At 41.4% G+C, this 60948-nt stretch overlaps 1 protein-coding gene across 1 annotated transcript; it reads left to right on the top strand.

Moving 5' to 3' along the window:
• The first annotated feature begins 1357 nt into the window (after positions 1 to 1357).
• LOC127018134 (tyrosine 3-monooxygenase-like) lies at positions 1358 to 33164 on the top strand. Its single transcript, XM_050899560.1, has 12 exons — positions 1358 to 1555; positions 2478 to 2652; positions 6112 to 6200; positions 9475 to 9542; positions 10727 to 10777; positions 14541 to 14686; positions 20488 to 20623; positions 21275 to 21344; positions 23044 to 23100; positions 26209 to 26304; positions 31280 to 31413; positions 33005 to 33164. The coding sequence occupies exons 1-12, from the start codon at positions 1358 to 1360 to the stop codon at positions 33162 to 33164; spliced, it is 1380 nt and encodes a 459-aa protein (XP_050755517.1).
• Positions 33165 to 60948: the final 27784 nt, after the last annotated feature.

Here is a 60948-nt window from a genome sequence, read left to right as displayed (position 1 = left end):
GGCCCCACGGTGCCCGGGCCCGAGCCTGGGCTGGGCATGGCCGGGGGGACACCTCTTCCTGGGCTGGCACTCACCTTGCCCTGTAAAGCCCGCAGGGCCCGAGGTCTGGACGGGCCGATGTTCCTCAGGACGCCGAGACCTGCCTCCTGGGCATGGTGCTCCAAAATTCACCTTGGGTTTGTCTGTCTCAGCCAGGCAATAGGTGGGGAAATCAAGACTTTCCCAGTGCTCTGTCTCGGGCCAAGGGGAAACACGGTGCTGTCATGGTCTCTGGAGAACAAAATTTGGTTGCACTGTCTTTATCTTCCCTGGCCAGGGAGGAGGCAAGAGCAATATAGCACTAGGGTGTGTGACCCAGCCAGGATCAGCTAAGGGACACATCAGAAATGGCTCCGTCTGCAAAGGGAGGACAGAGAAATGGTCTTCTCTGTTGGCCTGCAAGGATGACTTTCATAGGGGTTCCAGCACACTGTAATTTGGGGTATGAAGATACGGGTGCTCATACCCAGAAACATGTTTGTGGATGTCAAGGCATGCCATGCCCTGGCAGGAGCAGAGCTGAATCCCCCCTGAACTTGTCCTGCCAGCTGTGAGAAAGATGTGACCCTGGGCTTTTTGAGAGTCTACTTCACTGGACATAAAACTGTGACAGAAACAAGTTCCAACAGAGGAACTTAGCCTGGAGGCAGCACTCAGCTCTTGTAGGGCTAGGGTAGAACAGGTCAGATCCTGTGGGCAGGAAAAGCTCAGAAGTGGGCAATGAACTTTGACTCTGGCTCAGGTCTCTCTGGCACTACCACAATTGTGTCTGTGCAGAGGGGACACCACTTGGATTGGGCTAGGCTTTGGGGCAAGAGCCCCTTTGGTTCCCTGGGGGCATGGTCAATGCAGAGAGGGCCCCAGTGAGGTAAGAGAAGGTGGGGAGGAAGGGCAATCTCAGACAGTGTGCAGGGCAGTCCAGACTGGGAGATGTAAATGGGGCTCAGGCTAATTGCCTCTCCACAAAGGAGCCCATCTCCAGGGTTGAACGGCTTGCAGCCACCTTCAAACAGAGCAGGAGGGCCGCGCTTTGAAGTTACCTGGAGGAGGAGGGTTATCTTGGGCTCTTGCGCATATCCTACGCACGCGGCTTCCCTTGATGTGTCTGGCATGGCCAACATAAATGTCCCTACACTTAACACAGTAGCAACCAGGTTGCTTCGCTGCTGTCTGGCAGCTCTGATCTCATCACCCACATAGACGCACTGCATCTCCAGTCCCACCACATCTCCTGGCCATTGCTCTGGCAGAAACACTCACATCCTCAGGCAGTTTCCACTCAATAGCTGGCAATTGCAATCCACTCCCCTGTCTCCCAATGAAGACTGACTTGGTGGGGATCTCAGGCCAAAAGGAAGAGGCCAGCAAGGAGAAGGAGATGAGTGGCATAGAGTCATTGAACACGCGAGGCAGCCTGGACCGCAACAGGGATGATGGCAGAGCCACTCTCATTCTGACCCTCACCCTCTGCAACGTGAGGAAGACTGAGCTCTCTAAGGCAGCCAAAGTCTTTGAGGTACAGACCTCACCATTCCCTTCCTCCACTGAGCCCTCTCTTCTGTCCCTATTGCCTTCACTTCTCCCACTCTGCATCTCCCCCTCTCTCACCCTTCTTCTGCTCCCTGCCTGACTTATGCCTCCACCTGCCTTCCCCCTTCTCATTGTCCCTGTTTTGCTACAGCTGCTCAAAGAGGTTGGCTGGCCTCTCCAGGTGAAGGAGGAGAGTGCTCTGGAGGGAGGGAGCAGCTGGACACAGTCATTTAGAGGAATCATCATTTTATGTAAGGGCTATTTAGAGCTAGATACCAATCTATTATTTCTTTCTAGCAGTTGTGGTGGCCAGCCACGACTAAACAACAGGCCAGCCTTTCAAGCACTCAGACTGTGGGGATGTTAGAAGCCAATGAATTTTCTCTGCATATTTGGCAGGCGATACAGAGAATATAAGAGCTGTAAACCGTACAGGCATTATATATTCTGGGCACTTGAAGTATCCCTACCAGGTGCTCACTCTCATCTGTGAAAATGAATAACTCAAAAGAAAAGTATTATATTTGTTACTTATTTTTAATTGTTTGCAATTATTTAATGATTATGGTGCTATTATACATCAATAGATCTGCTTTCATTCTGCCAGGATCTTAAGAGTTACCCAGCCACTCATTTGTTACTTCTGCATAGATGAAATGCTACAGTCAACAGTATCTCATCTTTCATCGTCATCTATCTCTACCTAATTCTACAGTGTTTAATCTTTAGCTCTGCCTGTATTTTGGCTCCTTCTAAACTGGGCATTATTAGTCTTCATTGCTTAACATGCACTTCTTGTTAAGACCTCTTTTAGTCACCTTTTAAAGACATTGTGGAAGTGTATCTAGACTTACCTGGATTTTCAGTCTTTGGAGAAGCTTCATCATATGAACATCTGGCTCTTGCAGATGTTTGAAACTCAGATCCATCACTTTGAAACCAGACGAGCCAAAAAGCCCAAGAACTCTGTTGATGATCTTGACATTTTTGTTGAATGTGAAGTTCACAGCGCTGATGTTGGTACCCTTATCACCTCCTTAAAGAGAGTAGCAGAGGATGTGAAAACTAGCAGAGAGGACAAAGGTAAGAAATGTATGCATCTGTTAGTGCTGTTTTCTTTCTTTTGGAGTAACTTTTTTAGCATTAGCTTCATAACAGTAATTTAATTAGTATAGTAAGCAGATAAGCATGCATTCATTTTTCTTCACTGCATGACTGTTTTCCCTGAAGTGGGACCATTCCCATTGGTGTGGAATGGGAGGTACTTCATCATAGCGAGTGGAACTGAGGTGAGAAAAGCATTCCAGCAAAAAGGGAGATGAGAAGGATAGAGCCACAAAACAAGAAGCTGAGGAGAAACTGGAAACTCCTCAATGACAGGAAGATTGTGGGCTGAGAGCTGTGCAGAGAACTGACCGCTCTGAGGTGAACACAGACACTTGAAGGGAACACAATGATACGGCAGAGGGTCTGAATGTTTCATTAGCTTGTAGCGTATTGTGTCGGTTTTGTTAAAAGAAGCAGTAGCCATCTGTTTATGGTGTCCGCTGCTGTCTGGTCCAGTAGTATTGTCTGTAGGCAGATTGCTCCTTCACTGAAAAGAGCTAAATGCAACCAGCTCAAAGAAGCTTCCAGAGTGCAAGAGGGAGAGAGGATCCACAGAAAGTCTGCAGGGCAGGCTGCGAGAACCAGGGGATGAGCTTTTTGTAGAGAACAGACCCACTGCCAGATCTGGAGTAACAGAGCATCAGGCATTTTCCCAGGCACCTGAAAAGCTTGTTTGGAGGTTGTGCAGCTTCAAAGATTGCACTTTAGGAACGGCATTTCACCTGACAAAGTGCTGCCTGTGCTGTATTTGGGTCACCATCCCTACCAGTCATCAGGATGGAAAGTGAGTTTGCCAGAGGTAGACTGTATTTTTCCTGTTTACAGGCAGGTAGGGGATCGGTGAGTACAACAAGCTGTTAGAGACCTTTAATACAATCCTGAGGATGTGAGAGGTGCCCCTGATAGACAAGAAGGCTGAGGGTCCAGCTCATAGGTTGAATTCTCTGAATACAGAATTGCCACAAGGTTTCCCACCCTTGACAAGGCCAGGCAGAAATCCCCAGGGCCCTTTTAGTTAATACAGTCCTATTTGGACACCTTTGGGTGTTGCTTGAAATTCACCTTCAGGCTAGTGATGAGAGGCAGTCCATGCCAAGCTGTTCTCGGGGACTGTGGGGGTATCAAAAGGGTATCACTGTCATCAGAGAAACTGGAGAGCCAAAGAGGGTTTTGGAACTGAAGAAGCATTTCTTTAGGATTTCCTTGGGAGCTGAGAGGTTTGTGCTCAGAAATAGCAGTTAGTTTCGGGTGTGCTGGGACTGGGATCTACAATAATAACAAGGGACTGTTAAAAGAGGGTGTGTTTATGGTTAAAGCAGAGGAATATTAGGGACATAATTTTCTTCACATTTTCCTTTTTCTTATGGCTTTGAGCAGCAGTCATAAAAGTAATCAGGCTTATTTTGGATGTAATGATGCTAGAATTAATATACTTGGCATACAAATGGCCAGAGTCTTTCTAAGTTAGCTCAGACTTACACACAGCACTCCCTAGTTTGTAAAGGGGCTTTTCTGGGTGTTTCAGACACCAGAATTCAGTAGTGCGCTAAGCAGTTAATTTGATTTCAAGATGAAAGGGTCAGAGAGTTGGTATTTGTGGCCCACAGAGACACCTTAGGTGTGGGCACCAGCAAGAACTGGGGACTTGGAGGTTTTGGCCTTAAAGATCTTCGTGTTTTTGGTCCTATTGAGGTGAATTCGGGGGTGCTAAAGTGTCAGAGGACTTTCAGCTCAGCTAGCCCCTAGGTCTAAGATTGGCTAGTGGCCCATTTTACTGGTATATCTTATTGAAAGTGGCGGTGCATCTTATCGGAAGAGGCTAGCTGCAGCTTCACTTTCTAGTGGGGTTTGCAGATGCCTGTGAGAGCATATTGGTAACTAGGAGATATTTAAGTTGTATAAACATGCTTACTGGTCAGCAATTATTTTACTGGGAAGATGCAAATATGCGTGTTCTGGCTACCCCCATCACCTGAGGCTCCAGCTCCTGGATTAACCTATTTTTTTCCCACATGGACTTTTTATTCTTTTCTTTGGAGTTTTTTGGTGAGCCAGACAGGCCTTCCCAGGCAGTTTGCTGAAGGACAGTGATGAGACAATGTCCTGCCCTTAGTGGCTTTAACCCAAATTAATTTGGTACTCAGTTGAGAAAAGCAGTGGTTATCTCTGCTTCCATGAAGCAGAGAGAGATGCAGCCAAACTGGCATTTGTCAGCACTATCTCTGTTTTATTGGCTGCATTCATTTCTGTGACCCAGGCCAAGGGTTCTGCCATGGTCCTTCCTCCCCTCTCCTTTAGCCTGTCTGCCCTCTCCTAGGACTCAGTAAGGGATAGGCAAGATGTGTATGGGGGCATACAATGGAGGACTTACGATCAGGTACAGGTTTTGAGGAGATACGGCCATAGATGGCAGGACAGGCATCTTGCATGCAGAACCAGTGGTACAGCCAAAGACAAAGGCTCAGCAAAAAAATTCTAGAGTGATGTAAGACATCTGTCAGACTAGTATTTCTTCCTTCTTATCGCAGAATTGGCCATAACTTCATGAAAGAACTGGAATTTCCCAACATCGGTGTGTATTTGTAGCCTTGTACCTTTGTGAACTGGCTGTGCCTGGATACAATATAGTAGTGCTAAAGCTAAATTTGCCATTCAGTACAGAGATGCCTGGTCTCTTGTCAAGTAAGAGATTAAGATGACCCCAAAAGAACCTTTTCTCAGCTGTAACACACTAAGTCTGATCACAGCATCAGTTTGACCTCAGAAAGCAGTATCAACTTTGTCTTTTTTCAGTATTTTTTTAATTAATTGGTTATAAATGCTGGCATTTAAATTAAAATGAGCACGGTTTATTTTTATTTTAGTCACCAGAAAAGATTCCCACTTCAGGGGAAGCAAACTGTTTGGAAATTCAGCTAATGCTACAATAATTTTGCTGAAAAAGAAAATAAAAATGAGCCAAAAGGAAAAAACTTGAAGTCCAGATACTTCTTGGCCTGTTTTGTTTCTAGAAATTTCATGTTTTCCTTTTAAAATATTATTTTCCCTTTTAAAAGTATGAAAATTAAAGACTATTTTTTAGACATGATCAAAATATTTTCTTAAATCCAAAATGTAGAAGTAAATTTGTTGTGCTGTGTCAAACAGAACATCTGATTTTGGCCTAAAAGGAAATGATTTTGCCTTTAAAAATTGTTTCTACTAATTAAAACTGAGAGATTATCATTGCAGGTTAGTTTCAGATCATTTTTCATCCAGTCTGCCAGTTTGATTGGCAAACGAATTCAACTACTGACATGTGGTGATACATAGATATGAATATTCTTAGATATTGATGAAAAGAAAGCTTGTAATCTTCAGCACAACTTCTATTTTCTGTGTCTTTTAAAAATTATTTGATCCTATTTCATTTAACTCTTGCTGCTTTCTCTCCAGTGCCCTGGTTCCCCAGAAAAATCCAAGATCTGGATAAGTGTCACCATGTGATCGCTAAGTATGATCCCAGTTTGGACAATGGTCACCCTGTAAGTTTGATGTCACTGTTATTTCATTTTTAAAAAAGAAACTCTCTGTAGGGAAATTTTGTAAGGAAAATTTCAGGAGTAAAGAAATACTCATGAAAGGACAGAAAAGATGAAGGATCAGATAAAGACTGATCTTCAGTGGAATTAGGGAGTATAGAATGAATAACTTAGTAATAAGAAAAGCTTATGGGTCCTGATTCATCAAGGTACATATGATTAACATCAGACATATGCTGAAGTAATTTCTATTCAACATATTCTTTAACACGAGTTTACATTTCATTGTTTAGTTTAAAAAAACCTCTTGTTTATTATTTCATCCCTAATATATTTGAAGTATGTCCACTTTGTACTAGCTGGTCCACATAACAGTCAAGTTCCCCAGCCTTCTGTTTTTTGTGTTTTCTATGTTTTGACCTTTCAGATATTCCGTATCTGCATTCTTAATTTTGCATATGCCAGAAATCTCATTCAAGTGCAGATGTACAGAGGACGGTAATGAGGACAAGCGGCAAAGAGCTAGTCACTAATAAATACTAGATCCTCAGATCCCACAGAGGGGAGTATTATGCTTAAACTTGCAAAAATCGTCTAGACAGAAAATAAGATAAATACATGGCAGCACTCATTAATGGATACAATACCTGAACTGAGATTTAAATGTGACTGAAGACGTTCAAAAGGTCTAGTGATTTCAGTTGAGGTAAGCATCTGAAGTTTAAATAGGAAGCAAATGGGAACGATTATAATCCTAATTTACATCTGATTTTTCACAAGGTCTTTGGACCCAGGATTTATTGATACTACTCTGCAAAATATTGATAGAATGTTTGTGATGGGCTTTCCCTTGGATTCAGGCAGTAGGTCTTGGTTACGAGTGCGCCGCAAAGAGGGCTTTACTCATAGCAGTTTTGTGTGTGTACTCTTAGCCTTGCCATAAGCAGAAAGTCTAAGAGAAGGAAGAGGAAAAATGCACTGTAGAGTCCTGCTCTAGTGATGATAATAGTAAGGCAAAGTACTGGGAACAAACAAACAAACACTCATTTCTCATCAAAGTTTTCCAACTTTAGTACAGATGAGATATGAGTTAGGTACAGACAAATAAGGGACTCCAAAGGGCCATTTGCTGATTGACAAGGTAGGTCACAGAATTGTTGTGAAGTGTTCTGCCAAACATGACATAGAAGTGATGCATGAAAAGGGAAAAAAGCATAGACTTTGCACTGAAAAATGGAAGGAAGATTTAGATGGATGTCAACAGAATCTACAAGATTTTGTCATTCCCTTTTCTAAATGTCTGAATTCTATTTAGACCCTTTTATTAACCTACACAATGTTAATGTTGTTAGCTATGTAAAGTTCTGTGTGGTATAAAAAAACTTTCCAAGTCTATCTTCTATTTTTGAGAATCGCTTATTAAACTATAAAGCTCTAGGAGAGCTTCATATCCTCCTTAACCAGGACATCTTTCATTCTTCCTCACATCTTTCTGACAGAAACAATTCAAGTATTTGTCATTTTCCTGAGCTAGCTCTGAGGCTGTTTCTCCTCAGATAAATGAATGCACATTGGGAATTCTTTGAATTAGACTAAGTTCCCCTCCTATTTTGCCAAATAGGAGGTATGAGCACTGAAGAGGATGAGAGAAAGCATCAATGGTGCAGAGTTACCGAAGTATTGAGTGGGGATAAATCTACACTGCAGAATGCAGTGCAATGTAGAAATACCTAAACTAGCTTGAAACAAGTTAGCTTAGGCACTGAAAAACATTTGTCTGTGGCAGGAGGGAGCACAACGTGGGCTCGTTTACTGTGCTGCTAAGCATGGCTCAAAAATGGACAAGTTGGAGGAAAGTACCAAATACACTGATGTACAGGTGGCTCAGCAGAGATTTTGCGTATACATTTACTACCAAATAGGCAATTTAGGCTGTCCATCTCAATAGCTTCACTTTGCTCTTTACTGTATCTTTAATGGCCAGAAAAGCAAACCGATGACACTGTGACACCAGTCCCTGAGGCACCCTGACACTGGCTGTTGCGGTCCCCCGGGGAGGCTCCTGCTGCTCAGAGAGTGGGTACAGAGCCCTGGGAACAGAAGGGACAAAGCTGAGAGGTCACAGCATCAACGCTACTCTGGCCCAATGGCTTTTCCATGTGTTTTGCATGGACTTGTTACAGCTACTGACAAGCAAGGGTGGCATCTGAATGAACATATTATCCATAACACATGACAAAAATAAACATGCTCTCGGAATCCAGTTCTTTCCTCAGATTCGCGCACACAATATTCATTAACTGCAGTATTACTGGTATTATTGCTACAATGAAATTTATGTGAATAAACCTAAGGGAGAAATTTGGCTTGTAGTACGCAAAGTGGTTCCAATAAATCCTGAATATTTTAGAATAATAAATATTTGTACAGTGATGCTGATCAACGCTGCTTTATGAGTTATATTAATAACAGTGCCAGACTTCAGATTTTATTCCTATTATGAATGATGTAAAATTCAAAGGAATTTGATTCCACATCTCTATTCGTATTTAATAGCTGGAGAAGCCTGCTTGAAGCTCAACTTCTAGTAAACACTGAGGGGGCAAAAAGAAAACTCCGGTATTTAATAAGTAAATTGCCCCTTTAAACAGCTACCACTGAATCTGTCTTTATCATAACATGGTAATAAATGGGCAAGGGGGGACTGACCTGAAAGCCGGTACTTTCTACAGATGCAGTGGCAGCTCTAATGATTTCTAGCCAGTGAGGACCCCTTCTGCACGCAAAGTGCAGGGTACTGTGCAGGTGCAGTGTACTTTCTCTGGCAAGGTGGTACTAGGCTTGGTACCATCATGTCCATCACAGCCCTATATTGCAACCTTCATGCTTAGCACAGGAAAGAAATGATTCAGACATTCAGGTCTTCCCCAGCAGAAGTGACATCCCTATTTCAATTCCATTTTTAATGTGATTTGCATTTAAATTTGACTGTAAGTGTACTGGTCTGTGATGTAGTGTTTATGAACAACTCCAAAACCTTCCCACCAAGCCATGTTACTTTCCTTTCCCATCACAGGCCCCAAATTTTAATCAAAATGTCACGGATGTAACTGACTGCAGACTTCGGCTTACCCTGTTCATAAGGTCAAGATTAATTGCCTCAGAGAAAACAACATATTTGAGGCCTAGGTTTTCTGAATGCTTCTGTTAGCAAATTTATTTATGCTCACAAATCTCTCTTAATGTAAAACTTTTTTCGAATTATTTTCTAACTCAGGGATACGCCGACCTGGAGTATAAGAAAAGGAGGGCATTCTTTGCTGACGTTGCCTTTAATTACAGAGCGTAAGTACAAGGCTGCTGAAGAGAGACTTCAGCGGTCCACATGCGCTTTCAGACATCTTCATGTGCAAGAAATACCAGAGACTTAATCTTTCATCAATGAATCAATGGGGCTGTCTTTTAGAAAACAGAATTCAGCCACAGAAGCTTTCACTCCATATGAAATAGAGTTTTCCCACAATGCAGCAAATATACCTTAAGATAAAAATCTTAGGATTGCATTCACTTCTCCTTCAGTGCAGTATTTTGTCTTAGCAGAGGTGATTTCTCAATATGACTCTTTCATTTCAATTTTGCAGTTCCTTTTAGGACTAGCTCCTAAAGGCTAATCTTTTTCAAGGAATTATAAGGAACTCTGTTTAGGAACATATTTTTGACAAAGAAAAGCAATTTGCTATTTTTGTTATTTTTTTGACAAAATGTCTCTAGCCATGGACATTAGCTACCTAAAAACCTCTCAGATCTTGTGTGGGTGATGGAAAATGTTTCTGCTTCTATGTGTAAAACTTCACCAGAATCACACTGCTGTCTGACAGAATCAATCAGATGTATCGGTACAACTGTTCGTGGATTATCAGCCTCATGGTGTCCAAGAACTGGTGAAACGTCCCAAATCTTGACAGACTTCTATTTGAGTACAGTTTTCTCACTGCCACCATATATCACAGCTAGTGCAGCACAAAAGCTCACACTGAACTGACTCAGAGCTACTGAAGAAGCAACAGTGAGGAAGGGGAGAGAAGACCACCCATCAGAAAAGTTAGTGATAACCACGCAGTGTATGCCTGGGCAGCTCTCTACTGATGAGTTTATGAATGCTTCTCTGCGATGATACTGTGCTGATCACATCCTGCAGGGATGGACCCTCCAGGCACACATTGTGTTTTGGTTGCTAGATTGCCTTCAGCAGAGGTAAGCGTAAGCCTGAAAGCCTCTTTTTTCTTCTGTAAAGCAGAACATGGCTCCCTTTCATACCATATCCCTCTGTTTCCTCCCCACACTGGAACAGAGGAGAAAATGCACACATTAGAGCCTACCAAGACAAATAAGTTGTTAAATATGTAGTATTTCACTGTTTCTATCTTCGTTACAGCAAATATTCATGGTGCAGGCAAAGAAAATAATACTCGGAAACTGAACTTGAAATCTGCTTCAGACACATGCATTATTTCCTCTCTTCATTACAGAGGAGACCCTTTGCCTTGCATCGAGTACACAGCGCAGGAGACTGCAACTTGGTGAGTTTATTACTTATACTCCGACCCCTGGGCCATTCCACTGCAGTCGCAGGGAAGTCTGGCAATATGTGAGACAGTTACAACATTTTAAAACCATATTTATCCATCTCAAACTTTACTCATTGGTTAAGTGTCACCTTTTGGTCATTTGTTTTGCAGAAAGCCATTCTCAGGGCTGGTCTTAACTATTCACTTTCTAGAACAAAATGCATTTTCCCGACCATCTCCCTGCCTGCCAATCCCATCAAGATATCAGAAGCCAGAAAACATCTGGAGCCTATAGTATAACTTCTTCTAACTGACCTCTAGTTAACCATAGCTATGGTGGTGACAGAAATATCACTTTTCCAAACCTGTTACCAGGAGAAAATGCCCATTCACAGGATGGAAGTTCACTCATAGGATGTGGCTAATCCAATGTTCTTAGGACAGACCAGCCTTGCTAGTTCTCCTGCAAGTATTCATTGCTGTTAACATGAATAGGTATCATTCTCTCAAACTGAAGGTAAAGGAAATGTTCGAGTGCCCTTCCAGGATACATCATTTACACTGTAAAAAGGCCTTTGATGTCATAAGAAATGATGCCAAGTTACTTTTATGTGGGTGCAGCATTTCTTCACTGGGGCTTTGTTTCTCCTAAAGATTTGCCACTCAAAAAAAAAAAAACAAACCCAAAACAAAAGCAATCCAAACAAACAAATAAACAAAATTAATTCAATTTGAAGTATGTTTGCAGACTTTACGTGAAGTATGTGATAGATTTGAAAGAAAGTAGAGTTCTTATTTCATATACCTCTGTTTCTGCTTTCTGCCACTAACTTTAATAAATCTCAGTAAGCAGCAATAATTACACATTTGTATGACAACACAAACATAAATATGTCCAAATGTCCCAACTAAGAGCAGAGTCCCAGGATCGTGCAAGGTGGCACATGTGCAAGTAATGAGAGTCTTTGTTCAGAAAAGTTTACAATTTAAATGGAAAGACAGCCTAAAGGTGGGAAAAAGGAAGAACAGTGATCACATTTTATAACTGTGGAACTGAAAAAGTTAAAGCTTAAGTGATTTGCCCAAAATTATACACAAAGTTTATGTCAATGCTTTGGAATGCATTTCCAATGCAGGAATTAAATCCATACACTAGATGTCTCATGCCAGAACCTCAAACACAGGGCCATCCCATCTTTTTCAGTGATTATTTTATTTTAAATGAAATCTACTGTGCCATAGAAAGCTCAAGGGGTGTTGCCCACAATCACATAGAAACCTTGCATCCAACTCATCCAGGCAGTCACATTTTTATTAAGCTCAAGTAGGTTTTTATAGCATCTTTCAATTGTCAAAGATTGATGGTCGGTGTCATGCTCATGATTGCTACTACCAGCCAACAATCTTGGCATGGGATGGTGTGTGGGAATGTCATATTTAAGAAAATTTAATTTTGTGTTCTTTCCTGTTTTTCTCTTTTGTTGCCAACCTCCGTCATTCCAGCCCTTCTCCACCTAGAATTAGTCCCACTGTGGTAACGGAATAGACCTTTAAAGGAGTATCTGCCCATTTCCCCAAACAGCCAGCCCCAGCAACCCAGGTTGTCTTGTTATGTAAAGCTGTTTCCAAAATTAGACCTCCCAATGGTTATCACAGCCCCCTGGGGCTGTGCCCTGAGGTCAGCTGCATTACAGCACAACTTAATTGAGCACTGTGCAATTGAACGGGAAATTTGTAGCACAGACTAAATTCCCTTGGTGTTCACTCTGAAGAGCTGTTGGATGCCTTCAGTTTGTAGCAACATGGTTATAAAAATAAAAACTAATCAAGTGAAGAAATATGACTTTCAGAAAACAGAGGGTACAGATGATCTGAGTTTCTGTTTTCAAGCAGGCTTCTTGGAAGGCCCTTAAACTAAGTAGTCATAAAAGATGTCTTATAGGTAAAAGCTATATAGGAAAAGGAGAATCTAGGACAAAATTATGGGGATGCACCTGTCACATCTTCGTAATAAAGCTGAATAGTGCCACTTTTTTCTAAAAGAATAAAGACATTTATGTAAAATTAGGTCATTGCCTTTAAAGTCTTTCAAGTGGCTGGCTCCATCCTTCGTTATGAGGCTCCTTTCTAGAGTTTTTCATAGACCGTGCTTTCAGCAGTTACTCTTTCCATCTCTGGACTGAAGTACCATCAAGTAGCAGCTTAATGGTCCTTTGAGTGATAGCACCTCTATACGGTGAGGCGTTACACCTATGTGAGACACTACATTAGGGCAAGCTAAATTGCTGTCTGGAAATATCTGCTACTGTATTGACTTTGGAGTGAACTTAAATGATTGCCTTAGAGGTACTTAGAGAGGAGGAACACTTAGCTTTGGATAATTCATCACTAGTCTCTGAGACTGCCTACGTTTCTGTGGTAGTCAATGTTTAGACACACAGTAGAATGATACTTCGATAAAAGAGACCATATGTGCAGAAGTGTAAACAAGCCTGCTCTCTCTAGACTCCAGTCTGGGGATGAACTGTGTACTGGTTCAGATCCTATGCAATCCCACTGAAGTCAGTAGTATTCTATGGGGAAATAAGCCAGGGCAACACTTGAACTATAGTCCTCCTCATTTTTTCCTAATTCTTCTATGGAAATGGCCCAGTCTCCTGTGGCTTTTGCAATAGTGACAGCAGCCACTGTTTCCCTCTGTTCTTTTAATTTTTTTTCCTTCTAAGGTTTTCCTCCCCCCCTTCATTCTGGTTCATTACTCCCACACTGTGTAAAACATTCGTACAAATGAATAGAGCCATTACCAGGGACTGGCTATCACCTCCATAGCAACAATAGCATCACAAAAAAAATACAATACAAAAACAACAAAAGGTCATTTTCCGTAGCCAGCATTTCCAAGAATGATCTCAATTTTCATAAAACAATGTTTATAAAATTGTTAACACCCTAGGGCCATGTCTGAACAAAAATAACCATTTCTATAAGGTTCTTTGCCATCCTATTACTACTTGTTTACTTTGCAAAAGCTAAATATATTCCAAACCACAGCTCTAAATCCAAGCACCATCAAGTCTGGGAGAAGCTTGAAGCCTGTGCCCAAATCTGGTTATATATATTTTTCTTCAGCTGGTCTCTTTTTGTATAATGGGCTAAATGCTTCAAGAAGTTGGCATGTCTTTCAAATACATAGCCCATGCCAGGCATTTTGAACTGCAGAAGTATGAACCTCTTTGCCTGTCCAGATGTTACTCTTCAGTATCAGAAAATGTGCTTTTTTAGGAGGAGGTTTGTCAGAGTCAAATATAGGCTAGGCTTCAGCATGGAGATGGAGGGACTGGCATTTCAAGTTGTACTCCAACATAGAGAGGGAGGAATTACCTGACTCATTCCATCCCTAAACTGTGCAACATAGAGAGGGCCACAGCCTCAACTTTCTCCCTGGGATTTCCCTGGTACCTCCAACACTCTTATACCTAAGCAAGAAACACTTCTGAATCAGGATTAGAGTCCTGTTACATTAAAGGAGGGCGTAGGAAGGGATAAAACAGATTTGCTGAACAGAACCCACCTTCTGCAGGAAAAGTGAAACAAAAAACCCTTATGCTTTGCTACATGTGCCAAGGCATCAGCTTCCAAGCACCAGGTGCCCCGAGTTCAGATTTTTAGACCGTTGCCTATGCTGGGGGTTTATGCCCCTCTGTGAATCTGTAGATAGGGCAGATAAGTACTGCTTTGTTGAGGTGGGTCATGCTATATGGCTTTTGCTTTTCAGGAGAGAAGTCTACAGGAAGCTGAGCAGCCTTTACCCTACTCATGCCTGTACACAGTACCTGGATGCTTTCCAGCAGCTGGAGAAATACTGTGGCTACCAAGAGGATAACATACCTCAACTTCAGGACGTCTCCAGATTTTTAAAAGGTCAGTCGTTATGAAACATGGTTTATTCTAGGGTTTCCTGGATATGTTTGTACACCACATACACACACAAACCATCTCGTAGGACCCAAGCTGGCAAGCAGAGCTGATTAGCTGTAGAGTTCCCTCATGCAAGATGAGCTGTAGCACAGGACATTAATACCAGGCATATCTAGGGACCAAGCTGTAAGTTAGCTTGTGTTTGCTCTGTAAGTGGCTGCAATCGGTGTAGCACTAACCAGCTGATTCCAGTACTAGCAGCAGTACAGTCACAGCAGCATAGCCACAGCAGCACACTGCTCAGCATGACTTCCACACACAGGTTTTCTATGGGTTTGGCTGTATTTTATGCTTCTATAGCTATGCTGCTAGTAAGACCCAAACACAAGTACAGGTGCATACCTCTCAAGTCCACTTTTTTCTGATGCATGAGACAGGATGGCAACATGTGCTCGGGGAAATGATTTCCAGGAGGTCCTTCTAGTCAGTCAGCAGCTACCTTGAAACAACACTGCTTCCTTCTGTCTCCGTGGCCCCACTAAACTCTTTGGTACCTACCATGTGGCTGACAGGAGAGCAGAAAGGCTGTGGTGCTAGTCTGTAAATGCATGAAGATGTGGCCTTAGATGAAAGGACACATAAGATTGCTAGGCTGACCTACCTGCTGTTAGCTGAGGGCTGACTAGCAAGGGGCAGGAGAGGAAGGGAGCCTGCATTATTTTTATGAGGCCACAGGCTGCATGGATTCCCAAGCCCAGGTGGTTTGTGTCAACCACCTGATTTCCTACCGTTATCAAGAATGACTAAAGAAAGGCGGTCTTTAAAGCCTCATTACTTCTTCTCAGTGACAAGGAGATGTGCCAGAGAGAGGAGGACAGCTGATCACTATGATGAAATAAATAAAAAGTATGGCTTAAATTTTAACATATTAAATTTAAATACAATGTTCAGAAAATCAAGTGACCTGCTCCATGTATCAGTAGGTGATGCTAGTAAGCTTGAATAAGCTTTCTGTTGCTGAATAGTTTTCTAAGACATTGCCATTTTTAGGGAAGATTAAGCTGTTCGATGACAAAGTTTTTATTGCACCTTTAGTGTAAGGGAATAGAGGTTTGGCATATGAAAAGCATCTCTCATGAGCACCATCGCATCCAGCTGTAGGAATTTTTCGGTGTATGCCTTATGTATTTTCTCATGTATTTTCCCTTCTATTCAACTATCCATCTTACTTCCCTCCTATAGTAAGTGGACTGATAAGTATTTTTTCTCATGAAGTAGTTGATCTCATCTTATCTCATTTACACAGTAGCTGACAGCAGGGAGCTCCAGAAATCATGTGATGCTGATTTGATTACCACAGATATTCATATTCTTTAAGTGAATCAGGTGATTTTAAAGTGGGAGAATTTAGGATAATGTAAGAATATCCTGTCATAATACTATTTGTATTGCTCATGTTGGTTGACAGGATTTGATTGCCTGGCGTCTGGGCCTGCCCACTTCTTTTGTAGGCTCTGGTTCTAAATTTTCTCTATATACATATTGTCCTAAGGAAAAAAAAATGCAGTAAAAATAGTAATTCTGAAAATTCTGCTAATAACGGTTGGGAAGATGTTCACAGTGAGTTTCAACTCATCTACTATAAACACGGGGTTTCTAGTGTAAGCTAATTGTCTGAACTATTCTGACCAGGAATGAGAATCAGGCACTTCAGAGGCATTTTATTCCATCCTGGAATGGATGTCTAAGGAAAATGGAAAGAATGGCTCTTGGGAGCACTGGTCCTACTCTCCTTAAACTGTAGATAAAACCTGGATTAGTTTAGCCTACAGGCTTTGTAAAAGATTATGCATAGATGAAACAAAGTTTGTTCAAAAGAACTGTGTTTATAGCTAGACACAATTAAGAGTGAGTAAGCTATTTTAGTCCCATTATATGGGGCTTTGAACTGATATCTTACTTATCTTCAATGATTCCCTCTAATAGGTCATTTCACTATGCAGAATACTTTCTAGAAAAGTATGAAGATTGACATTATTGCAAGATCCCTTTGTAACAAACTCAGTCAGAAGCATCTGCAAGGTCTGTAAAATCTGTGTTAGACAGCCTCATGCCAAGCAGCCACTGGGTGAGGGGTATGATTTATAAGGAGTTCTTCTGATTTATTATTAATTTGGGTGGCTTTTACCACCAGCATCAGCAAGGCCAGGATTTTTGCTTCTTACAACTCATCAATCAACTGTGTGCTTAGGCTCTTTCCTGTGTCACAGGTGTGCAGTGCTCAACCAACCAAACCTTAACCAAGCTATAGGCTGTGATGTGTCTCCCAAAATTCCTTGGCATACAGTGGATGTATTTCAACTACAGCCTATGTGGAGATGCATAGTGCAGTTCCTCCGGTCACTGGTTAGCTCTGGGTGAGCCCCGAACTGTCCCACTCTCCCATTTAGGACATAAATCCCAGCATGTATCTTTGCTAAATACTGCCTCTGAGGACTGGACCATTCTTTAGCATATGTGATGATAAGACTTTATATAGAATAGAATAGAATAGAATAGAATAGAATAGAATAGACTATTTCAGTTAGAAGGGACCTACAACGATCATCTAGTCCAAATGCCTGACCAATTCAGGGCTGACCAAAAGTTAAAGCATGTTGTTAAGGGCATTGTCCAAATACCTCTTAAACACCGACAGGCTTGGGGCATCGACCACCTCTCTAGGAAGCCTGTTCCAGTGTTTGACCACCCTCTTGGTAAAGAAATGCTTCCTAATGTCCAGTCTAAACCTCCCTTTGTGCAACTTTGAAAAAACTCCCCTGGCACAGCTTTGAATATAATAAACTACAGGGATGCAGATTGAGAGAGAGGGATACCCTGGAGAGAAAGTGATCATGTTTTAACCAGCCCACACAGCCAGATAAACTTCCATCTTCTCTTTTACTCAGCAGTATCTGTGAACTCAAGCAAGCAATTGCTTTTGACTTCAATACAAGTTGAACTACAAGATCTGTCTAGTGTTATCTGGCCTGCTAGTGAGGCTGGTTTGAACAGAAATGAACTTTACATCATAAGTATTTTGTAATTACTTAAAGGGAGTTTAAATGGTTAACCATGTGACCGTTTAACACAGCAAGTGTTTTTCTAAAGGGTTAGCTAGATGAACCTAGGCACATCTTTCTTTCTAGGAAAGATGTTTGGATTTAGGCATTCATTGTCCTCCACAGCTGGAAGAAATTACAGCCTGTGAACTCAAGCAAGCTCATGCTACAACGCACAGGCCCATATACATGAGTTTTTTAGGCCAAGAATTAAGCCTTACAGATCACTTTAGGTCAACTGCTCAAGACCTTCTCTTCAACTCATTCTGATTTCACAGATCTTTGGGAAGCAGGTCCAACCAGCCACACCCCCAGTTCTCTGCTGATTGCTGGCTTTATTGTGCAGTAGTGAAATAAAAGTTCAGATTTTGCAGATATTACCTGCAGCAGATCACTTTTTCCTATGGCTTTTCAAGGCAACTGGCCAAGTCTGTTCCATCAGCAGACTGTCTGATTCACTGGCCTATATTTAAAAGGGCATCTCGAGGAACATAAACTGTCATTTTCATTTTCCCTCCTGCTCGTCCAACATGGATGCTAAAGCAATATAAATTTCCCTAGACTCTTTCATAGTCCTTCCAAAACTGAGTTACTTAGGGCTTGATTCTTGTCTGATATATTTTTCAGCTGGTGCACAGACTCAGAATTTAGCCCAAAGATGACCAGATTCTGAGATTTTCACATTCCTCTGGATTGGCTTAGTATGGCATCAGCAGCAAGGGAGTACCCTTCTTGTGCCAGCTCCTGGCCAGTGCCTAAGGAGACATAGTTGATGGTCTGTCTATTCCCCCAAACACCTTGCTTTCTTAATTGGGGAGGGGGGAGAATAGTAAGCTGCTTTACAACCACTTCTGATTCCCTGGTTAACTCTGATGCCTTTGCTCAACATATAGACAAAGATAAAGACATAATCTCCATAAGGTTTTTTTGCTGTTGTTCAGCTTTGAGGCAGTTCTTTATGCATTACCTTTGAATTCAGTGGAGCAATAGAAGATAACCATGGCAAATGCTAACCACCTAGTCCCTCACATTGTCAGGTAGAAGCATTCCTTGCTGTCCACTCTTTTTTTGTCCTATATAGCTTCAGATGTTTTGTCATTTCTAATTCTTCCAGTGAAGCCTTTTTTTTCCCTTTTCTTCTCTCTCTCTGTCCTTTTTTTTTTTTTTTTTTTTAAATGAGAAATGTGCTAATAGCCAGAGAGAGCAAGACAAGAAATGCTGGAGGAAACATTAAAAACCAAACCAAAACAAATCTTGTAAATGGCTTGGTTTCTGGGTGGGATTTTTTTTTTGTTTACATAAAATAAATTAGGTTCCAGGCTTCATTACACAATAGAATATGGATAGAGAAGGGAGAATAAAGCCATTTCTGAATTTTTTTAAAATGTAGTTTTATGCTTTAAAGAAGATGAAATGTCATTTATGGGAGCTGAGAATGCAACACAGATTTTGAATATAGGACTTCAAAAAGATTATCATTGGCTCTCTTTTAAAGCAGTGATTTTCAATTTTCTTAGCTTTGCAGACCACCAACATGTTTCCCATGGAAATGTAGATTTTGTATCCTGCTGACCATAGGACTGGTTATTTTGTTAGTTGTCTTTCACAGACCTTTTGTAGTAATTCAGGGTGTCCTGGGGTAACACTGATAGTGCAAGCTGAAATCATGGTACAAAAGTATTGCATTCTTCTGTCCTGTTCTATGGACACATGCAAAGCAAAACACGTACGATCACATTACTGGAAGGCTGTGTAGTTAGTTCTAGACAAACATAATGGTGAAAAAAACTAGAAGGGAAAAATAGGTGAAAGCACTGATGTAAACTCTGATGTTAAACGGTTAAGGGCCAAATTCGAGCACCCTTATCTCTGATGAGGACCTGTTTGCTCTTTCTCCTGCGTGTTCCCATTCTAACAAAGTCCAGGCAGAAAGACAAAATTGATAGAAAGTTTTGCCAGTGCTGAGCTAGTTTATACATGTGGAGCATGCACTGACAAAGGGAATAGTATTGTGCCAATTCTGTCTCTGGGGTATGTTGAACTAGGCCCATTGAGGAACAGAAGAATTGCCTAGACTGGAGCAGACCCATGGTCCACCTACTTCTGTCTTCAACAGTGCAAGGTACTGGGGGTTTCAGTGCAGGGAATAAGAAAGTCTGCAGGAGGGGGCTAAACAGTAACCCAGCATCAGGGAAGAGCCAAGTGCTCTCAGACAAGGGTGGGGGTGGGCTGTGTCCCTTATCTAACTCCTGTTTTTCTTTTACATTTGCTATACAGGAAATGAGAGAGATAATCCAAGAATTAATAGACTAGCCAGGACTGAAAATGCAGGTCCTGTCCTGTTTGATCATTAGGATCGTATGTGACCTCAGACACATCACTGACATGTGGGACATATAGTAGATAAATGTGTGTAAATGTGTTAAAAATGTAAACTGGGGTAGACAGTTCTCCCATAACTCATATCATTGCTGTGTGAATACGTGTAGGATGGATGGCTAGGTGATTTGATGTTGCAGTAATTGGACCCATAGCAGTACAGGGGCAAGCTGATAACGATAAGCCAGGATGTTCCTCCTGTGCTTAGGTGGAGGGAGATACTGCAACAGAGCACGAAGGTCCTCTGAAACTGCTTACCTGAAGTAAATGTGCCATGTAGTTAACCCTAGAAATGCCTAAATTTGGTCTCGCTTCCCTTTGCAGAGAGAACAGGTTTCCAGCTGAGACCCGCTGCAGGACTGCTGTCTGCTCGTGACTTCCTTGCCAGCCTGGCATTTCGTGTCTTCCAAAGCACACAGTATATAAGGCATTTCTCTTCTCCTATGCATTCCCCGGAACCGTAAGTTCGATGCCCTGGCACAATCCTGTCCTTCTGAATGTGTTGGGGATGATTCTCTTGGGAATGCCTCTGGAGCTCTGTCCATTAGTCCACAGAATGAAACAATTTAAGAAACTGGTAGCTGGAGAGTTAGAAGGGGAAGTCATGCATGAGAGGGTGTGGGTCTCTGTCTCTCTTGCAAAGTTGTCTGGGGAAGGAAAAGACTGGAGAATATCTGGTTTAATCTTTTCATCCTGCCTTCTGTTACCATCTGCTGGGGTTTGATTCCCTGCTGTGAAACTCTCCCAGTAAGTGCTGGCCAGACAACAGCAATTACATTTCATGAGAAATTACAAGTTCGCACAGATGCTTTTGTTGTATGCTGGGACAAAACAGGGGCCTTTCAAAGACGTTGTGACATAGGAGACTGGTGCCCGTGCCATCCCAAGTGAGACAATAGCCAAGGTAGTGGGGGGCAGCTGGCTTCCCATAGCAGAAGGGAATGCTCTGTTACACTCCCTGCAGAGCCAGGCCAGGTATGGAGGCAGCTACTGCAGAGCAGCCCTCACGCTACCTCCCTTTGGGGGTCTATCAGCTAAAGTCCTTTGTGGGAAGTTCCTGTAGGGCAGGAAAAGAAACCTTTATTAAACATGAAGGTCACTTGTTTTCCAGAGACTGCTGCCATGAGTTGTTGGGTCATGTTCCCATGCTAGCTGACAAGGAGTTTGCCCAGTTCTCACAGGTAAGAAGCTTGTTCTGCTGGCTGTTTAACCAACTGCTCTGGATAGCAGGCCAGACGTGCCTCAAAGGCGTGCAGCTCACCGTGCTTGAAACGCTATTTTAAGACTTGATTGTGCCTGAGTCACAACCTCCAGGGGTGGTGGGCTAGCAGTGGCCTGGGAGACATTTACTCCAAGGGAGTGGTAGCATTGTGCCCTATGGACATCGTGTAAAAGGAAGGGCAAACAGTGCTTGTGGGACTTCTCTGTGGGAGGGCCGTGTCAGTCTGCGGAAGGATGCCAGTGGAGCCTCTGTGGTGCTGCGTGTTTGAGTTGTACTGACTACGCTGTTCCCTGGCTTCCTGTCCTACACCACATGAACTTAACCAGCAACAGCCATCGAGGCCCCAGGCTGGTTCTGTCTCTGGATGTACATTTTTATCTCACATGATACTCTAATTGTGTCCATCACCATGTCATTCATTAGAGATGTTTTTCATTTTACAACTCACCGAATTCTCACAGCATTGCTCACACTGGTGAGGAGGCTCCAAAAAGCAAACAGGGCTTCTTTGTACAATAAGGGACTATTTAGTATGAGCAGCCAGTGTCAGACCTAAGTGAACTCAATGACCTCTTATAACTAAAGACTTCAGAACTATGAAAGTGCCTTAAAGACATAGCAGAGTGAAGACGATAACTCATGTTCTAGGCTTATCAATCAGTGGCCAGTGTGGAAACTGGCAATAAGAGCAGAGGGGTTACATGATATAGGTCCCTGTCAGACTATCTTAAAAAGAAAGCCAGTTCACCTCATATAATGTGGTTTCCAGTTACATCGACTTGGATACATGCCAGTTTCCATTTTGGTCATAAATATTGGTTATTATCAGATTCAGATGAGTAGTACTTAAAATATCCTAGTGGTCTATAATTTATTCTGGAAGAAACCTCTTCAGTTCAGTTCAGTTCAATACCAGAACTGAAGACACATTAGAAATAAGAGATTATAGCAATTTCAAAACTTTCAGCTTTCCTCTTTTCCCATCTGTAACACAGACTATACAACATGGGATTACATTAAATGAATTTTCACATTTCACTTTTTTTTTTCACAAAGTATTTTTACAGTTGAAATTCACCCCATGACAATTCTTTTTTGTTGCATTCAACATGAGACGATGAATGGTGAAAATGCCCTAATTTTGTTTGTTTGCTGCATAATATGGGTCCCGGGATAGCTAAGAAGAGACATCTACAGATTCCTATTGTGAGAATAACAATTAACAGGGAGTACAGATGAGAGTAAACAGAATCATCCCTGCATGGATCTAACCCACTCATAAGGGCTGTCATAAAGAGAGTGAGAGACAGAAAGGTAATGGCAAAGATAAAAACCACCTTGCTGTCCTTCCTTCTCATACCTCCCTGTAAATCTCTGCCAGCGATAGTCCAGCATTAAGCCAAGAGATGGTTAACTTTACACAGAGAACGCTGAGGATTAAACACTCATCTAATGTGGCTCCCAGTGGTATGTAGCTGGGGGCCAGGGAGAGGTAGGCATCCTGGAAGCCATGGAAGGTCATTCTGGGTGACAAAAACAATGAATAGTTCATGCTATTCATGCTAGAAATGATGTGGTCCTCCCCCTTCCCCTCTTTCTCTCCCTTGGGCTGAATAATCACACTAATGTAACACTGCCTGCTTGCTTACTTGCTTTAGGATATTGGACTGGCTTCTCTTGGATCATGTGAAGCGGAGATTGAGAAACTGGCCACAGTAAGTACAGATGGCAGTTTAATATTGGAGGCAAACCCCAAACGATTCACTGCATATCCCTTACCGTGCAGGGAAGGCTCTTCTCCAGTGTCTCAGATTAGCTACAAAAATGGGACCATTGGCAGGATTGTCTCTTCTCCTCATCCACAGGTTAGGGAGGTGCTGGAGCAGGGCCTGGAGTCCCTCTGGGGGAGCCCAGAAGCATGTGATTCCACCTGAGGAAATGCTTATACTTTTTGCTTCTATAAGAATATGTTGCTGAAGATGAGTTTCTACAATTTCAGCCACGGGAGGGTCCCAACTTGCCTTCCAGATTAACCTAATAGACTGGATACCCAATGTGATTCCTGCATTTTCTCCTATACAAGGTGCAGGGAACCATCAGAATTTGATTCACCCTGTGTTCATTAATCTCACAAAATAGGTGAGCACTTAAAAGTAATTTGAGAGCAGGCACTGTCATTCAGTTCTGAGTCACTAGGCTATATACATCTGCCAAAACAACTCATGTAGCCCCTTGCTGCCGTCTTAACTTGTTCTGAAAGTGGGCTGGAGGCTAGATGATTTTTTTTCTGATAATGACAGCCATTTCCCAGTCTTGATGATTTTTTCAGGGGAGGAGAGGAGCCTTACCCTCACCCAGCTGGGGGAGGCTCATTCAGGAAAGGAGGTGGATGGGAGGAGGCTGTCACTACTGAAATTCCTCACCCAGCCCACAGCCCCACTCATGGTGAAGTGGAACGAGTCACTGTGTGAAGGAGATTATGGCTCACCTAAAATCTATCTGCACGTATCTGTCCTTGGGTCAGGACTAGGTAAGAATAACAGTATTTTTAGAGTTTGGAGAGCAAAAGGTACCAGTGCTGAATTTTTCGTAGCATCATTCAGGTCTTGGGCTGGTGATGTGAGGGACTATGTGGGAAGAGGCAGTGACACATCCACATTTCCTCTGCAATTTCCCCTCTCTGGGTCTAGAGAGGCTAGAGTAAGATTAAGATCCATGGCTTTGCTAGGGTTAAAAGAATTATGGGTCCCGGAGAGCCATTTTGTATTGTTACCCAGGTCTTGGTGAGACTGGGTGAAGGCCAGTGGCTTACATAGCATTCCTCTGCAAGCACCCCTCCCTGACCCTGGACTGGCTAGGACTAGATTAGAGATAGGGTTAAGGTTAGAAGAATGATAGGTCTCATAGCTGAAATAGTCATATCCTCTAAGGTTTGGGGAGGTAGAATAAGGGCACCTTTTTGAAAGGGCTACCTGCAGTTCAGGATCTGTGAGAATACAGTTTTGTAAGTGCCATTCAAGTATTCTGAACAGTAAACATATTCTGGATTAACATCTCAATCTTCAATTGTTTGAAAGCTAGACATCTAATCTAGGCTTATTGTTTAGGTTCCTTCCCTAGAAAGTAAAGATAGAGAAGAACCTGTAACGTATTCACGATCGTGACATAGATGTCTAACATAAATTCTTTTTTCTCTCTCGAAGCTCTGTCATTCTCTGTTCATTATGAAGAGAAAGTAGGTAACTAACTTAGACGACACAACAACATTTAAGCTAACTGAAAGTTTATTTAAGGAATCTCAACTTTGCTTGTTGCTATGGTCTATAACGTTTGTAAGACAAACTTTGAAATACAGTTATTTCATTCAGTCCCTGAACTTCTCTAAGCAGGTAGATCCGTGCACAAGAGATGGGAAATTGCCAGTGTTCATGTCATCCACAGAGTGCCACTAGTACCCTGTCTTGTACCCTGTTAAAACAGTGAGAGCCGAAAGAATCTCACTAACTAAAAGCCAAATACAGGATATCTAAGGAAACACTAAAAATAATTCCTCCTCCTCCCATGTCTCATTCTCCAGTCAAAAAGACTTTCTGCAAAATGAGGAGATACTTGAAAGACTTTTCACTGTGAAATAATAAGAATCAAGATTATTAATGCAATAAGAATGCAGAATTATTAGCTGAACTATAGAGAAAGCAGCTCAGGATTCTGCAGAAAGAAAGATCCTGGCATGCTGTTTCTTAGTGGCAAATTTGCAGGCTAAACCCAAGTCATCAAAATTATAAGACATGCAAAAAAGGGTGGGAGAAAGAAAGAGAAAGAAAGTAAGAGGCAGAATAGACAGAATAACATAGAGTTTCACGTTATTTTACAAACTGTTTGCAGTTCTTTGAGAAGGGTGCTAAGAATGTAATACTTCTGGCTAAACCGAAGCCAAGGTCTAGCCCTGTGTATGAGGCAGCAAAGAGCTATGTGTCCCTAAAGGAACCTTGAAGAGTTGTGACACAAAGCCATATTCTTGAAGTGCTTCATGTTTTCCATGTTTTTCTTTTGCACGACACCTGTCCAGCTGCTCAGGGGTCAGGCTGTGTCCAGAATTGGTCCTCCACTGTCCATTTCCTTAGATGCTATAATAAGGGAAGGGCTAACATGTTGGCAGAGCCAAGAGTTGCTTCTATCCCACTACTGTCCAGCAGGTGAAGGAAGTATGGTCCTAAGCATGCTTTATTGCAAGAAAAGCCCAGAGAGATGTATATTCTACTGGAGCATGATAAAGATGTAATTGGCATAATCTTAAAGGGTACATTGCTGCTAAGGGATAAGTAATTTTTCAATTAATCTGAATGCTATCGCACAGACATTGAAGGAGGGAAACTGTCCTTTCAAGTACCATTCCTAGGGTCTTGAACCCTCTGTGGGGGTCTACCTGTCCTTTTGGGGACAATGGGTTGAAATCTGTCAGCTTCTACTGACTATAATGAAGCTCAGGGCTAAGAGGTTGCAGGGTAATTTGTAACATTTTCCAAAGAAAGAAGGGGATAGGACTTTATGACTTTATTTATCCATGTAATTACCATTAGCAATTTTTTTTCTTTTTGTTTTGAGAGTGAGAATGGGAAGGATGGCAATTTTTGAAAAAATATGTGTTATAATTTGTGTTATATACGTTGAGAAAAAAAATTTTTCGTAAAATATACAACTATAAAATTTGAAGATACAAAGACATTAAGGAATAAGGGTAAAAGAAAATTAAAGGAAAAATGAGAAGCTTAAAAATGAACTGCCTGTTGTGACTGTTTGTCACAAGTTGTTCTTATTACCAGCTTTATTGGTTCACTGTGGAGTTTGGTCTCTGCAAGCAAAATGGATCAATCAAAGCTTATGGGGCAGGACTGCTTTCATCTTATGGGGAGCTTATGGTATGTATCAAATGTATGGTATTGAAAAATTTCTATAATCCAGTTTTCTGAACTCTCTGGTAAAAGCAAAATATTGTTTCCTTACATAAAACAATATGATTTAAAATACTGATTTTTCTTTTGCAAAGAAATTAATTCTCCCTTCCCAGAAGCTACTGAGTAGGGGAAAAACTACTGTAGGATTGTATCTGTCTTCCACCTAAAGAGGAGAAATGCAACGAAAGCAACCGTCCTATAAAGTATTAGATTTGCTTCTTACTGCTCCTGGCCAGTAGTAATACAGTTGACTTTAACATAAAACTCATGTACCTTTCTGAATTGATCACCAGAGGGCAATATTATGCCTATTATGAACTCTGCTACTTCATCCATGCCATTGACATTCATGAACATATGAATCAGAAAGGCACTGACTGAGCGGACCAAATAAAGTGCGAAGAAACTGTAAATAGCATGGGCACTGAGAAAAAGAAAATGCTTTAGTAGTTTACATTCCTAAATACGTTTCAAGACTAATCCCAGCTCAAGTTTTATGTAGATGAAAATCTGCGTACACAGGTTTGATACTACCCTGCCTGGACAGATTCACTGTGGAAAGAAGGGCTGTACACCTTTACAGAAAGCTTATGGGTTTCCCTTCCTTTGGACAAGCAGCTGATAGGGGAAATACTAGTTTCTCCTCAGTTTCGCAGAGCACTGAAACAAATGATCTGTTTCTAAGTGCAAAAGCCCTAAACTGGTATCAGTAGGTCTCAATTGCTTCAGGTTGTGCAGATACTGGATGATTTTTGGAATTAGTAAGAGCCAAAGGAAAATAAAAAGTACTCTTTTCAAGCATTTTTATAAACCAGAAATAAATTTTTTCATGGGAGGTATATTTTAAGCTTAACACATAGACACAACAGCCAGCTACATGATACATTCATATGGAACCATGGCTGGATTAGCACAGCTTGGACTCCCATAACTGGAGATAGTTGGATTGTTATGACAATAAACATATTGTCATAACAATTGTTATGACAATAAACAAAACTCTCCTAATGGTATACAGGTCAGCCCTCTTCCCAGTCAATTGACAGAAGGAAGAAACAACATGTTAACATATCTCAAGACATGTATAATAGGAGTCCCAAGAAATTTATAATAGGAGTTGAGAGTTAACACATAGAAAGGGGAACCCTCCCAGATATCAACCTTCATTTTACCACCTGCCGACTTTAGCATGGGTTTTCTCCCAACACTTGCAATTTGGAGACTTTTGTGAGCAAACTCGGTGGTATATGATTTGCAGAGCTTTCTCTCTTGATCTCTTTCTACCCTTTTCTTCACTAGACACCAACAAGCTCTTCTGCTTTTGATTAAAGTAGTAGGCAAGAACTGCTTGTTCTCAAAACTGTGCTATATAACAGAAAAATATAACTGCATCTCAAATTCCCTACCTCTAAGGTTGACAGTAGAAGTAGTAACTGTCCTGGAGTTGATAAATGGCAGATTCTTGTCATTACTTTTATCATCAGTAGTTGTTGGGTAATGCTGCTGGATAAACTTTTGATACAGCTAGGTCCACCTAGATCTTCATCCATCATATTACTGAAGTTACATGCAGATGTGATAGCATGTATATTCAATAGGTAGTGAAGAAGCATTACCTCCCTTCCAAAAGTGTGTCCATCTTGCATGTAATACCTAAGACAGTCTGAAGATGGGCAAGTAGTTCACCAGCAATGCTGCTATGTGCCCTGTACAATCTCTATGTGAGCTCTGCAAGTTCATCACTGTGTACCTTTTGGGACAGCAGCTTAGTGGGTCCTGTGCACTACACCTTGAGCATCTGAAACTTCTTGTACACAAATTAATTATATCCATGGCCTTAAGTGCTGAAGTTTCCTTTTACAGCTGACTGATTCATCTCATTTTTATTTGGAACAAAACTGAAATACAGAAATGTTTCCATTTAATCATTCTAGTCTGCATAAGCATCTGATTCTAACTTCAGTACAGACAGTGGCAGTGTGAGTAAAGTGCTCAGGTCCTATGCCTAAGCACCTGCTAGCAACTTGAAAATGTATACCAACAGTTTCTTTTACAGCTGAAGAGAGGAAATATGTGTAGTGCACTGTCTATTTTGTAGAAGGGATTTTTTTAGAAATACAGCAGTGGCTAGGCAGTTTCGTTAGAGAAGATGAAGATTGGAAGATAGTGAGGCTCATGATAGCCTTCAGTTTCTTGCAAAGCTCATTTTGCAGTCTTAGACTGGCTCTTGAGAAAACTCTAGATAGGTTTTGCTACTTCTTGGGAGAAAGCCATTGTCCATCCTGATAATTATCTGCCAGTCTTCTCAGTATGGGCCCAGACATGGGCTTCTGGATGGAGGCCCCAAACTTGATTCCATATCATTTAGCTGACTGGCATATTTGGCACAGGCAGACTCACTGCTGCAGCTCATGTGACACAGGAGACACACTGCAGCAACCTGCACAAAGGAGGGGTTTCCTCATCACTGGAGGCTTCTGAACCAGGAATAGCAGGATGATTTGGTCACTGAGGAGGAAATAAAGGCATGAGTTACTAAGGCTAGGTGCTTGGCTACAAGAAGATAACATCTAACCAGCTGGAGAGAGTGAGCAGCAGTATGTCCAGCTAATGTTATGTGGGACCTTAGCATCAGCAAGGAGCCTGGGAACATCTGTGAACTGCAGCCTGGACTGACTGTCTGTGGGTGTGTGACTGTAACCCAGGGAACCGCATCCTGACTATGAAATCTTCAAAATGTTTTCCTCTTCTCCACAGCACCCACTCTGACCAGTCTGAACTCAGCTTCAGGTAGTTGTTTTCTGTGGATGAGCTGATCCTGTCCAGACTCAGGGCATAACTTGGGAGAAAGGCAGAGGATGAGGGCTAGAGCTAGATGCCCTCTGCATGAGACTTGCACTTGAATCCATGTTATCTAACAAGTCATTTAGTGACAGCAACTAGGTATCAGAAGGGACAGGATAACCATACCCAAGTCTAAATTGAACAGCTGTAATGGGTCTGACTGCTGGCCAACCTTGCCTCCTCTGAACTGTAAGAATTCCTCCCCAACAGCTCTCGGTATTGCACTGTTTATTTCACTATATTCTGTCAGCTGTTCCACATTATCCAAAATGCTTCTCCTATTAATACTCAGCTGGACTCTGTCCTACATACTGTAAAATCTTATGGCTCATACCACACTTCTGGCAGCACTCAATGCTACATATGCTTTTCTTGCAGCACAACAAGTACTTAACTCGTAGAGAGGCCTTTAAGGCCATCCGGTTTCAAGCTGAACTTCCACTGAAATCAATGGGATTTCAGTTCTGCTTCAACACTGACAGCATAGCGGGACCCATGTCAGGTTTTGAGTTTCTGAAATCTTTTCCCATTAGTCCCCAGAGCTTGTAAGATTATAAGAGCAGCCTCATGTTTGTGTATACCATCCATCTTAGATTGTATGAGTGCTCTCCAAGGTTTATTCTTCAATTACACACTGCAAATGAAGAACAGGAAAAACACCATCTTTTAGCATTTTATATTCTTGTTCTTTTTTTTTTTTAAGAAAAGCCCTGTATTAATTTCTGCACCAGTTCTACAGCAAATTGGCCTACTGGTTAAAGCAGGCCTCCAGTGATGAAGAGTTCAGGGTCAGTTCAGTGAAATATCTAAAAATGTGCTTGAGGGTACTGTCTGAATTTTTCCAGTTAGCAGATTGAGCTGAAAGTCTTGTGCAGTGTCACCCACTCTTACCAGTTATTTACAATTACCATGGGAGTTGGCATATGGATCATGAAATAGTGAAGGGAGCTTTCTGAAGACTGGGGAAGAAGAGAGAAAGACAAACAGGCAGATCTCAAAGAAGAGGTGGGTACTAAAAGACTGTCCCTAGGTGGATGGGGCCCACTGTCCAGGCTGAAGGTGGAAAGAAAGGTCTCGACATTGACTGGGATGAGTTGCCTTTTTCCTTTTTGTTTGTACCCAGAACACTTCACCAAAGTGGCCGCGGCGCTCACCAACCTGGCCAATAGGAGGCCAAACCAGCTTTTAGGCACATCTACGGTGCAGTTCAAATGTCACTGGAGCTGAGCTAGCTTTAAACTATATCTCACTTGGGTTTCAGGGAGAGACAAATTGTGCAGGAACTCACTTTAAGCCTGAGTTGCACTGCCTTCACAGGACTCTGTGCAGGTACTAAACAACCAACACCAATACCTACACAATCACACTGTCACCAGCTCTGCTGCTGGCTGGTTTAAATATATCTCCAGTATGTGTAAACAAATGATAGATGTGCCTATGGACTGCAGTGTGGACATAAGTGGCTTCCTTAATCCTCCTGTTTGCCTGAGGGGACAAATGTAGAAGAACCTGAGAAGAACATATAGAAGAACCTATGTGGGCCCAAAACACAAACGTGCACACACAGGGTATAGTGCATATTTATATCTTGGGTTTCAGGGAAGCTTTTGGGCTGCTTAACTGGCATGGAAGCTCTGCAGAAAATACCAGGAGCATTCTTTCTGTTCTTCAGTGCAGCAGGAAATTTGTGACATGTGCTGGGGACTTTGAAATAGTGCTGCACAGGACTGTGAATCTTCTATGATACTAGTTGAAAAAAGCAGCATGATATTATTTTTTCTTCTAGATATTCGGATTTTGGGGGGTGGCATAGACTTTATCCTCCCTGTCTGAGAACGTGGCTATGGTACCCAATCGTACAGCACTGTAATACAGGAAATATATTTTTCTTTTTTCTTTCTTTTTTCTTCTTTTAAAAAATTATTTATTATTTGGTTCATTAACTGCTAATTATGAAAAGCAGCTTTCACCTGTGAAAGAACAGGACTTGATATTACCTTTAACTGTTCCACAAAGAGCATTTCACAGCCCAGTAGGCACTATTTCTTTCTATGTTCATTCACCTGCTTTAACCTGTGTTGTTCCCATTACAAAGTACGCTTTATCAAACAAGCCAGAGTACAAGCCTTTTGATCCAGAAGTGACTGCGGTTCACCCCTATCAGGATCAAGCCTTCCAGCCTGTCTATTTCATAGCAGAAAATTTGGAAGATGCCAAGGCCAAGCTTCAGTAAGTAAAGTGTTTGTGGGTGTTCCCTTTGAGGGGGGCATGCCGGCTCGAATCCTAAACTCAGATACATCTACCACTGGTGCAATAACCATGCCAGGCTATCTCACTGTGCACTTCATCTGCACAGTGGCTTTTTTACAACAAAGTTTAACATGAGATTGTTTATCTCAGAAAAGCTTCCCAGAAAATCATAACTACATGTTGTTATGCCCTGCCCCATGCTTCATCTTAGCAATGCCTTATTTTAGCAACTTCTGAAGTAAATTCTGCAACCAAATAGTGAGAGTAGAGTGCAATCCCACAGCTGGGGTGCCTATGTGCTAGTCCATACAAATAGGAAGTTGTGAAGAGCTGATTTATCCAAGGTCACATGGAAATTTTATAGCAGACTCAGGAATTAACATGGATCAGCAGGGGGCTTAAAAACAAGATTGCCTTTCTCCTCTGGTTATATCTGCACAAGAATGCAGAATCAGCATTCACAGGCAATCTAATTTCTACAAAGTAGCTGACTGCAACCTAAATAACATTATTTCAAATTAGCTTGAGGTGTTTCTAAATGCATTTCTTTGACTGTGTTATGTTATGCAGTAAGGATTTTTTTTTTTAAATTAAGCAGGGTTTAAATTCTGGCCTTCATCTCCAACAGTTAGAACAACATGACCAATTCTGGCTGGAGGCAGGAGGCTGGTTGTGGAGCTACTGGGGAGCATATAGGACCTGCAATGAGGAATTTATTAGAGGAAGAGAACCTGGGCCAGACTTCTTCCTTACTCCCCCCACCTCTTCCCCAGAAGCACTGTCTGCTGGGGTTATAGCAATGGCAAATTAGGCCCCTCGTCTTAAATCTGAAGGTTCACATTAAATTTTTAATGTGTGTAAAAACATGGCTGAGAACTCAGTGGCAGAAGAGAGAGGACTTTCAAGAGCATTTGACTCAGGCAAACCTGAAAAGAACTTACAAGGACAAGGAATACACCATTCTCAGTCTTGAAGGTTTTTCATACATTTTTTCAATACAGTTGCACAGCCAAAGCTGCTCAAAATAACCAAATGCACAAGAATCTGTCAGAACGGAAAACATAAGGCAACATCAGTGCAGGGGCTTCCTACCAGCATGTACTTAATGGAAACATTGTCGAAAATGGCAAGCAATCATGTTTTTTCTTTTAATAGAGACAGCAAAATAGCCCAGGATGCCTAGTATCAACAGGTTTTAGAATTTTATGCAGAAAGAGCTACTCCAGGTTATTTCTTGGAAGTGAAGGCGGCAGACATGCTGTGTTCCTGCATTCCTCAGCTTGTGGTTGTAATAACTCTGAACTGTGTTAACGTAGAGCTGTAAGAGCACAGATGGTTTGAGCCAGCCACGCTGAAAAGCAGGCACTGCAGATCTTTTGGGCTGCAAGTAGTTCAGCCGTGGGGAGGATGTACTGCACCAGACAACGTTAAGGAGTAACAGTGAGGACGTGTTACAGCAGCCTCTGTTCCCTGATAAATCCATGCCTACATACTGAGAAATTAGGTCTTGCAGGTTTTACACTCAGGGAAATGGCTTCTGAACTAGCAGCTCTGTCTTCTTCCCCCACAGAAACTACGCAATGAAGATCAAGAAGCCTTTTTCTCTGCACTATGACCCGTTCACCAGCAGCATAGAGGTTATGAACACACCTCAGAAAGTCAAGAGGGCACTCCACGAAATGAAAGAGGAACTGAAAAACCTCTGCTTAGCCCTTGAAAACCTCTCTTAAATCTACAGCAGTACATCTTATCTGGCACTGAGATACCTGTAGATGGTTCCAGCACTTGAAGATTTAGTGATGAAGTTGTAGTTGCATGTGAAAATCTTTAACCCACAAAACAGTTCTGTCAAGCTAATCTTTTCACTGTAATTTAGGCTGCTGACTTAGCCACATTAATGAGTTCCTATTGAGTATGTTTCAATGACAAAAAAGACCAAATTACTCCAATTTTTGGTAGGTGATATGAACAACAGCTGTTTGGAGTGTATTTGTCTGTTATTATTGGACTCTTACTGTTTTTTTAATTCACCTACCACCTTTTCAAGCTATCTGTCACAAAATAGCACAGTAACTCTTCAGCCACCCGGTCTTTTACTTGCTTCTTAAATGAGATGATCACAATCTTTTAGGTTGGCTAGCTGCCTACAGTTAGCAGTCCTTGCAGCTAGCTCATTTCTGCTAGCAATTACTATCAGCTATTATGCTCACAAACTATGAATCGTTCCCTTATGATGTACAAATGCAAGAGTTTGTAAGAGGAACCCTTTACTTCCGCTCACTATTTATTTTTTAGACACTCATCTCATTCAGTAGCCTTCAAATATGGCAAAATAATTTCCTGTCATATTTGAGATTGCAGAATATTTGTCCCTTGGCTAAAAAAAAGCAGAAAATAATAGGCCCATGATACTCTGGCTCTGTCACATACAAGGATGCTTAATTTGAAAGGAAAATTTGGATTCTGGGAAGGAAATCTGGGTGTAAGAAAGGATTTTCAAATAAACCTTTAAGAAATAGAGTCCCATTGGTTTTTCATGGGATTCAGATACTCCTGGAGACCTTTAAAAATCTTTGTTTCTTATTGATGTCATGATGATTGTAGTAATAACCAAAGGGCCAGATCTATGGAACATCTAGTGTAAAACCTAAGATCAACCACTAGCAGCCATATAGCCTTGCTATGGAAACAATATGAGATATGTGCTCCAACTCATCTTGCTTCCCTCTCCAGTCCCTCTCTGAGATGTGTCTGAAATTTATCTACACTCTGCAGGTCACGTTTCCCAGAATCAAGCCCATAAGTGCCTTTTCCAGACTTTCATGCTCTTCATGTCCCCTTCTTTCCTCTACTATCCACAAGTAGAGACTCGTTCAGGAAAAGAAGACGAGGCTCATGCCTAGAGGGATCCCCTCTCAGCAGCAGTGCAAACAGACAGGGTCGATGCAGGTTACACGTATGGCATAAGCAGGGACAATGTGGATCTCATGGCTCAGGCTGGGTGACAGTGATCCACAATTGTCAAGGTAGATTTATCCTGTGCAGCTTAGAAGCTCTACTTATTTTTCCAAAAGTATATTTAGCATGTGGCAGACAGCAAGCTTGTCCACTGCTAGCCACTAACTGCCAGTGTACATGGTCTGAACTCTGAGGTAAATGTGAGGTGGTTTGGCTCTTGATGGAAAAGGAGTCATCATCTCTGCCTTAACTGGTCACTGTGGGATAGGAGCATGTACACAGAAAGTCGCAACAGAGCAATTCACATGCTGTTACTTCATACAGAGCTTATCTCACTGTAATTTGTCCATGTGCCAGGCTCTAAAGAAACTGTCCTATTGAAAGTTAATGGGATTTTGTCTCTTAAATCTTCATGTCTATAAGCACTTCAGAAAATTTTCCCATGGGTAGTAATAGAGTATTCAAGATCTGGGGAGCTGCTGCAACTGCTGCATTTTATTAAAATGTAGTGGTGCCTGAAAAATATGGAAGTATCTTGGCAAAATGGCTATGAGACCCCTTTCTCTCAACAGCAGGAACGTCCCAAGTTCTTTCTTTTTTTCATTTAAGTCCGGGATTCTTCTATTCTACTCCAGGAGAACACTTACATATCATAAACCATGTTTTGCTAGAGATTCAGACAGGGACAGAGCTAAAGTGAGTTCCTTTGCTTCCAGTATATTTCTGCTGTGATGGAGGATGATCTCTCAGCATACTTTTATGGATTTAATTCTGCTTATCCTGCTCATACACACACACACAAATACTATTTCTCTTCAGAGCAACTTGTTTTGTTACATATTGTAATGATTTATCTGTCTACTTCCTGCCAATTGGTGCACAGGCAAAAATGCTTGATAGCTCACAACAGATTGTTTTCAGAAGTATTATTTTCATCAATCAGTTGTTTTACAGTGAAAATTGAACCATGTGCTCCAGTTTTGTGTGTTTTCTTTTTCTTTCTTTTTAAGTGGAAGATAATGCCAGAGCGGAAGAGCTATCAAAATATTTTCTATAGATGGACTCTGTAGGCCATAGGGTCTTTTTCATGTATTCCCTCTGAAACGGTTGAATGTGGAGTTTAGACTTGAGTTTGGCTATTGCTCAGAACAGACCTATATTTGGAAGAAATGAGAGACCTGATGGATTTGTTTTGCCCAAGGACTCACACTTTCCTTGGAGGGACTCCAGGCCCGCCCACACACCCTTGTCTTTTCCAGTTCCTGTAGCAAGGAGAGAAAAAGAAACCATTCGGAGCCAGATTCTCCCACCCTTACACACGCTGAGTAGTACTCGATCTCTCAAGCAATCCCAGGAACAGTACTGTACCTATTTAAGGTGCTGTACACAGACAAGAACAGCAGGATTATCAAAACCTCCACAGGTGTACTTGCTTTTTTATTGTCTTAATGACAGTCAGACGGCATATGTGGCTAGCGTAGGCTCCAGTGAACCTTAGCAAAGCTTCAAAAGTAATGAATTTGGCTACTCGAACTTTTAAGAAGTATAAATATTTTTCCAAAGGAGGCAAATCTTTCACTCCTTACTCAAGCAAAATCTACCCCAGGATAGCCGTGTTTGACACTCCCCTCTAAGGAGGTCCAAATTCTTCTCTTCTGATTCAGTGTAGTGACAAAGCAAAAGCGTTCAGGGTTACATCCTTATGAGGTACACTGGTCATGCTGTTCTTCCAATAGTCTTTCTTTCATTTCCTCACAGAAGCCAAGAAGTACCTCATACTCCTGTCAGTCTAAGGCAGGGGTGATGGGGAAGGCAGTGACGGGGCCTCCCAGTGAAAATAATGGCACAGAGGAAAAAGCACCAACCAGTAAAAATAAGTCTTTTTGTCAGTTTGCATTTCAGCAGTTTCACATTAATCTTGCACAAGAAGACTCCAAAGACAAGTAAAACACATCTTGTGACTTGAAACTGAACTGATGAACTCCCCATGGGTCCTTTGCTTATCCCGATAAACTTATTTTTCCTAGATGAAACGCATTTAGAACAAAATAGTCTATGTTATTAAATCTGTATTGTGTTGTTCTGTTATACATGGGAGAGTTAGTAAATTCAGTTCGTGGGTTTGGGTTTGTTTTGTTTTTTGGCTAACCAAGTCTGTCCTCTACCAATTTTGGTCCACCATCAAGCCTCCAGCTGCTTCACTGCTTCCCTGCAGATTTACTAGGGATGCCATGGGTACCACTGTGTAAGGAGAATACACAGTTATGCAATTTGGGGAATTTGGCAGGACAGGAAGAGGAAATTTAGGCAAGCCTCCCACCCACTCCCATGAGAAATAGTACTGTACTACAAGGCAGAGCTGTCATCCTCAGAAAGACCTTCTCAATCACTTCCCTCTGGTTCCCTTAAGATTTCGACCTTTGTACTACCTGGTGAATGTAAACTTTACTTAACCAATTAAAGAAATACTGGGAGGGGAGGGGGGAAGAAGAAGAAAAAAAAAAGGACCTTCCAAGAGAGGAAAATTCATTACACTCAGTCTTCCTTGTCTCTGCTGATCCATGAAGGAAGAAGCAAACAAAAAAAAAAACAAATTTCCATGGAAATGATAGTGTATTCCTGAAGAAACCTAAACCACGAAATTGTTCCGTGTACAACTACACACATGAAGATCACCTTACACCCATCACTGAAGTGCCATAACTTACCCAGTAAATCATGACCATGGATTAACCATGCACAGAATTGTTACATGACTACTTGAGGCTGGAAATGAAGCTACCAGAAAAAAACCTCCGGTAGCTTTGCCTTATGTACGTGCTGCAAAAAACAGAAAGTTCTCTGGAGCCTGCTTCTGTAGATATCCTACAGCATGGAGAAATTCCAGCTGGCAAAGAAACAGAGGGGTATATACATACATCTCTAGTAATCTTACCCACCACTAATCAGGAGTTTATACGTGGGCTCTGAGATTTAGTTAGAGGATATTACTTTGCAACATTCTTCGGCTGGCGCATGATCAGAGGTTGGCAGAAAGGGTTACTGGCTGTATCATATTAAATATACATTAACTTTGGGTAACGCTGGTGGCTGAGGCCCAAAGTGAAAGCAAATCTCTGGCACTCTCTCCCACCACAAGAATTCCTCAGGGGAAAGAAAGTTAGACTAGAAAAGGAGTCTGGCTGACAGCTGGCAGAGTAAAGGGACAAGGAATGGAAAGGACTGGTAGATAGGCCTAAAACACTTTTGTTTTGCATATGCTGTTTCATTATATTTGAGAAACATTTCTGTTTGAAAGGGAGCTTTTTAGCATAAAGCAGGAAAGTTCATACCTGTAAGAGTGCAGAGGAATCGAGGTCAGTTCAGACTTTTTAACTGTGCCTGAGGAGTGTTAGCCTTATTTAAGGCATTTACTTTCAGCAGGGGGCACAAAGGTTAGAAAGTAGAAAAGGGGTCTTTGGGAAAGAGTTTTTTACACGGTGTGTGGGAAAGCTGAAGCTGACCAGGCCTTGCTGCCCTGCAAGACACAAGAGTCCTAAATTTTGAGTGAAGGCTACCTTAGGAGGGGAAAGCGAGCAGTTGGCCAAGCACTGCCCCTCCAGCAGAAGACTGTAAAATTGTTATTGCTATAGCTGTATGCTAGGTGCTGTCTTTTATCCTGCTTAACTGTTTTGTCAAGAGTTTTCTTTTTTCCCTTTATTTAAAATGTTATTTATTGATCCCTTTGACTTGTGTTTGCAAATGGGGAAAATTAGCTCACTGAACAGGAGAAAGTTCGATATTATTTTCCTAAGGTTTTGGGTGGAACTTGAGCAACAAATGGAGCCTCTTAAACTTAAACCTGGCCCTTGCCAAAGGCAATTAAGACCTGGAAAAATGGTTACATTTGCGTAACAGAGGTGACAGCTACCACTTGATGTATCCAAACCAAATCTCTACTCCTGTCCACAACCAGCAGTGTTAGTCTTCAAGGTATGTCTTTCACAAAATTACCCATGATAGATTTAAACATAAACTGCTAGATATAAAACATAGCACATAACACCTGTCAGGTACAGTAACTAGAAAAATCCTCCGGTTTGGAAGTTCAGTATCTGAACTGGCCGCTTTCTAACAATTTTGGATACCATTTAGAATTATGTAGCCTACTTCAGCTGTCGCTGAAGTTGTGGAGTTTGAGCATGGCGTGCAATAAAGCAGGATACACTGTTGACGTTAGTAAAGCCCGTTTGACTGATCCCACTTACAGACTCTGAATCAACAGCAAAATTTCTGTTGAGCAGGCTAATAGCTAAAATGTGGAAGTAAAAATAAAGGATCCATTTACAGTCATATCACTGTGCAGCTTTTAGCACTTTCCTCTTACATTTACTGACAGAGAAAAAAATCCAACTATTAGTATTACAGAAAGAAATATTTCTTGAAGTGGTAGACTGGCACACTTTAAATACTCTGACATAAATAGACAATTAAAATGAACTTGTAGAAGGAAAATATCTATTAATTTGTTAATTAACAAATGCTGTCTTTCAAGAACATCTCACAAGATGACACAGATGATCATCATTATGTTTTGTACAAGAGTGTTAGAAACATTCTCAATAGAACCCGTAAAAAAAGAAAAAAAGGCCTGTTTTTAAGTATTTCCTGAATGAATCCCAAAACTGATGGGTTAGAAATGGAATGTGTGTTGGATGATGATATGAATTTCATACAGTGTTTAAGTCTTGTACTTCAGATATTTCAATTTGGTTCTGACTCTTGCATTAGTTCATATTTCTTGGTTTAAATCTGAGTAAACAAAACAATTTCACTCTATTCTTATGTCTCTAGTGTCCTACAAAGGCAGGCTTTGTAACCAAATCTGAATTTTAGCCCCCTTTATGAAACATTGTGTTAGCTGCAGGGAGCTTGAGGAGGAAGGAGTTTTGTAAATGAAACTTGCTAGTCCCTGTCACTTCTTGTAACATTCTTCCAATTACCATTCTTTATCCCTGGGCAGGAAAAAAGTCAAAGGTTACCAGAATGGGCTTTCTATTACAAATGTATCATCCAATAGTGCTATCAAGTGCATACACAGTTTGGTAATAATTCCACCCCATCACTAGTGTGGTAATGGCTTTATGATGATATTGCCTGTTTGGGTTGTGGGCAAACCATTCAAGCACATTTTCTCAGTACTTTGGTTTCTGCATTGCTGTCTTACTTGGTTAAATTGAGTTAAAGATAGAAAAAAACAAAATTGAGTGGAGAAAAATTACTTTCCTATTCCTTTGACATCTCTATGTGTCCAGGAACCAGACTGAAAACATGAAGCAAAGAAGCAATGATGTCATTACGCAGAAAACTAGAGAACACATCACTCTTTACTACTTAAATGGCAAGGATGGGCTGTACAAAGACTTTCCTGATTAATTTCTGCAAATTGTTCTTCACATTCCAGCAGTTTACTAAAGCCTTTAGGTGCTGACTAACAGCTGAAGAAACTAAAGTTATTACAGGGGACTGTTGGGCCCAATAAGATTCCCACTGATGGCTTAGTTCCGTATCCTAAGCCAATATAAAGTGGTATTACACCACCAGTTTCAGAAGAGCTGTCTTAGGCTATGCTACATGGCCCACTATGTTGCCTGAGAATTCAGGAAAGGAAGTTCGGGTTTTGCACTTTCTAATATATCAGTTTGGAGATTATGGCATCCCGTTTATATTTGTGTGCAAGACAGAGTAAGATAAATTATATCATTTAGGAAACATGGAGCAAGGAGAAATAATTTTTTACATAAGGAACCCAACTTATAGAAGTGAGGAGGAATGTACTCCCATAGCTGAGGACACCAACAATACCCAGCAAGAACTGTTTTGCTCTGAATTCCTCCTACAACACCATCACAGTGTCTTCTGCTAGCACTTTCTCTCCAGAGAAACAGATTCAGCATTTGTCACATTACCAGACTTCCACCCTCAGTAAAGAAGTTATTTTCGGCATGACATGAAAATCTTTCACTAGCAAGATCTCGGTAGATGAAATTAACACATCTTTAAGATTAAGGTCTTTGGTACACAACCCATTTCTCCATGGTGCCTCTGCTATTTCACAGTATTGGTCTAGAAGAGAGGAGCAAAAGGACAGCAGGTGAGCATAAATGGGAGAGAGTCCTAGATTCATGGTAGTCCTGTGTAGCAGTTTTGCTGTGCTTGAGGCAGAGCAAGGGGTGAGGGATCTAATCCTGAATTAAAGGACCACTCTTCCATAGAGTAGAGTGGAAGAGCACCTGCAGTGCATTTACTGCTCCTTGTGCCCTAAGCTTATCCTGTGCTTCTGCCACACCAAAAAATAATATATATACTTTGGTCTTTCCCATCTCCTTGTAAGACAGAAGCTGGGGCCAGAAGGGAGCTTTGATGCATCAATAAGTTTCTTTGGGCAACAGGAGAAGTAGGGCAGGGAAAAGTGCTGAAAAGAGCACAAGGACTCACTCATGTTCCACAATACCTGTGGGCTGAATGTTATCTCGAAAGCAGAATCAAAAGATAGAAATGTTTTTCCTCTCTCTGCCAAAAAGGGAACAAGAAATTGTACACAGGAGCATTGTTCCTATCAGAACTGTCTGGAATAATGAACATGTTACTGAACAGAATCACAGAGGTTGGAAGGGAACTCTGGAGATTGTTTAGTCCAACACCCTACTCAGAGCAGGGTCAACTAGAGCAGGTTGCTTAGTATTGTGTCCAGTCAGGCTTTGAATGTTTCCAAGGACAGAGACTCCACAACCTCTCTAGGCAGCCTGTTCTAGTGTTTGACCACTTTCAGAGTAAAAAAAGCTTTTTACATTTAAATGGAATTTCCTGTATTTGAATTTGTGCCCATTGCCTCTTGTCCTTTCACAGGATACTGCTGAGAAGAGTCTGTCTCTACCTTCTTTACTCTCCCCATCAGATATTTATACACATTGATAAGATCCCACTGAACCTCCTCTTTTCCAGGCTGAACAGTCCCAGATCTCCCAGCATCTACCTGTATGTCACATGCTCCAATTCCTAAATCATCCTCATGGTCCTTCATTAGACTTACTCCAGTATTGCCATGTCCTTGTACTGGGGAGCCCAGCACTGGCTGCAGCACTCCAGATGTGGTTTCACCAGTGATGAGCAGAAAGGAAAGATCACCTTCCTCCATCTGCAATGGTCTTCCTAATGCAGCCCAGGATGCTGTTGGCCGTCTTTGCCTCAAGGGCAGATTTCTGGCTTATAACCAACTTGTCCACCAGTACCCCCAGGCCAGCAGAGCTTTTCTGCCAAGCTGCTTTTCAGCTGGTGGATCCCCCCAGCCTGCACTGGTGCATGGGGCTAATCATCTTCAAGTGCAGGTTTTTGCACTTCACTGAGTTTCCTGAGATTCCTGTTGTCCCGTTTATGCAGCCAAGAAGTCAGTGAGTTCCTCAGCCTTTTCCATGACCCCATTCAGCAGCATGCCTACATTTCCCCCAGTTTTTTGCTGCGGATATACTTGTAGAAACCCCTCCTATTGCCCTTTACATCCCTCACCAGATTCAACTCCAGCTGGGCTTTGGTTTTCCTAACCTCATCCCTGCATGATATAATGTGTCTATATTCTTTATGGGAGATCTGAAAGCAATTCCACCTCTTGCATGTTTCTTTTTCATGTTTGAGGTTTGTCTGGAGCTCCTTGTTTCATCCATGCAGGCCTCCTGCTGTCTTTCCTTGGCTTCCTGCATGTCAGGATGGACCATTCTTGAGCTTGGAAGAGGTGATCCTGGAAAAAATGCTCAAAATGTCTTATGAAAATGTAGAGGATGGGGGAGGTGAGATGGAAGGAAAGCAGAAAGAATTCTACTGCCTGCCATTAAGGCAATCTGTAGTCATCTTAGAGACCCAAGTTCATGTGCTTGCTCCAGTGGACACCTAATTTACCACGTGAAGAGAACTACTGTGATAGAAGAGCAATTGAGGAAGGCTTGTTCTGTAATATCAAATAAACTGGTTTTTTTGGACATGTTCTCTGGATGTGGAAAGCCTCATTTTGATTTTTGTGTCACATCAGACCAGAGAGAGAATCTGGCATCAGTATAAATCTGGATCTCTAGCCTATTGACTAACAGGACGCTCAGTCCCCCAAAAGCTTTTGCCTTCAGCCGTGTAATACCCAAATCAGACCATGCCAATCATCTTTGGTATTTAATTGAGATGTCTGAGTAACACTTGTTTTTCAAATCTCTCTGTAGTTCCTGTGTGATGCAGCACATCAGACAGTACATCTCCTCCTGATTGTGCAGTTTCAGATGTGCAGGGGGATTCCTTCAGTTTTAGGGAAAAGGAAGATAAGGTTGTGAATACACCTTCTTCTCTTGGAATCTGTTAATAGGGCACTTCATCCTGATGGGATGAAGAGGCTACCAATAATATTCTTATTAATAACATGTTCAGTAACTGAACTTTTAGGTGGTGTTCTGATTTCTATTGTTCCCTGAAGCACAGCATTGAAACACAAGAGAGATGCTGTAATCCCAGCATGTGGAGAGAAGACCATGGAGGAGTTGGGACTCCAAGGTAATACACTGCCAAAGGACTTGTCAGTTGAGCTAGCAGGTAGAAGACAGTCAAGGAAGCTGCAAGTAGCTCTGAGGATTGCGGTTGAGAGCAGGCAGATCAGAGGAGTTGCCTGTGTAAAGGCATTGGTACTCTAGTAGCATAGGAACATGAATTCATTCCTACTTGCTTCTCTCTACATCCTAGAGGAGAATCAGACTGTCATATCCCTTTGAGGGGTACTCTTCACCTGCCATCACACTTGAGAGCTCTAGCAGGTTTTCACAATCTGTTTGGCTTCTGTTGGCTGCCCAGATCCTGAACTGGCTCAATCTGGAGGATTCAGACTATACTGTCGTTGCCAGCTAGACTGCCCACAGTCACCTTCCCAACCAGTACTGTATTTATTTCATACGGACAGCGTACCTGCGTGTCGAACAGATCAGTGCTATTTACCTTTTGTCCACAAGGTGGTAGCGCAGCATTAGCATTAATGTAAACACGGTGGCTGGCCTAACTTTTGCCCAATTACCTGACAGACTCCTACTACTGGACAAATGTTGGCAATTTTCTTCCTTTTGCTAACTTCCTAATTAAAGAACAGCGTGATATATTAGGCCAAAGACATATACACCGGGATAGTAAATATTTGTGAAAATAAAGAAAAGATACAGAAATCTATTCCATGCCCCAAAGGGCTATTTGGAAAGAATGAGTGGTAAGAATAAAATCATGTAACCCAGCTTTGAGATTTTGACTTGTTTCCAGAACTGGTGAGGCCAGATATTATCAAATGCTGCTCAAGGGGGATGAAACTGGCTGGGCTGCAGTAGCCCCTAACATCACACTTGAGTGGCTCTCTGGCTGCAGAGCGTGGCGTGGTAGAACTTGTCCTTTCAAGGTCCACCAGAACCCATATCTAGCAGCTTGTAGGACCATATGTTGGTTATCTCTTTAGTGAAATATTTATGCTCTTTTCTAAAACTAGTTTAGGTTATAGCTTGGCCTTTGGCAACACGCTACTGGCTTCAGACAGTCCCATCTACAACCTTCTCCCACTTTCCACTGCTCATTGTTGCCCACCACACCTAGCAGCACGACTATGACAGATCAGGAAACTACTTCAACATTATTATTCTCTCCCTTACACATACTGCTTTTTTCCAACCAAATTGCAGAGGTTTAGTTCACAACACAGGCTCATGAACGGTTGTGCTGCCACTAACGAGAAGGCATTGTGCTTGCAGCAGAGGGTCAGGAGTGGGAAGAAACACATTACACTGGAGTTAAGCCCATGAACACTTTTTATCATGGACCTGTGGCTGTAGTTCCCCATGGTGAATGAGCTCTCTTGCCAGGATTTGTGTCTTATTTTTCAGTCTGTTGCACTAAGTGAGGTAAAATGTCCTTCAAAATATGTATTTCACATTAATATTACAGAGGTGACTACTTAGAAAGTTACCTAATAACAAAATATTTGTTACTTTTTCATACCATTATTACAATATAGCCAAGTTAATGAACACCTTATGAGGATTCATACATGCTCAAAGCCTCTTCATACTCTTAGGTCACAAAATAAAAGCCAGTTTGAGAGTGATTTTCAGTAGTCAGTCTTTTGTTCAACAGAAAATCAGAGCATTCATATAAACCCTTTGAGCTGACATCCTACCCCCAGTCAACTGCGCTTTATCCTGGGATATGTAAACTAATCAAGTAGTGATTTTTGCTGGAGAGGAAGGGATAGGAAGAGAGCTTTATCTCCTAGTTAGTGTGGTCTCTATCTTCACATCACATGATAGTGCTGATTAACTAGGGCACTCTCTAGACTGCTTAATTTGATATCTCCTTTAGCAGGTTACCAGGCAAAGTGGCTCTAACCTCAAACCCAGGCTGCTAGGCTTCTTACACAGGGTTGAAAGGACAGAGCGTATTAGCGTCAAAGAGATCAAAAGAAGGTTTTCAACCTAGTTGGTACCAGAACCTAGTACTGGAACAAAATTCCCTTGTTTGAGTCTATTTACCAGTAATTCTAGGTGGTCTCCCATCGAAGTGCTGGAAAGTCCTCCTTAGTGTCATAGTGACTGCCCACAATCCTTACAACCAAGACAAAGTGTTGCACAAACTACGCAGGCTCTTAGTTCCCAAGGGCATTACTACATACCATGGGTCTGACTATAATTCTTCATCTGTTACTGTAACTGTAGTAGGAGGCCTTTATTTATGTCAGAGTACCCTTATAGTGTGCTGATAAAGTATTATGAAGTATTCCAAGGAATGGACATAGCTGTCTCCAACGGAACTGCTGTTCCAGTCTAGTGAAACTATCCAATTGAGTGAAAATACTTATATTGATGGAAACAGTTTTGCCAGTATGCTCATGCCACCATTGGGTATCTCACACTCCTGACAGACAGAGTCTGGCAGGAATTTGGAGCATAGATGGGGCCTAGATCAAATGAACAATTTGGAGTTAGAAACATATAGCAATGACCCTTTCAAAATGCTTTTATTTACAGAAACATTCAACTGAAATAAAGTCTCTTAACAGGAGGTCTTGATTACTTTTCCATTTCCAAACCACACATCATAATGGGGATGGAATGTGGTTACCATAAATTGTTGGTTTACAAATCATCACTGACTTGTTAGCAACAGCTAGGATGTTAGAGTTAGAGCAACAGTTTGGATGTGATAAAATAGCAAGAGCCCATTTTTCATGGCATCGTTGGAATGAATATAAATGAATTCTTCCCAGAGATTCATTGTGGTGGTTGTGGTAAATAGCAAACTGCATATTTCCTGCTCATGTTGAAATCAATAGGAGTTTTATTATTGGCATCAGGAGAAGCAGGATTTGACCTTAATAGAAAAGAGAAGAGGAAAAGAGAAAAAGATGAGGAAAAAAGAAAAGAATGAGCCTGAGAGTTCTGAAATGACTAGCAATTCAGTTGCCTCACTGGAGATACTTCAAAAGAGGAGTCTGAAAAGCAGAAAGTACCAACAACCTGAAACTGGGGCCCCTTTTCATTTGGATTTCCTTCCAAATTTTCCTTTGAATTCTCTGCTTGTGAACTTTGAAACTGAGGAATAACCAATACTAGTCACTGCTGAAAATGCAGATTTTCAAATTTTCCTTTTTCTTGGAAATGCTTCTGCCTCTCTAATGGCACTGAAGAGTTCTCTTATTGGGTTTTGGATGAAGCCTATAAAAATCAACAAAGGCATTCTTTCAGGGAAGCCAGCACAAGCTTTCTTCCATACTTATGTTTGAGTCATGACATAGATCACTATCAGTCACTTAACCTTGCTCAAGCAAAATCAACATCTGCTAATAGACAGAATTAGCAACCTTGCCTCTGTCATATAGGTATATCTTTACAAGAGAACTTCTGCATTAGAAATAGAGGAAACAAGAAGCTCTAGCCCAAAAGAGATAACTACACTTGCTTAACTAGTAGTCTAAACTACTGAAATTTATGGATTACTCCTCAAGTACTCTATAAAAATAGACTAAACCAAAGAAATAACAATGTATGCATTCTCACCACATGGTACAACATATCACAAACTCATTTCCTTTATCAGGTGTATTCAAAGCACTCACCAAGGTCACAATTCCTAAATATAGTTGTTTAAATATTTAAAAGAGTGAGTGAAATCTGGTCTTCTAAAGTCAACAGCAAAACTTCCAATGACTTCACATAGAACAGAACAGATGCTTAGCTGAGTATATTTAATATCAGTGGGGCTAGGATGATCTCTATTAGCTGAACATTTAATACTTGCCTACTTAGATTTTAACACAACAAACATAAGCAACCTTCCCAAAGTATAGATGCCCTTAAAAAATAGATAATGGGGCATGCCAATAAAGATACAAAGAGCAAATGCAAAGAATAACTCTTCTGCCCAGAAGAAGTATCAGTCCATTTGATTGATGTTCTATCCTTCAATACCCACAAACTGCATCTCCTGAAATACAAGTCTATATCCAAGGACTCTGACCCTTGATGTTCACCAAATTATTTGTCATGAACCTCCTTTTGGACAATCAGACTGGCACACAGGTGCTGAAAATGATCATTCTGTGCAACTGCTCCTGAGGATGCTGGTAAAGAATTTGGATAATGTATGAGTGTTTCAAATCAGGTCCTGCAGCAATGCAAAGCAGGATGAATTTAACCTTTGCTAACAAAAACTGAAATTGCAGTATACATTAAATGGACTCTAACATATGGAGAGAGAGAAGCCAAGCCCAAAATCACCATGGTTTTTTTTTTAAGGTAAAGGGCTAACGCAGTTCATTCTTTCCCATATGATTTTATTTTTTGGTTCTCTGTACAAAATTCTTATTAGCTGCAAGACAGTCCTTTAAATAGCACGTGTTGTCCCAGCCATATCAGGAAGGTTTGTAATGGAAAGTTGTGTCTAATAACTGTCATTTTTCCTTAACAGTGTCAGACATTGTTGAGCTCTAACATGTAAGAGCAGATGATCCAACTGAGATTATCACAGGAAATCCAAGAGGAATTTAATCCAATCCTTTGAACTTTCAATAAGATTTCTTAACTGTGAAGTACACAAGGAACTATGTTGACTATTGTCATATTTGGCTAGAGACCCATCGTCTTACCAAAGTATTCTCTAGAAAATGATCCTTTGTCCCCAAAGGGGATGTTTCTCATGTTGCTTGAAAGAGACAGCAAACACAGTTGAGACTGATTTTGGAGGAAGAATATATTCTGTGTTCTAGAAAATCCAAACCTGTCAAAAAAGTCACCTTCCCAAAGGTAAAAGGTAGTTAGTGCTTCTCAAAAGATGCACTTAAATTTATTAGCTTCATTTACCTTTTGCCTGTACAACTTATCCCGAATCTAGTCACTGGAGTACACAAGGTCTCTATGGAAGAGGTACCCATTGCCCATTTCACTAGTCTAATCCATTTGTTTCTCATTCCTCCAGAGTGGAACAGAGGTCTTGGGTCCAAAATAGCAAAATACATGCATTTCACAACAAGAAGACTTATCTTCCTCCTCAGTTCACTGGTCTGCGGAGGATTTTAGAAACAGCATTTCATATCCAGTTTCACTACTTTCCCCATGACAAGCAGGATGTTCAAAAGAGAGCATTCAAAGTGGTATCTTGGAGGTGTGTTGGTCTCCTGTTTTGGAAGTGGATTTGCTTTCACTAGTTTGATTTAATTACTGTCAGTATTTAAACTCTGAATAAGTCTGGACCGTGGTTTTATGAGGTGGTACAATATCCCAGACTCATTATGAGTAAAGGTACTGCTATTAGAGGAATTTTAAAATGTTTCAGCATTTCTCTACATGGTAGACAGAATGATTTTGAAATGTAAACTTACCTAACCCAAGCCACCTTGCTTGCGCACTGGTAGCTGTCTTACTATGCCAGCAAGGAGCTTAGTAAGGGCTACTTTGCCCATCTTGGGAGAGTTTTGCAGCCTCTGCTGGATTCCCCGCTCCCATGACCAGACTCTCCCTGCTGGCACTCATCTGCAGCTGGAGGCCAAGTCTGCTGCCTTGACGTTTCAGTGGAATCAAAGTTCGCTCAAAGCTCACTCTTAAGATGTCCTATATGTGCCGTAGTAATACCAGTTAATAAAGTACTTGCTTGACCTACATCAGTTTTGATTAAGAGCAGAACACCCCATAAGACAGACTTGGGACTCCAGGAATTACAGACCAGAATATTTAGAGGCTGTGCAGAGCTTACGTGGCAGACCAAGTTGCCTTTGAATGTACTAAGATTCAGGTGTAACGAAGTCATTTTTTCTATCTAGATGTTTAGGGGCAGTTTACCCTAATTCTGTACTTTCTGTATGTTTATTTGCCAGTAACCGAGGAGTTCAGGTAATGACATTATTTCAGGATTACCCTTTTATCCACAAGCACTTCCACATCCCCACCTGCCCTTTTAACTACTGCTTTTTCCTTGGACTTAATTCTAGATCAGGGAACTTCCACATTTCAGCATTCTGGGCCTTAAGAGAAACGTGTAAGTGCTTCCCTAAAAGCCATAGTTAATGCAGGGAGCTACTCACAATCAAGTGGTAGGCTAGGAGCAGGATGCACTGAGACCTCACTTTTGGGATATGCCCAGAGAGGCACTGAGGGGTCTTCTCAGCCAGCAGAATCCTGAGAATGCCCACGAAGTTGACAGACTCTGTAGAAACTCCTGTGGAGATCAGAAGATGCTTCAAACTGAGTGCTTCTTATATCCTGCTTGATGGATATAATAGCAACTGTTCAGGCATCTGGTAGCCTTTGGCTATGTGCTTCCCAAGGAGTGTATAGTACTGCATACTGCTTAAAGAGCACAAAGGCTGTTGGTATGTGGTTTATAAACAATGCACAAGCCAGAATGTGGTATTCAGAAAACCGATGTGTTTCTGATGTATGTAGACATTGTTGTTACTAATATCTAAATTATAACCCCCTCAAACCTTCCGAATTGAGTCCAAAGAACCTATCCTTGCCAGGGACAACAAAGTAACCCAAATTTGGAGTTTCTCGGTCAAGATAGTTTTGAGTCATGACATTTCTTTAAAATAAACATTATTAAATTATCCAAAAAGTGAGATCACCCCACTTTTAAAAATATCTTCCTATCTCCCAGATGTTTTGCCTAATATCAGTCAAGTTTTCCTGAAAAATTTTAGTCTGACATAGAAGTTTGCCTGTGCAATTTCAGGATTAATTTCAGCTTGAAAAAGTCAGGGTGGGATTCAAAATCAGGCTCATAATGGAAGATCTTGCATCAAACTAAACTGTGGAAGAAAGAAGCATCTCTCCATCTTGTGTTTTCTCTCAGCCAGAGCTAACAATAACTTTGCCTCTGCTACTGAACAGCCGAGCCAAAAAAACAGAATGACAAAAGCCAAAGACAAACCAAAAAGACAAGAAGCAGAGACAGCAAAGACAGAGAGAGAAAAAAAAAATCTACCCCACATACAAACATTGCTCTGAAAGCTCAAAGATAAGAACAACAGCCTCTCTAAAAGTCAGTTTCGACATTAGGAGATGACAGAAGCAGCAGAGATGGCAAAGCACCTAACCTGACCTACCATCAAGAAAAGCTAATGAAAACAAGATGGGAAAAATAAGGGAAGTTTGTCACTTTAAAAGAAAAAAGTAATTTTTGACACTGACAGTATGCAAACCAATAAAATACTCAGATGTTGGACCAGGTCCATATCAAAGTAACTCAGCCTATAATTACATGAGAATCAAAAAATGTCAAAACACAATAATAAAGATACTGTGGAGTGCTTTGTCTTTTGTGCAGCAAGCCCATCCATACCACCAAATAAGGGAAAAAGTTAAATAGGAGTTCAGCATGATGATTACAAGAAGGGAACCATAATGGATGGGAATGGGCAGAAGTGGAAAGAAGAGAAGAAAAAGGGCAGTGAATAGTGAGTGAAAAAAAAGAGGCTGCCTTGTGCTAGACAGATACCTGAGAAAGAGCTGCAACGGACAGTCGTGTCTTGAAGAAATCTCCATATCTAAGTTTGCAGAGAAAGATAGTATCTCCCATCAGTCCAACTAATACCATTAGAAAAAAACAAGTATGCCTTCAGAAATATGGGCCAACCTTCAGGTATGAAATGGAAAAAGGGTTTTATATGCCCTGAAGGTTGTCTGATTTTCCAACAATATAAGCTGGAGTAACAAGCATATCACCTCTTCCCACAAAACTGATTTTGCCTGTATACTTAGCCCATCATAGCTATATCAATACTGTCACTAGGAATTCCCAGAACAGAGGGTCAGATATAAATTGATCCAGCTACACTGAGTAAAGTGAATGCATATCAGTTTTCATTAGCTGATAAATCACTTCAGGATCTGGCCAGCAGCATGCTTAGTCCTAATTGCTTGACAAGGGAATGCTCCCAAATGTGCTTATCATTTATCTACCTTTGCTCCTATTGAAGTGAGCAGAAGCATTAACCTTTTACTTTGGTGGGAGAAGGATGAGGCCAGCTCCAGGTGCTTTGAAAAATTTTACCTATTTCAAAGAAAAAAATTTCTGCCTTACAGGTGTAAATCTCCCATCATTTAAAAATCAGACAATAGAGTGCCTGATTTAATTCCTTGTTTGTGGGTACAATATTGATTATTTCTAATATTTCTTCATCAGGCTTTGAACTGTATATCGAATGCAAAGAAATGGAGAACAGAAAGTTCTCACTAAAGTTATCACTAACTACTCTACCCAATGGCAAACGGAAGGATCAAAAGGCAAAAAAAATCCGACCAGATAAAACCTCCTATGCCTTCAGATTGCACATTTATACAAAAGGGACAGTAATCTTCTGTCCCTCAGAAGCTAGTCGCTTTTCTTCTTGCAAACACCTCATTTAATCTTGGAGCATAAATCATAATCTTGAACTTCCTACATTTTATCCTAGTCTGCTAGGATACTAGCAGACGACTGCAGTCAATGGCAGTTTTGAAAGTGCAAGGAGGAGGCACTGGGCTAGAGCCTTGGGCTATAAGATCTAAGTCCGAGTCTATGCCTTTTTCTATGCCTGAAAAGTGCCCACAATTTTATGGGTAACCTACAAAAACAATTGAAGTAATTGTGGTGGTCTTATATTGTTTAGATTGCTTGCTTTCCACTCCCCAACCTCGTAATATGAATCGAGCTATTACAATGATCCATTATAGTTGGGGCTAGTCTTGCTATAGAAAACTGTGCAAGCTGAGAACCAAAATATAGTCACAGCTCCAAACAGCTTAGGGACAAGATGAATTCTTTGTCTATCCTGCATCCTAAATGCATCCAAATTATTCTAGTATCTGTATATCTACGTGGACCACTTAACTCCCTCTTGAACTCTCCTTAGTGCTTTAAATTGCTTGCCAGCCACATGTGAAAAATCTCTGCCTCATGTAAAATTTACATTCTAGAGCTTTCTATCACTGATTTCTCTCAGCAGTAAGGTTTCTTCTGATCTCGGTGCCACTGGGACGATGGGACCAAGCTGCTCCTGCCTTTTGCCCAGATACTCAGAGTTGTGTGTGGAGCAGAAATGTAATCAGCCCCAGGCCAGAATTTCAGCAGTCCCTTATTTAGCGCATCAGCATGGGGGAGGGCTAGCTGAGATAACAAGGTAACGTGATTGGTGCTGCTGGCAAGAGGACAGATGTCAACATTGCCTCTCCTTTTCACGGAAACATACCTGGCTTTATGAAGAATAGGTTAGCAAATATTTTAATCCAAATAGTAACCTCAGCTGAGCTGCCAAAGCAGGCTCCAAAGAGACTGACTTGTTTACAGTCTGGACCAGTGCCTTAAAACCTGACGTGCTTATTCAACAGAAAATTAACCCCAAAACGGGTATCATCATTACTGCAGGGAGAAGCTCCAGAAAGATAATATCCTAACTCTCTCCAGCTGAACTCAGGACATTGTCCACATTTTATCACATCAAGTGCCCTTGTAGTCATTCAGAATAAACAAGCAAATAAAGAAGTGAGGTATATCGCGTGTGATAGCTTGGGTCACTGGGACTGCATAGATGTTTGGATGCGGCCCAACCCCCTGCCTTCACTTGAATTACTACTGGAATCTAACTTCTTGCATTGTTTTAAGAGACTAAATTGTTCTCTCTATGTACTTTGGTCATCCCAACTCAGATGTTATCTTTTCCTTTCCCACTCTAGTTTTTGGCTACAAAAAATATACATGAAGAAGAGTGCTGAGAAGAGCCTTTTTTTCCCAGCTGCAGAGTGTGTGCGTATGTGTCTATGGTACCGTTCTCCTCCAAACGCCTGTGACAAAGATTGTCATTTATGAGGTCATTTGTTTAAGAGGTTACTAGCGATTCTAGTGAAAATGAATGCTGGTATAGATTTGACCTTGGAAGCAACATTGGTAATACCAAACTGGTGTAGGGAAAAACGGATAGAAGAAATTGTTTCTGAAGTTACTGTAAACATTCAGTGACGGATGAAACCTTCACAGGGAATGGTCACTGATCTGGAAAAGTCACTCTGCAGAGGTGTCAATCTTTAGCTATCAAATTTCTTGGAAGATGGAGAGAAAGACTGGTCCTGGAATTATTATGCAAAGGCCTGTAATACTGGATTTACCAATAGAGACCTCCGTCAGCTTTTGTTGCATAATTCAGTTGATTTTGAGCAACCCCATGGGGGAACAAGAGAAAGAGCTGATGTGGGACAGGTAAGAGCCAGGGCTTTCCTATGTGACCTGGTGGCAGAGCTCTGTGGGAGGCCACGTATTGCCCGGCATCCTCCATGGAGGTCAGTGGCAGGCACTAGTGTGGCAGCTTCTGGGTCAAAACAAATGAGGGTGGTGCTTTTCATGCCCATTAGTTGGTATGTCAAACTCCACTTCTTTGGGAGAAATGGATCTCAGACCTCCATATAACCTGGAAAGTAAATTAACTGGATTTGGATTTCATGCAAGTATTCATGCATCATGAACTTCTACCAAAACTAGAAAAAAAGGATTTCTTCTATTCCAGACTATTGCCATTGTGATCCGAACTGAAGCCATTCATGAGACGTCAATATTAAGAGACTACAGTTGTGATCTAGAAGAAAGGGTGAACATAGGGAGTTATTGCTTGGAGTGGTCAAAGGTGAGTATTTATTTGTGATGGCCACTTTTTATGACCAGCATGGAGGCACATGACTTACTTCCTCGTTCAACTACTCTATCAGTGAACTTGTAGTTGGACAAGCAGGCTTCCTGGGGCTGCAGCAATATGTCATTTCTTTTAAGGATAGAATAGCAGTCCCTGTCAAAGTGGTGGACTGTTGTTAAGAATGCGAAACTGAAGTAGCCTGTAGTTATCAGGACACAGGAAGGTTGGCGATAAAGCACATAATCCAACTAGTTTTTGGTGAGACCTGAAAGCACGTACCCACTTCCACTGAAAATACCTGATGGCACCTCCTCTATACTGAAAGTGTAGTGGAATGCAATGAAAATGAAAAGGTTTCCCACAATATCCCATAAAAATTTTAAAAGAATAGTATCCCTTTTGTAGAATTCTATAACCGTTTAAAAACAAAACCAGAAAAAAAGAGCATTGCTTCCTCTTCTGTCTGTATTTTTAGAGTACTATCTGCAGAAACTTATTCGAGCCAACCCTACTAAATTACAACTTACAACTGTCCCACAAGGGTGGTTCTCAAAGTGAAAAAGAGAAAAATGCTGGCAGTTTATGTAATGTCTTTTTCACTTATACAATCTGAGAGGCTATCTAGGAAGTTTAATGGTATACAAGTCTCTGGTGGCAAGAATCAAGCTGGAGAGCTTTCTCTACAAGCTCAGCTTTGTTTATCCATGTGTCCTCCTGTACACCCTTGTCCCATATCTCTCTCTGCTCCTGAGAAGGAAAAGAAAAACCACATTCCCTTGAAAAACAACAGACTGAACTAGAATGCAGTATTTGGATGACTGAAAAAACCTTATACATTTTATGAGAGCTGCTTCTGGGTCTGTTTTGCTGGAAGCAAACATTTGCCTACTAAAAAGTCTGGTCGGGCTCAAGTGGCATAATAAAATGTTCCCTAGCTAATCCTTGCTCCATTCCCTGCCTTTCCTATAAGTAGTCCAGGTTCCCCAATCTTTTCTATCTAGACTCACAAAGGGGCAGAGTCCCCTCTGCTCTGCCTTGCACCATACATGATCTGGAACTCCGGACCTTTAAATGCCTAACTCATACCCCTCTTGCCATTCAGTGTATTAACGACTCTGTGCCCCTGTGCTATTTTCCCTCCTCACATGTCTGGTACAAAATGTTAAGCATCCTTGTGACCTTTAAACGTCCTGCACAGCTCTCCATCTCCTCTTTACGTGATCCAGACTCATCTCCACCTCCTGTTAGAAAATCCTGTGCATGCACCTGGCTTGATTACATCAGCATATATGCACACAGCTGAGCTAACACATTTCAATGAATCTACTGCAGAAGCAAACGGAAATGAATACCTCTCCTCTGTTCGTAATCCAACAGTTGCTCTACTATGGTATCAATTTGGCATGAAATTAGAGTTATCTGTAAATCTGTTTTCACTGTTACCTGAATGCCATGATGTGGGAGCTAGAAAAAACCAATACGGACAAGATTTTGATGGTGGCCACTAAAAACTGAAACTATTTCAGTTCCTTGTGCTTGAAACATCACCTCCTATGGGTGTTAATTTTTTTTCTCCTTTTCCACGAGATGAAGTAGCTACATATTCCAGAAGTAATGTGTGAGTAAAGCAAGAATTGCACGAGAGATCCAAAACACATACCAATCACTATAAGCTACTACAAAATTTAGCCTGAAATGCAGACTGCCCAGCAGTTGTATTTTTCAAGATCTCTGCTAGGGGCATTGCATTTTTCAGTGTTGTTTTACTGTAAGTGGGTGATAGCTGTTTCTTTAACCTGGACAACGAGCATGCCGGAAACACCAGGAAGAAGCCCAAGGATCGTATAAATGTACATGCACAGCAATACATTTGATCTGTAATCCTGAGTTTGACTGTAGAGCATATACACTCCTTTTTTCTTCAAGGGTAGAGGGCTACTGGATTGGCGGGTACTCTAAATAACTCCTGACTACTGCCGAGCAAGACGAACCAGTGAACAGAAGTGTGGGTTCATCACAGGCACCAGTTAGCTGAAGGAGAGCAGCAGTGTAAGAAAACAAGTGTTATTAGGAATAAAATGTCTGCTCTGGATTCTTGTTCTGAACTTGACACCAGAGTACCAGGAAAGTCTCTGTGGGAGACTTTGGAAGACTTCAATTCATGTCTAGTGGAGCAAACAGCAGTTGTAAAATCTCAGGAGATGAGGGCCACCCAGAGTGTGTCAGTTTATCAACTGGACAGCTGTGGTGTGTCTACAAATGCCAAACCATAAGCATATTGGCAGGGGAAGCAGGAATTGTGGCCAGCACACAGAGAAGTGGCTCCTGAATTTCTGAATTGCCTGCCTCTCAGAATACACTTATGGTCCAGGCCAGCCTGCCAGCTTCGGCAAGACTACCATGCAGCAGGCCAGTGACATAAACACACCTCACACCTGGCTTCACAGCCTTTGGGAAGATTTCTCTAATATAGAGGATGGCAATTTGGGAATATTGTAGCACTCTGCTCACCTCCCTGCCTTGGGTAGGGTAGCAAGATAATGACATTGTAACTGGAAAGACCTTATAATCTTACTGCTCCTCAGTCAGAGAAACAGCCCTTTGGGAGCTATGAGCAGTGTAATACAGGGACCTTCTGGTGGCAGAGAAACCACTGAGGGACTTGATCAAGTTCTCTAGGATCATGGGAGTGTGAGCACAGCAGTAAAGCTACTTTTGCACAAACATAGTGGTCTTACCACAAAAGAGAGCCCTGTGTCTTAAACACAAAAGAGTCAGTTGTTGCTGATGGCTGAACTTTCCACCCACAGGAAAAAAAAGCTGGAAAGCAAAACAAATTAATCATGAGAGGAAGGCAGAGAATCACACCTTGAAGAACAACTTGGGCTACAGTGACAAGATAACCAATGTCAACAACAAATGCCCAAGGAAAGTGGACACGCAGTAGATGATTAAATATTGAATGAAGTGTTATATAACATATACAGGCTATTTTATATCAGCCTTAGGTGTCCCTCAGATACTGTATAAGCTGTGATATTTATGATTATTGGTGTTTATAGTAGCAATAGTAGCAGCATTAATATATCAATAGGCTCTGAAGAGATAGATAAAATCTAGTCCTGATGAATTCCTAATGGAGTTCTAGTGACTCCTAATGGATTCCACCTAATCCATTCTGAGGACATTAACTAGGGCTTATTTTGTCTGGATTTTAAGCTCCTAACACTGGAAGTAGGGGCAGAAGATTGTCGAGGCTTCTTAAAATCCTCTAACCAGTGAAGAGTTAGGCAAAGGCAAGGGGAAGTAGGCGCTGTTGCTGCTGATCCTCTGCTATCCTCAGGGCTGGCTTAGTGGGCTGTTAGATATTCCGGCCTAACGTTTCCTCTTGCTTTGCTATACATTCATTGGAGAAGGATACACACAAGCAGACTGGGATGCACTCTGGAAATGCTTGCAGTTGTTCTGAGGTTAAGGGAGAGAGGAGGGTGTCTTTAGAGACTAACAAAACATCCAGTCTATCTCTCCACTGACTCTGCTTTCCTTGTGAAGGATCAGAGTCTTCAGAATCCTTGCAAGTAACATGGACACTACTTCCCTGCAAATATAGGGAAACAGTCTCAGGGCATTATATCAACCAGGAACCAGATACTGGTGGTGCCTTTTTAATGGAACTATCGGTAAAAGTTTGCAGCAATTACTCAAATGTCCGAAACTCTGGCTTACGGTGATGATTATGACTGCAACATACAGAACAACACAGACTGATTTAAATGTGTTTCCCAGAGATGAGATGAATCAACACATGGTCCACATCAGGGGGGTTGGACTAGATGACCTTTAAAGGTCCCTTCCTATCCAAACCATTCTATGATTCTATGATCTCTGCAATTGCATAGGCGTTCTGGAGCTGTAAATTTGAGAGATGGGCATTGGGGCCCATTAGGGAGCAGATGGTGATTTGGGATAGCAGGGGACATCAAGGTATGTGCTAGTGAGAGAATGAGGAGACCCCTACTGCTCCTGCAGGTAGGTGTGAGGGAAGGCAGGCAGGGCTGAGCAGGCACCACCTGTGACCATGTGCACAGCTGCCAAGTGGCACCATGACACTTGGTGAGGACCTGCCACCAGAGCATTCTGTAGTTTGCTGGTCACTGAGTCAAGTGGTTGTGAGGAGGATGTAGATCACGTAAATAATGTGGTCCTGCTACTCAGCTGGTGAATCCTTTCTGCTCTCCAAATCAAGTGGAAGTGGGATCATCTGGCATAGGCTGACTCTACTCGTCTTACTCCCTGGATCTTTTGTCATAATCACAAGGAAGGATGAAAAAGGGGGAAAAAACAACCACAAAACCAACCTCACTTGTTTGACTCTTTACCCATAAATACCACACCTATTAAAATAATCTTTTGGCTACTGAGGTCAGAGCGAGCACTGAATTTTGCCTGAAAAATGCAAACAGAAGGAACATCTCATTTGAAACTTTTATAGTAATATCCAAGCATAGTCTTGCAACAAAATCCATCTTATCAGTTACAGTGCACAGCTACAGATTTTGTTAGTATAGCTCTAACAGGACAGGAGAAGAGGGAAAGGGTTGATGATTAGTCATTAACGAGATGCAGCCACAAAGATGATGACAGCTATGACTCTAGCGTGTCATGCTAAAGAAAGGGAAGTATTAATGTCATTGCAAAAAGCTTTGGGAAGCCTTCGTTATGAATACAATACAATTCTGACCACCCATGTGCAATAAAGATGTATGGAAAATGAAGCAGGTACAGAGAACGGCCACACAGGTGATCAGAGCCTGCCTCATAGAAGAGGACCTAAACCAACAGGTTGTTCTGCCTAGCAAAACAAAGGCTGCCAGATGTCCCAATGATTATAAGTTCACCAGACATAAGGGAGGGTATAAAAGTAGATACAGAGAAGAAATTTGAAAATCTAAAGACAATAACGGTGTCAGTGGTTGTAAATTGGCTAGGACTAAATTTAGGCTGGAAATTAGAAGGTTTCAAACTTTTTGGAAGAATGAGTGGAGCTTTGGTGCTCCTCTTCCTGCATTCCCTACTCTCTGTCCTTCATGGTCTCCTCTAGTTGGTATTGCTATTTCTCCCATGCAAATCTTATCCAGCAGCACAAACTGGTTATCAGACTGAATGGTGCCCCCAGCTTCCATGGTTCCCAGGAAATCACACTCCGTGAGTAGTAGCTGTCCTTCTGTGCACTAAGAGTGAGCAGGTTTTGCCTTACACTATCCTGTAATCCATAGTAGAGTCGAAAGGATCACATTCCATCCCATTCTGTAACAAGGCATGTAGGCTTACAAAGCAAAACAACACTTCCCCCCTCCCCCCCCCCGATATGGCAAAAAAGCAGGTCTTAACAGCACAGCCACTATGTTTTCCCCTATAACAACAAAAAAGACCTAAGGAGAATCAGATTTTTAATAAAGACATAGACTTCCACGTAAACACTGAAGATAGCCTGCATGCTTTAAGAATATCCACCATCCAGTACTAAATTTGTTTCCTACTAACTGCTCCATGCCAACTATTGAAATATCATTCATCCATTCTGTGCACTGCTTTCATCCCTACCACACATTACAAAATGTAATACTAAAGATAAGAAACCATCAACAGCATCTTCACTGCTTTCAGTACATCTGCTTTCTACTCCTCTAAGAACCAACACCAACATCTGGATTAATCTTTAGTTACTTGCAGTAGCAAATCCTTATCGTTAGTCTGAATTCTGGCATAAACTCATATAAACAGAGACTAGCGTAAGAATATTGAAATGCATTTTATTTATCTGCATGGGAACTTGCTATTTTGCTCATAAACATGGGAACTGTCATATTTAAATATTTCTCCAGTACAGTCATAAATCTCTCTTATAACTGAATGTCTGAGTCTAGCTTTCTCTTTGAACTTTATCTTGCCTTTATGGAAATGTATTGTCTATGTTTTGGGTTTTTTTTAGTTTAGTGGCTTGCTTGTAGTTTTGTCTACTGTCCGTGTTACAGATGTCTGCGACTTGTTGAGTATTCCTATGTTACAAACGAAGACAGTATATCTACAAATATATGTAGATACAAGCTTTTACACTGGAAATATTACATACTCGTCATCCTGATCCCAAGTCCAGTGAAGTCAGAAGCAGCTTTTACCTACTCCATTTATTTTTAATTAAGCCTTCTAAAAGAGATTGACTTGAGGCATGAAGCATAGATCAGAAGTTCACCTTCTGTAGGAGCTCTGATTTGAAGGCTTCATTTAGGCCACACACTTCCTATGGAGCAAAGAACGGTGCTGCAACTGAGGAAGAACTCTGCCAAATATACAAGATCATATGTAACACTACATAATTCCTCCTTTTTATTCCAGATTAGGAACTTCCAAAGAAAAAATGAGATGTCCACTGTTCTGAATAAATTAGTACTGAAAAATGAATAATCAAACTATCGTGTTGACCTTTAGAGAAAGGCAATGATTCTGTCCTGGATTCAGCCTTTAACTGGTTTCAGCATAGAGAGGCACAGGGAAGGGTATGTATGATTGCAAATACAGTGTCAGGAGGCTTGTGTGTAATTATTAGTCTTAACAGAAGCCCATATAAATACAACATGCAAATGTTCTCTTTCAGGATCCTTGAGTGGCAAGAGTTGACTTAAATGCCAGTGAAACTTTTTGTGAGAGGTCCATGAAAATAACTTTTTTTTTTTTGACATGATATCATTTGTTCTTCTTTAGTCCTTTACATAATGTAACCTTCCGTGTTTCAACTGGATTTTAATGCACAAGGCCCTGCTCTTGCATACATGGTTAAGAAGGTCAGGAGACTCTCCAATTTCACTGGGATTATCTGCATCTTCTAAATGCGTTAGGAAAGATGGAAAATTTTCTCCAAGTTTGATCATTATCAGGGAGTGGTACAGGGAAAATTTGTTATCATGCCACCCATTAAGCACAGATTTGATCAGTGGAGATTAGCTTTTAAGTCTCCCAAATCACAGGATTGGCTTACTCTCAGGACGCTCTTTTAAGGTTTGCCCCAAACTATTAATTACCTTTCCCATGAATCACAAACCTGAGCTTTTTCTCTTGCTGTAAAAGGGGGTCTAGCTAGAAGTGTGTAAAATGCCATGGTTTAGTTCCTCCTGACAACATGCAAACATAATCACCTACTTCCATAGGAATATACTCAGCCTATATACCACTGACAGTTTTGGACTTACAGGAATGATGTTTTAATGAAATGAGCATGAAACTCTCATGTTTGCCTTGTCCGATCACAGATAGCAGGGCAGGGAGCAACTCTGAGGCTCTGGGGAACCCCAAATTTGAAAATGCCA

The sequence above is a fragment of the Gymnogyps californianus genome, chromosome 1 (genome assembly GCF_018139145.2).
Source record: "Gymnogyps californianus isolate 813 chromosome 1, ASM1813914v2, whole genome shotgun sequence".
Classification (NCBI taxonomy): Eukaryota; Metazoa; Chordata; class Aves; order Accipitriformes; family Cathartidae; genus Gymnogyps; species Gymnogyps californianus.
This window is presented reverse-complemented; position numbering and strand designations above follow the sequence as displayed.

Excerpts from the sequence above, each read along its gene's own strand:
- LOC127018134 (XM_050899560.1), top strand. The coding sequence starts at position 1,358 with ATGAAGACTGACTTGGTGGGGATCTCAGGCCAAAAGGAAGAGGCCAGC. Across the intron at positions 26,305-31,279 it reads CATCTTATGGGGAGCTTATG|TACGCTTTATCAAACAAGCC; the intron begins GTATGTATCAAA and ends CCCATTACAAAG. Across the intron at positions 31,414-33,004 it reads GATGCCAAGGCCAAGCTTCA|AAACTACGCAATGAAGATCA; the intron begins GTAAGTAAAGTG and ends CTTCCCCCACAG.